Consider the following 72,089-nt stretch of genomic DNA (forward strand, 5'->3'; position numbering starts at 1 on the left):
TGGAACATTTCTCTAGAACATCTTATTCTGTGCTCAGATTTGTTGACATAATCTCTTTTTCTGAAGGAATTGTAAAGTCACCTGAAATACTTCTTCCTTGTCATAGAAGTGGTCATGATACAGCTGGTCTGTGATTAGAAATGTAACAAATAAGATATCCGAGATGAGTTTATCTTTTAAAACAGTTCAAAATTGACTTGGATCAGTTTCAGATGATAAAAGTAGAAATACTAGACCAATTCCCTTTAGACAAGATACATATAAACCTGGAAAAAAGTCAATAGTATCAATTTAACAACACTGAAAACTGGCTGAGGAGAAAAAAAAGCAATGAGTGCTTCTCATTAAATTAATTTCAAAGCTTCTCAGATTTTTGAGTAAGAATTGACAGGAATCTGTGGCCTTCAACACTGACGTGATTGAATCTCCTTTTGTGTCTTCTAGTTTAGTTATAATAGTCAGCATGCTTACTGACATAAACAGTGAACTTTGATGTTGGGCTTAATCACAGATCAAGAAAACATGAGGCATAATATGGTCAGGGTGACATTCTAGGTCAGGTAAGAAGAGTTACAGCAGAAAATTAAAAGATGATACTAGAAATGAAATAGTGACAATCTGATCTTATCTTTCTACACACCCTTACTTTAAATTTTTTGAGATACTAGCACAATTACATCATTTTCTTCTTCCCTTTCCTCCTTTCAAATTCTCTCAGGTACAGCCCCTTGCTCTTTTTCAAATTTGAGGCCTCCTCTACTCTATGGCTTGTGTGTGTGTGTGTGTGTGTGTGTGTGTGTGTGTGTGTGTGTGTGTGTGTGTGTGTGTTATTAAATATTTAAGTACAACCTTCTCTGTCTGTATAATGTTATTTGCATGTATGTTTTCAGGACTGACCATTTGATATTAGACAACCAATCAGGGTGCTCTTTCCTGGGGAAGACTATTTCTTTCACTTTGAGCATTCCTTAGCTGCCTGTAGTCTTTGTCTGGAGTTGAAGCCTGGTTAGTTTTTCCTCTTCCATGTTTTCAATGGACTCAGTTCTCTATATCTGTGTTTTAGTGAAGGTCTACTACATATTAAGTGTTGGCAGAGAGGTTGTAGCACCCCTTTTTATCACCCTCATTATTTATACAGTGTGAGTAAGACACTTGCTGAAAAATGTATCTCTTTCGTCATCTCCAACTGATTGTTCTTTGGTGAAGAATTTTATCTGGGCTTAGTAAATGAGAAGGCTCCAAATTTTGTAGACACATGGGAGAGACTCAGCAGATAGTTTGTATGGAAAGTGCCTATGGTTCCTGTCTCTGAGCTGTTAAAGAAACTGCAGATAGTGGAAGCCAAATAGCAGTACCAGAGCAGCTTCCAAAAACACACACGCGCGCACACACACACACTCACACACACACACACACACACACACACCACATACTCACACGCACAAGCACACACACACACATGTCCATACACACACACACACACACACACACACACACACACACACACACATGCACACACATATGCTGGTAGTCAAGGTGAATATAGTATAGATATAGTAGACAGTCTGATCAAGATCATGTTATCTATTATTTCCCTGAAATTCTTGCTCTATACTGTAGAGATTCTGTTCAGTTCAAATCTAGAGTAAGTCTCAAGGACAAACTACCTCCTGTTCCTTCAAGAGGCCCAAATTTATTTGACAAGACTGAAGCAATTCATGAGATCATCAAAGTTTGGGAATGATCATCTTTGCCAAGCTTCCCAAGGGATGGTAGCACTATCCCCACATCTCTCAGTGGATACTCTAAAGCATTGACCCTGTTCAGAAGTCCCTCCCATAAAACATTTTGCTCTGGCCTGTCAGCGTATAGCAACATAAGAGAGATCAATCTTGCCCCTAGTGCCCATGGGAAAAAGAACAGACAACCTAATCTCTGATTCCTTTGGGTTCACTCTTCCCTCTTTTAGGATGGCATATTCTTAACCAGATAATTCTGTTCTATAATCCTATAGAATCTAAAAGGTCCAACACCCTTATTTCATTTTGTAACTTTTTAAATATTTCCTTTACTCCCAGCTATCAGTTTCTGATGGTATAATCTTATCTCTATTCTTGAGATGCCTAATTAAACTCATGATTCATACCCACACAAGTCCATAGTAGTCTCCTTATTAAATGATTTTACTTGTATTCTTATTGTTCTATTCTGAACAAACTTTCCTTTCTTTTCTTATACAGATAGGCTAAAATTTTTCCAAGTCTTCATGTTTTGGTTCATAAAATAACAGCTTGTCCAATTAATCTCTAGCATCTTGCATTTCATTATAAGCAGGCAGGAAGGCCTATACTAGACTTTTAGCATTTTGCTTAGAAATATCCTTGACAAAATAATGCATCTCATTTCTTATATTTTTCTAAAATATATAGAAATCCACAAAATTTTGGATTAAGGTGAACATAGAAAGTGAAGCAATACAGTAGGACAATATATTTTAATGGATAGATCTATTAGAAAGGGTAGACAATGACATGATGAATGGCCAGAGATACCAGTTATAAATATTTAGAAATATATAATAATGCAGAGGATGGGGAGATGACTCAGCGCCTTTGAGAATTTTCTATTTGTGCAGAAGATCCAGGTTTGGTTCCTAGCACCTGCATGGTAGCTTACAGACATATATGACTGCAGTTTCAGGGAATTCAATATCCATGTGGATCTCACATGTTACACTTATGTATGTGGCAAATATCTAAGCATTTAAAAATATTTTAAAAATCATTTTAAAAGATTTTAAAAGAGATTTTTTTAATTTTTAAAATATGTTTTATTTTTTAAATTTAATTCTTTAGGGTTTTTGTTTATTTTTGGAAGATTTAATATATAGGTTCAGTATTTACATCATTTTCTCACTTGTAGTTCCTCCAGTTTCCCTCTGTGTTGGCTATTTTTGGTTGTCAATTGACTGCATCTGGAATTAACTAAAATGCAAGCTGATGGGTACACTTGTAAGGGATTTTTTGATTGAATCATTTGAGGTGTTCCCACCTTAAATCTTGGCCATATCTTCTGGTGGCAGCTTGCATAAAGGACATGGAAAGAAAAATATCTTTGGTCTCTACATTCTTGATGTTTCTCCACTGGCAAGTTCTTTCCTTCACTGACATTAGAGCCTACTTCTTCAGGATTTAGACATATACTACATGCTGAAAATCAGCTAAGATATTTGACCTTTTAAACCAAACAACTACTGGAGTCCTGGACTTTATGTCAGGAGACAGTAATTATTGGAACAGTGGGACCACATCCCATAATCCACTCTAAAATATCCAATGTGCACATGTATACACACACACACACACACACACACACACACACACACACACATACACAGGTATTTTTTCTATCATCTCTGTTTCTCTAGAGAACACTAATATATGTACTGGGTAGCCATTCCAGCTTGGATCTGGAAGCTCCAACCCCCATTGAGACTCTGGCAACTGTCACGCCTACGAGGCGGGGCGAGGGGAGGTGCTGGAAACCTAGGAGCTGGATGGGCAAGCACTCGCTCTGGGCGCGCTCTCTGCGCCTGGACCCTGGATGGTGGAGATTGATTGTGCAGAGCTCCAGAGAACACCGCTGGATTGCTATACGCCTTCCCCAGACCCCCGCGACCTATCCATTCTTTCATTTGTAAGTCATCCACTAAATAAATCTTCCTTTTAACTACGTGGAGTGGCCTTTATAATTTTCCCCAATATCTGGTGCCCACCCATTACTCTAAAACTTGCTGCAGAACCTACAGTTAGTCTAACTGAGATTTAACTATCTGAGCTTTCTCACAGTACCCAACAGAGATAACATCACCCCCTAAACGGCAGGAAGCAATTCTAAGAAAACGACGCCCCTTCTTCCTTAGGTTTCATAATTCTCAGGGTTATGGATGACGGTTGTAGGGTTGGGGGTGGAAGAAAATATTAACTCAGTATTGTAAAAAAAAAAAGGGGGGGCGGAAGAAATGGAACGGATAGGTATAAGATATGATGGTAAATCATTGTATATACTAGTAAACAAACTTGGTAAAATAGCAACCTTAGACAATTTGCACTGTAATTTGTACTGTTATAGATTCTTATATGTTGATACAAATGTAAACTATTTTTATACTCCTGTTTAAGATAATTTGTATATTGATACAAATACAGAACTATATTTGTTATAATGTGCATATATTTCTACTCTTATTTGAAACATTTTTATATTGATACAAATGTAAATTTATATCTGTCATACTTTATATATGTTCTACTTCTGTTAGGATATTTGGTATATTGATATATATTTAAGATTATTGTCATATTGCATATCGCACTATATATTCCTACCTCTGTTATAAATATCTTGTGTATTGTCACAATTTTGAAGTCATCGTTCTTCACCATACATTTGCTTATAGACTGTTTACCTTATTTACATGAAACCTTAGTCCTTAGGTTATTTTGGTAGATAAGATTTATAGATTTATGGTCGCCTATGCCTGTCATCTCTATAGTTACGTTAGTTAGGTTATCCAGATTTACAGATACATATGTCAGATGGACAGGTAATCTTCAAACACTTCATAGACCTAGAGAATATGGCATTTAAATAACTTAGAATTCTGTTGAGGTGAGGCACAATTGCTCCTGGCTGCACCAATTGATCCCGAGAGAATGTTGGGCTTCTAAGATATTTCCATTTGGAAGTTTGTCTTTTTGGCACAAAATGGCCTACGGGGCAAAGAACTGCCCTTGCCTTGATGGCTGACAGTACAAATGCAATGCTGTCCTTTCTGGACAAGCGGGACACAAGGAAAGCGACCACTGTACTCTGCCAAGACAGGGTAAGATGGTCTTTCAGAAATCCTGCTTCTGAAAATGGTCTGTCAGATACTCTAGGCCTGTAGCCAATTTGAATGCACCAACAATGCTGAGAAACATTAGGTGACTGTCCAGGCTGCCAGCTGTCTTGGTCTATTCTTGCAAGATTCCCGAAGTTGCTTGCATCCGTCTACCATTTCTCAGGTACCATTATGTTCCTTCTCAGGTCTTTGATGGGATTGAAGACTAGCAGTTATAGTTACAACTTAGTATATATAATATCTTAGATAGAACATATTAAGTATTAGATTCAGGTTCTTTAGGATAGGACACCTTTGAATGATCTTTATAACATGCCGTTTACCTATGCTCTATACTTCTCTGGATTTTAGAATGTGTTTCTTGCTTGATATTGTTTGCATTGGTTGTAGTTACATCTTATCTAGGTCATTATCCCTCATTATTTCTGGACAATATTTGATAACCATTCCTTTGTATATAGTCTTGTATTAGTTTAGAACCTTCTTATTTAGACAAAAAGGGGGAGATGTAGTGGGTAGCCATTCCAGCTTGGATCTGGAAGCTCCAACCCCCATTGAGACTCTGGCAACTGTCACGCCTATGAGGCGGGGTGAGGGGAGGTGCTGGAAACCTAGGAGCTGGATGGGCAAGCGCTCGCTCTGGGCGCGCTCTCTGCGCCTGGACCCTGGATGGTGGAGATTGATTGTGCAGAGCTCCAGAGAACACCGCTGGATTGCTATACGCCTTCCCCAGACCCCCGCGACCTATCCATTCTTTCATTTGTAAGTCATCCACTAAATAAATCTTCCTTTTAACTACATGGAGTGGCCTTTATAATTTTCCCCAATAAATATACCCTTCCATGCTCCTCAAACCTATGACCTTCTATTCTTTAATTTTTTGTGATATATATTTAAATATATAATAATAATCTGCTGAGCTCACTTAGTGTTACTCACATGTGTATTGCTTGGGTATGAACATTTGGGAATTGGATAATCTATCAGTGATATGTTCCTGGAGAAGACTGCTTCTTCACATATGTGAGCAACACTAAATATATCAGCAGGTTTTATATATATATATATGTGTGTGTGTGTGTGTGTGTGTGTGTGTGTGTGTGTGTAAATGTATGTGTGTTTACAGGTATGTGACAATAATAATTAAAAAAGAAGGTGACAATAATTTGATAATGAGTAAGGAATTCAGGAGAAGTGGGAGGAAGGAGAGGGATGGGTGTACTCACATATGAAATTCTTTTTTTGTCATGGAGGGCGAGGTTGAGACATGTTTTCTCTGTATAGCACTGACTGTCCTTAAACTCTCTCTGTAGACCAGGCTAGCCTCCAACTCAAAGATCTACCTGTCTCTGCCTTTCAAGTACTCATATTAAAGGCATGTGCCACCACTGTTCGGTAGATATGAAATTCTTTTTATTTATCCTTTGAAAATTTCATACAATATATTTTATCATATATTTTATCTTTCCCATCCTGTAAAACATCCCAGAACCTATCCCTTCTCTACCCATGCATTTCCATGCCATTTACCTTTCTTAAAAACAAAGAACAACTACTGAAAGCATGGCATCTGATTTTTGGTGAGCAACTGCTCCTGATCATGGGACTAGTTTGGTGTTTCTCCATTGAAGGAAACTGACTTTCACTCTTCCAGCAGCTGTCTTTTGTGAATAGCTTCCTGCACACGGATAAGAGTTAATGTCCATTTTCCTTCTTTTGTCCTAGGATTTTGTCTGGCTTGAGCTTGAGTGGGAATTATGCATGTTATCACAGCCTTTGTGAATTCATATGTGCATCTGCCCTGTTATATCTAGAAAATAATTTGTCTTTAGAATTGTTCACCACTTCGGGATCATACAGTCATTCTATCCCCCTTTCCAAATAGAACCCTGAGCCTTGAGAGTGCAGGTGTGACAAAGACACCCTATTAATAGATGAGTACTCCAAAATCTACAGCTTACTACAGAGATATTTGCTCATCCATTTTCATCGCTGTGCTAGAACAATAGGCAGAAATTAGGTTCAGCCAAGACCTCCACCAACTAATGAATGGATAATGAAAATGTGGTGCATTTAGACAATGAGATGTTATTCAGCTGTTAAGAAAAATGAAATTAAAAATTTTCCAGGTAATTTGATGGATCCAGAATCCTGAGAGAGGCAACCCAAACACAGAAAGTCAAACATTGCACAGTTTCTCTTATGTGTCAATGCCACATGTTATGCTTTATATAAATATATATATATATATATATATATATATATATATATATATATATATTTCTTTTCAAATACCTACAGAGGTTAGATAGCTATTAAGGGACTCAGGAAGGATGAGATCTGGTAAAGAAAGGTATATAGAATATAGTATCATAAAGGGATAAAGGGGAAATTAGAACAGGCATATTAAATTATGTAGGGTTTTAGAGGGCAAAGTAGAAGAAGGGATATGTGGAGGGATAACTAACACTAAAGATAATTTCAGAAGCCATATGAAAACATACTCCTAATACACACACACACACACACACACACACACACACACACACACACATACACACACATATATATATATAAAATATATGTATGTATGTATATATATATATATGAGAGAGAGAGAGAGAGAGAGAGAGAGAGAGAGAGAGAGAGAGAGAGAGAGAGAGAGAGAGAGAGAAACCTGGGAGGTGGTAGCACAAACCTTTAACCCCAGTACTTGAGTCATAAAGGCAGTTGTTCTCTGTAAGTTCGAGACCAGCCTGATCTACAGAATGAATTCCAGGACAGCCGGATCTACACAGAAAAATCATGTCTCCAAAAAGAAAAAAAAAGAAAGAAAACAAAAAATATACATATAAAATGAATTTAAATGGATTGCCATATACTAGAGGAAGGAATACCTCAACTAGGCAGTGTATGCTACCAAATAAAACCTCCAGTATCAGTTTATTGCTAATGCCATTGATTACTCTCAGTAGCTTGATCTCAAGCAAGATCATATTGCTGAAGACACCACACATTTATAGCAGATATCCTGGCTAGATTTTTTCAACTTGACAAAAAACAGAATCATCTGGAAAGAACAACTTCAACTGAGAAAATACTTCAATCAGATCTCCTGTGGGCAAGTTTGTGGGGGAATTTTCTTGATTAATGATTGATGTGGGAAGGCAAACTTACTATGAACTGTGCCACTCCTGATCAGACAGACCTGTTTTGCATAAGAAAACAGACTTAGAAAGCCATGAAGAGTAAGACAGTGATCAGAATTCCTCTATGGCTTCTGCTTCAGTTCCTGCCTTGAGGTTCCTGCCTGAGTCTTAGCCCTGACTTTTCTTGATGACGGACTATGATTAGAATATGTAAGCCAAGTAAAACCTTTCTTCTCCAAATTGTTTTTGTCATAGTGTTTTATCATAGCACTAAAACCTAGCAATGACATCATAGTGTAGTGATATATTGTATATCCTAATAAACATGCCTGGGGTTCAGAGGGCAGAGCCAGCCACTAGACAGTGGTGGCACACAATCTTAATCCTATCACTTGGGAGGCAGAGATCTGTCTGGATCTCTGTGAGTTCAATGTCACACTGGAAACAGAGCTAGGCAGTGTGGTACACACCTTTAATCCCAGTACTGGGAAGAACACATGCCTTTAATCCCAGGAAGTAATATGACAGGACACAGAAAGGTATATAAGGTGTGAGGAAACAGAAACTTGTTATCTTGAAGCTGAGGATCTTGTAGAGGTAAGCTAATGGCTGGCTGTTCTGCTTCTCTGATTTTACAGCTTTCACCCCAATATCTGGCTCTGAGTTTTTATTATAAGATCTTTTAAGATTCGTGGAAATTTCAAACCTACTGGTTGTCATTCATAATGCTAGAAGGTTCTATACATGCTACTGAAAGGAAAAAAACACCAACCTCACCCTGTCAGCTATGATAATGACCTGCTTGTAAGATATGCCCACTGGTGCCATAGTGGCATGAATGTTAGAAGATTAACCAACTAATGTTTATTTAATTAAATTAAAGGCCCACTTCATGAGATAATTAAAGGCCAAGGACATGAGACTAGATAAATTATGTGCCTAGAGGAATGCTTATTATTATTATTACTATTACTATTATTATTTTAAATGAACATGTGGATATGGGGAAATGACCCCATATCCACAGATCTGTACATCACTCAACAATCAGTAGAGAAGCTTCTTCTTGAAATAGATGGAAATTAACATAGAGACCCATCAATGTTCAGGGAAAAAATATTGAAATGCCCCACAACTTTTTTTTTTTTTTTTTTTTTGTTTTTTTTGTTTTTTTTTGTTTTTCGATACAGGGTTTCTCTGTGTAGCTTTGCGCCTTTCCCGGGACTCACTTGGTAGCCCAGGCTGGCCTCGAACTCACAGAGATCCACCTGGCTCTGCCTCCCGAGTGCTGGGATTAAAGGCGTGCGCCACCACCGCCCGGCGCCCCACAACTTTTAATTTAAAAATTATTCTTTATTCTGATTCACCTCTCTCAACTCCATTATTTTTTTATTTTTCCATTATTTAACACCAAATGTCAATTTGGCTGGCTAGCTCTGGCATGTTCTGTTCTCAACCGCCATCTCCCTACCATTCAGTCCTCTTTGCTTATTTTTTCTCTTGTTTTCCATTTGGTACAAATATATAGACTATAGTTGTGTGTAAGTTCTCCATATATCTACATTCTATGCTTGGAAATCTTTACCTTCCACTATTTGGCCTACTTTTGGCAATGTATTTGTATCAACTCCAGTTTCTATTGGTCTCCCCTTCTGCTTGCTTTTCCTTAGGCCGCATTTTGTTCATCCAACCAAATATTAATTGCTAGTATTAGTCTATTTTTTGCCTTTCTACTCCTATACACAGTATCAACATTCCATTGAAAAAATGGAAGTGACTAAAACTGATTCATCCAAAAACCTAAAGTGAGATGCACCAATTCCAACAAGTAAGCACAAAAAGTTGGAAAACCAAGGAAATAAGACTTCTCCAAGAATTACTTATTCCATGCTATTGTCATTTATTAATAGAAATACGTAAAATGCCAAGTGAACGTTTATAAGAGCAATAACAATGTGTAAGAAAAGACACAAATACATTCCTGAATAAATTTCAAGAAAACAAAAACAAAGAATGGAATGAAATAAGGATGTCAATGGAGGATATGAACGTCAAATTAATTAAGACCTAAAAATACTAAAATAAAATTATCAAACCTAAACATTGGAAATTAAAAACTAAATTACTCAAACAAAAAGTTTCATAGAATGTGTCATTAATGAAATGGACCAAGGAAAGTATGCTATGGAATATCAGGTCATGAAGACAAGGACAATGAATTAAAATTCTCATATAATGACAATGACAATTTAATACAGTCTGAAAAGAAGATTTGATATGTATATCCATATATATGGATAATTATGAAAAGACCAAATCCATAAAATATAAGCATAGAAGGAGAAGAAACTCATATAGAAGACAAAACATTTTCAATGAAATCACAGAAGAAAAAGTTTCCAAATTTAGTGAAAAAGATGTCCATCTATAAAAATGAGGCATTTAACACAAGGTACAGACTATACCAAAGAAGAACCCTTTTGTATGATAACATATTCAAAATACTAAATATACAGAACAAAATGTATTGATAATTATAAAATAAAAACATCAAGCTATATATAAAGGCAAGGTTATAAAAATAACTGTATATTTCTCAAGAGTAACTTCAAAGAGCAGGAATGCATAGAATTATGGAATTCAAGATCTAAAGACTATTAGCAACCTGCACTTATTTACTGCAGAATATTTTATTATACTCTGAAGATGTATCTTTGACAATGTGCCTTCTGATTGGTTTAATAAAGTGCTAAATAGTCAATAGTTAAGTGGGACTTCCAGGGAACAGAGAGGACTCTGGTAAGAAGAAAGGAGAAATGAGCCAGGCACAGACATGGAATGAATCAGACACACAGAATGGGATAAAGGCAAAAGCCACATGGTACAACATAGATTAATAAAAATATGGGTCAACTTAAGTTATAAGAGCTAGTTGAAAATAAGCCTAAGCTAAAGGCCAAGCTTTCATAATTAATAATAAGTCTCCATGTCATTATTTGGGAGCTGGTAGCCCAAAGATACTTATTAAAAGCTATGTCATAATTAAAGGAAAAATATTAACAATGAAACTAGGCTGACTGAAATGGTAACAGCTAAAACAGATCTACAGAGGATACTTGTAGGAATCCTTCAGACTAAAGAAAGATAAGCACATCATGAAGCAACAGTAAAAACTAAATCATACTAGAACATAGTTAAACAAATGAAGAATAATAAAATTCCAAATACCAACATTTTTGAAAGGCAAGAATTAGTATATACTTTTTAATAACTACTTTGAATTCTTCAATGAAAAGAGACAGACTATCAGATTACTTTAGAAGATGCTATATATATATTTAATATATATGTATGTAATCTAATATATATTCAATATATATATATATCTTCTAAATGAATGAAAAGGGTAAAAATTGAGTTACTTCATAATTGGTCAATAATGCCCCTCCTAGACACTAGAAGCTAACAAAAATCTCAGATCCAAGAATGAGTAAACCTCTTTAGAGTTGTTTGCCAATTAGATACCATGGACTCCCAAACATTTCAGGACACAGCCAGTACTCTTGATTATCTTCCAGAATTTGATTGTGTCATCCACTTCATGAAGACAACACATTCTCAATCCATACACTATTGAAAATCAAACTGGTACTGACTTGGAAACTTTATCCTTACTGGCTAGCTTTCATAGTGCTGAGAGGTGTCATGCATACTGCTGGAGGATAAAAGTAATCATCAGTTTACCTAGCTGTGAACTCTGCAAGTTACAATAATGACTGGCCTGGCAAGACATGCTCATTGGCATTGACATCACGGGAGTAACCAAACACTTTATGGTTGAATTTAAGTCCTTCACATTATGAAACACATACTTGGCACTATTATCAAGCCAAGACCCAGTGGTTTGCCAGGTCCTAAGGGAGATCCTAATACTCTTATTCTGTCAAATGAATGTAGTATTAAGCTAACTCCTAAAGAATGATCACTATAACAATCAATTAATCCATCTGAATATAACCATAATTTCAGTTCTGTGGAACCTAATTAGAGAGATTCTATTTGAAATAGGTGGTGGTTAGCACATAGACTCACAACTGGTCAAAGAGCAGTTCGTTTGGGGCTTCAGAATGCTCATCCCTAAATGGAATATATATGCAGTACCCCTCCTCCCAAAACACATGGATCATTTTAAAAGGGGGGTTAGAAACATTGAAAGAGCCATGGTGGTGGAAACAGTATGTTCTGGACATACCAGAGGGACTAGACATATGAACTTATAGTGGTCATAACAACATGCACAAGCCCTATATGGGCTCCAACCATACCAAATCACAGTATGAGAGTTGAAATGGACACAAAATCACATCCCTAGAACAGAAGTCATTGCCAACAGATAGCTGCTAGGAGAGGGAAGTTGATTTTCTAAGACAGTTTAGCCCAGGGATCTTCATCTGCTTTGGTTTTCTATGTTCCAATCCATCAGGGACAAGTTTTAGCTCTTCGCAAGTTCCTGGCTGGTCCACAAACAATGAAGCCAAAGGTGTAGTTTTCTGACTTTTTAGTAAAAGAGACGACCAAGGGCTGTTGCCATCTGAGAGAGGCCTGACACGCTCTCGGCCCTCTGGTTTTTCTTTCACTTGAATGGAGCTTGGTCCCCACGTACAACCTTTTTTCTTGAAATTCCTTTTCACATCTTTGAAGTCTTCTTGTCAGAAGACCATATTCCGCCCCGGGGTTTATTGCTTTCATCTGAAGTCAACTGAATACCTCGGAGGCTGGGGAGCATCAAGGGGCTGCTGGGTGGGCTGCAGAATAAATGGGGATCACAGATTAGAGGTAATGGATAAATAAAAAGGAGGGATGTAAAGCTAGGTAGATAGGGAAGGGGAAATGGATCTTGGAGGAGTTGGGTGGGGTGAATATGATCAAAATACATTGTATGAAATTCTCAAAGAACTAATAATTTTAAAAAACACAAACAGGATCCACTTTTTATCTCCAAAGAAATGCACATCAGCATCACAGATGCCAGCTTGGCAAAAAACAATTGAAAAATATTCCAAGAAAGAGATCTAGGAAAAAAATCTCAGTACTGGAATGAAAATCAATGGAATAAAATAGAGGACATAGACATAAATCCACACAGTTCTAACCATGTGATTTTGAAAAAAAATCAAAAACATAGAAACCAGATAGCCTATTCAATATATACCTGAAAAACCTGGATATGCACATTCATGAAAAGGAAACTAGATCCTTATGTCTTAACCTCCACAAAAATGAACTCCCAGTGGATCAAAAACTTTAACATAAGATGTTAAACTCTGAAATTCTGAGGAGAAAATGGAAGGTAAAAGATTCTTGGTATAGACATATACACAGACTTTCTGAATAGAACTCTGGTCACTAGGGAAATAATGCCCACAATTGACAAATGAGATATCATGAAATTACAAAGCTTCTGTATAGCAAAGAAAACAGTTAATCAAGTGAAGAGACAGCCCACAGAATGGGATAAAGTCTTTTCTAGCTATATATGTGACAAATGATTAATATCTAGACTACACAAAGAACTAAAAAAAAAAACCCTAAGCAACAATAAATCAAACAACCTAATCAATAAATGAGCTAATGAAATGAACAGACAGTTCTCAAAAGATAAAATACAAATGGCCAATAAACAAATAAAAATGTTCAACCTCACTAGTCATCAGATAAATGCAAATTAAAACCACATTTAGATTCTAACTCACCTAAAGTCAGACTGTTAGATTTAAGAAAAAAAAAGTTCTGATGAGCGTGAACCAAGAAAATCCTCTTACACTGCTAGTGGGAATGTGAACTAGTCCAGCTAATAGATATTTATGGAGATTTCTGAACAAACAACAATATATGTACCATATGACCAATCTGTACCATTCCTAAAAGAACATAATCTAACATATGAGACACTTGTACATCAATGTCTTTTGGGACACAATTCACAATAGCTAAAAAAATGAAACCAACCTACGTGTTCACCAATAGAAAGATTGATAAAGAATACATAGAATATATATAAAATTGATTTTTTAGCCATAAAGAAAAATGAAGTAATGTTATTTTCAAGAAAACAGATGGAAGTGAAGATAATCAAAGTGAGTTAATTAAGCCATTGCCTAGAAGACAGATCTTACAGGCTTTTGTTCACATATCACTTCAAGATTTTATAAAGATTCATAAAATTGTGTATGTATATACAACATGAAAGTAGATACAAAACTCTGTGTCTGAAAACAGATACTAACTAATGGGAATGTGTATGGAAAGAAAGAGTAGTGGGTATAGTAGAGAATATGTTTAATGTGAAAGAAATCCCTTTTAAGAACTGTCCTCAGCCGGGCGGTGGTGGCGCACGCCTTTAATCCCAGCACTCGGGAGGCAGAGCCAGGCGGATCTCTGTGAGTTCGAGGCCAGCCTGGGCTACCAAGCGAGCTCCAGGAAAAGGCGCAAAGCTACACAGAGAAACCCTGTCTCGAAAAACCAAAAAAAAAAAAAAACTGTCCTCATGTAACAAAATAACACACACACACACACACACACACACACACACACACACACACACACACACATATATATATATCACATACACACACAATGAGACATTTTATTTTGGTTAAATCTACTCCTCATTCTACTCTTCGAATTTCTCACCTATTTGTCTACACCATTTTCCCCTCCACTTTTTTTAAACCCACTGAATGTATTTAGTTCTGCCTATATGTGCATGGGTGTAGGGTCATCTCCTGGAGCATTGTAGCCTCTCAGGAATTTATTCCCTAAAGGAAACAAACCCTTCTTCCCTCAGAAGTTTCCAGTAGTTCCTCAGCTAGAGATGAGACATCATGAGCCCATCCTCCATTCATGCTGGGGTTTTATTTTTTGAAATTAAAATGTAATTGCATTATTTTCCATTTATCTCTCTCCTCTCTGTCCACTCCCATGGACATCACACTCCTTTGCTTTCTCTATCAAGTCCCAAGTAGTCAGTTCTGAAATCACATAATACAAGGTATGCCATATGGAATAGACCATATATATATATATTTAGGAATATATATGCATGTATGTATATTTATACTATATTATATATGGAGTGGGTTCATAACAGCAATTAAATAATAAAAGACCAGAAGTCATGTTGGAACTTTCATGGCTTGATGTTATGCGGTCTTTGTTCCTGCAGGTACTATGAATTTATGTGTGCAAAAGCAACCATCCTGTTATATTTAACAGCTGACATCTGCTACTTCTGACTCTATAAAATTCTCAATAAAAACAAAGTGAGTTTTATAAAAATGTGGAAGATTAATGGAAGAGCTTTAAGATAAATTACTATTAGATTTTTAAGAAAAAAATGTTTAGTAATGTCAAAATACAAGAGAGTCCCTAGCTTTTGACTGAGGTTGGGGGTAGCTGGAAAGAAGAAAATTACAATCTGTGAAATTTCATGGTTACTGGATATATTAGTTAACAAATGGATGTTTTGCCACTCTAAACCTTTTCTTTTTGAATATTTAAATTTATTTGGGCACATCCTTCTTCAGCTTTGATTTAAGAGATAATGTTATGTTTTAATGTTTTCCTTCTATATTGAACAATTATTACATCAATAACATTGTGATATGTAAAATTGTCTTTCTTCAATTTACTAGTATATATTCTATCTGGTATACTGATATGCAAATTGCACCCTAAAACAAAATAACCTGAATTCAGAGCTAATGCTCTATTAAGGCAAAATCAAACAAGAATATTGATGATATTATTTAGATAGTCCAGATTTTTCTTTCTAGAAAAGACAGTAATAAAACTTAAATCTTGAAAATTAAAAACAAAGATATAAAAGCAACTCTAGTCCCTATCACTGGATAAATGAATGAACAAAATATGCTATAACAATACAATGGGACATAATAAATTATATTTTAAAATGAAGTAATGATACATGTTAAATAAATTGATGAATGTTAAAACGGTGCAGTAATTGAAAGAAGAGAAATAGAAAGAGACATATGTCTGTAGATATAGTAGCTAAGTATATGGCTGTCAGGGATTGAGGAAAGTGAGAAATGCTGTGAGTAACTGTCCTCTGAGTGGAGCAACTGACATCTTGGGGTCTATTTATTACAGATGCTTCATCCCAGCTGGGATTCTTGATGATTCACACTGCTCCATGGAAGAGCAGAGTGGGAAACCAGATCTCACCTGAGGAACTCCCTATCACCTGTTCCAGTAACTCTGGCTTAATTTCATGTGCTCACAGGGAGTGGCTAGAGTATATGGGCCGGGGTAGACTAGGGGAGGGGATTTCATCAATTTGGCTATTGGGAAGCCCTGGATCTTGGTGAATGAAGGCTTTCCAGGTGTGATCTGTGAGGGTTTAGGGAGGATCCCACTCATCCTTGTAAGTCACCCCTTACCTATGTTCTGTGAGGAAGCCCAATAACAGAATTGATTCCCCAGAGTAAACTTTGGTGGAATCATTCCTTGGTTTGTCCCTGGGACTTTCAGGAGAAGGGGTAGATGTTGCTTATAACTTAGGACTGACTTTTAGCAACACATAGTGAAGACAGTATCCTGGGGGTACAGATTGGTAATGGTTACAAACCTTTGTGAACATGCTAATGACCATTGGATAGCGTACTTCAGCAAGGTGCATTTTACCTTAATAAAGTATATCTCAAAAAAAAATAGTTAACCCCTTCATTGTGGGAAGGGCATTTTGAAAAAGAAAAGCTCATGCCATAGTGGCCAAGAAGAAAGATGTCTAGAGAATGCCTGTGTTAGTGGGTTTCGATTTTCTCTTCATGTTCTACCTCAGGCTTGAGATAACACTAATCATATTCTTTTCCATTTAGAGAACAAAACCCTCACAAATAAACCTAGAGGACTATTTTACTACTTTCTTAGGCATATCACAAACCATTCAAGTTAACACTCAAGATTAACTGAAGTCAGTACTGGGGCATTAAGTATGGAAGCTCACTTAAGGAATAAATCATGCAGATGCAGAGAAAACAAAACAAATAAAATAGACTGAGAAAGAATTTACCAAGAAACAGAAAGATAGTAAGGAGCAAGGCATTTCTTGTGAATATACAAAATTAAAATTAAAAGAATATGATTAATAATTAAATTTCAGGAAAGTCAAATTAGATGGAAAACTTTTCAAAATCCAGTTGATTCAGCAATTAGAAGAACACCATTGATAAACTTTATCCAGACAAAAAATGGATAAGGATAAGGCTATTGCAGTGGATTGAAGAAGGAAAGTAAAATCTAAGGATATAATACTAATTCATATACCTTTTGATTTCAGATGAAGAGATAGTATGGGGGAGGAATGAAGCAACACATTGGTTTTTGCTATTAATTCATATGTTTAGTATCAAAAATTAAGATGACAGTATTCTTAAATTTACATTGGAAAGGGGCTATGGAAAATGAAAAATTAAAACACAGAAATGTAACAATAGATACATTTAGACCCATTTGATTAAATGGTATTCAGAAAAAGAGAAGAGATAACCTTTGCACCTGAGAAGTTAATATGTCATGTAAATGTTGAGGGAGAGAGATAAGGTAGGAGAATCCTGTTTTCATCACTGATATAATGATGCTGTCTGGATTCCTCAATTCAGAAGACATTATTGTTTAACACAAGAATTTCTGTGAGGATAGAGCTATAGTCTTCATTACAATGAGGTGCCATAATAGCAGAATACTTGCTATTTACACTAATAACAAGAAAAGAGGCCTAATTCTGTTACAATCTGCCTGCATTTTCCTGGATAATTAAACTCTTATCTCATTTTGGATTTTAGATAAAATAAGGCGACAGATTACATTAAAGTTCTCTAAAGTCCGTTCTGAATGGAAATTGCATAATGTTTCCAATTTATTGAGAGCATTTCTGTGATATGGAATTTCTGTTGGATTGAAATTATTTTCTCGTGTCTTATTTGCCTGTGAGTATCCATGGTTTGAAGGCTGAGTACAAAGGGTATAATCAATGTCAAATATAATTTAAAAGTTATGATTCATTTGTTGGTTATCTGTTCTGCTTCTGCTCAGAACCAGATTTTAAGGCCTTGGTGGCATTACTGAAATCTTCATTTTTTTTATTTTTACAAATAAAATCTAAAGGCTCTCTCAGATCTAAAAGCCTGTAGGTATATATTTGTGTATCTAAAAGTTCTTTTCTTTTTTTTTGTAATGTGGATAATATAATAATTTGTACAAATAATATAATTGAGCACTTCAGTATGAGTTAAAGATTCTGAAAAAGTATGTTATTCTGATATTTGCCTTAATACACTCCTTCCAAAACAATAACAACAAACATTAGAGAAACATAGGTGGAATAAAATTAGAATATCATTGCTAACTATTGAACAAGTTGGATTACAGACCTTGATATCTATTGCATTATTATAGCTTTGTATATAATGACTCTAAAATATTTGGAATTACAACAGGGAAACATTGTAGCGTTTGCCTTTATGACAGTTTGCTTTGTTTTGTGCAGATTCACACCAATAACCTTGAGTTGGCTGAGCCTATTGGCTGACAAGAAAGTAATGTTTCTCATTAAAAATATAAGTAACACTACCTCCTTGCTACACGTTGGATTTTGTGTGCTTCCCAAATTTTCATATGTTCAAGACTTGTTCTCTAGTTTGGAGAGCTGTTAAAATCCTTAAGATGTGAGGCCTGGCGTTAGGTTTCAAGGTAATTACTAGGTATTCTATGGAAGTTGACTGTGAGATCCTGGTCTTTTCCATTTTCTTTCAGTTCCTAGTCATGATATAAACAGCTTTTCCAGGCAAACTGCTTTTCACTGTAATGTACTCCTTGCACATAGATTCTAAAGCAGCAGGGCTGTATTAGCTTCTTTTCTCACTGCCATGATAAAATACTTAGTAAAAGAGACTTAAGGAAGGGTTTATTTTGACTCACAGTTTGAGACAAGATCTAATCTAGAATAGTGTGGAAGGCTCAACAGCAGGAGTGTGATGTGCCTGGTCATATTTCATCCAGAGGTAGGAAGCAGAGGAAAATGAATGCTCACGTTCACCTAGCTTTTCCTTGTTATTCTATTTGGGACCGAAGTCCATGGAATTGTGCCACTCACATTGAGGGTAGGTTTTGTCTCTTCATTTACATCTCTTTGGAAGCAGTCTTATAGACACGCATGTAGAGGTGCATTTCCACAGTGACTCTAAATAATAAAGCAAAGTATACAAGTTTAACCATCACAAGAACCAACTGACTATAGACTGAAACATCTGAAACTAGGAACCCACTCTAATTTAACAAGCATTCATCTCTGGATTACAGGTAATGGTGCCATTCTACCTTAATTTAAGAAAATATATTTTAAAAACCAATTTTAAATGTATATTTAAAAATTAATATGCAAAATATTATTTCATTAACTCATTTTCAACAGAATTTCTTTTTGTTGATCTTTTTCCTCCACAATCCCTCATCTTTCTGCCCCCATTGTACCTTTCTACCTCCAGTGGACTCCTTTCTCCTTTTTCACGTTACATGTGTTCTACAACTCTTCTGCCTTAACACTTACATTTCTTTTTGCATGGTTCCCTTTCTAGTTTCATGACATCTACTCAAACTACATGTCCACATACATATACCATATAAATATGTTTCATATATATTAAAATATAGACTCTTGATGACAAAGCACATGTAGGTTAGTATTTGTCTTTCTGAGCTGGGGTTACTTTCCTTAACATAGTAATTTCCAGATATACCAGTGAACATTTTTCCTGCAAATTTTATAGTTCCATTTTTATTGATTACTGAAGAAATGCCATTATTTACCAAAATTTCATAATCTATCCGTCTTTTGACAGGCATCTAGGCTGATTCATTATCATTGCTATTGTGAATAGAGAAGCAGCAAGCATGGATGTGTTTATATCTGTGGAAGGATGGAGAGGTCTTTGGGTTTATGACAAGGAATTACACAGCTGGGTCATATAGCAGCTCTATTTTTCACTGTTTTCAGAAAATTCCACATTGATTTTTCATAATAACTACAACTTTTACAATCCCACCAGCAGTGAATAAGGATAAACTTTCCTCACATTCTTGTAAGCATCTGTTGTCATTTGTTTTATTAGTAGTCGCCATTCTGTCTGGGAGGGACATGAAATTGCAAAATAGTTTTACTGTGTATTATACTGATTGGCTAAAGATGTTGAATACCTGTAAAAATTATTTTTAGCCATTGTGTTCTCCCTTTGAGAAAGGTCTGCTCATTTCAGTTGACCATTTATTAGTTCACACTCTGGATTTGGGGAAGGATATTTAATTTCTGCAGTCCTTTATGTATTATAAACATTAACCCTTGACTGAAGTGTTGTTGATAAAGATTGTTCTCCTGCTATCTTCATCCACTTTCAGTCTTTTAGGCTTTGAAGTTTTCTTCCACATTTAATTGATCTTTGTGAAGTACAAGAGATAATGCATCTCACTTAGTTGTGTGTGAGTGTATTTTGAAGTTCTGTAATCTCTTCCAGTAGCCCACCTATTCATATTTTATACCAGTAACATGCTGTGTTTGTCACTATGACTATGTAGAATAATTTGAGGTCAGATTTTGTGATTACTTCAGTAGTGTTCTTTCCACTTAAGACAGCTTTGACTGCTCACCAATATTTGTTTCCATATAAATTTCAGGATTGTTTTTCCCACTTCAGTAAAGAATATTATTGGAATTTTAGTAGGGATTGCATTGAACCTATTGATTATTTTTGCACCATAACCATTTTCAAAGCACGAATTCCACAAATTCAGGAGATCACTACATCATCCACTGCCTTCTTAGGTGCACTTTTCAATATTTTAGAATTTTTGTTGCAGAGGTCTCTTTGAAGCATGGTCTTTTTCCCTCATCTAGGCATTATATGATTCCGTCTTGGAGCAGAATACATGTTGTTAAGGTAGCCTTTAGAACTCATTGAGTTGAACAATACAGAGAAAGGTAAGTATATGGAAATGATAATGGGGCTATTGAAACTTCCTAGTAACTGGAGAGGAGGATCACAGGATCTCATCTAGGAATCCAGCCATTACAACTTTTTGCCTTCCAACAGCTACAAAGTTGCAATCATCATCCATGATGCACCTGCTTAAGGGTCACTGACACTCCTGTTAGTAACCGCTTACTAGGAATGCTCTGTACATAAGTCCAATTAACTCATTGATTGACCAAGTTGTACTTTAATAAAATCATTATTTTGGTCTGTCAATGATACCTAATTTGGATGAGTAGAAATTTGTGTACCTCTCCCCAGGAAAAGTTAATATAACAAATTGGTGCCAAACACAGGACAGAACAAAACCCAAGACCAATTGTAGAGAATTGACTGCATGACTTTTTTTCTTTTGTAGAAAGTCATGCATCTGAGGTTGAAGAACTGAGAGTGGATCATCTATCATAGAACCCCAACTTGCCTATTATTTCCTGTGTGACATATGGTGGTATACATTTATATGGTAATGGGTAATGGGCTCTTCTACAGATATTATGGTATGTAACTCAGAATCTGGAGCTAAGGTAGTAATATGGTGGCTATATTCTATATAGACCTCCTTTATGACTGAGGTCTGCCATATGAGTATGAGGATACCCTAAAAACAGTTGAAGGTGTAGAGCAGAGCACACATTGCGATCCTTGCGAATAGGATAGTTGTGACAAGATTGTTGAAGAAAACTTTTGTGATGGCTATGTGGCCAGTGGTATGAGTAATAAGACAAGCACTGATGGCTGTCAAGAGGAAGATTTCTAGTATAGAGGCAGCATTACATGAAAAAGGACATGACACTAATTTCTCCACATTAATTGAGGGTTTTTTTTATTACTGATAAAAGGGAGGATGGGATGAAGTTTAGTTTGTCACTTCTTACATCTGGTGATCCAAATAAAAAGTGTATAAATTATATCTGTGTGAAAGTGAAAATAGTGGGATCCAAAACGTTGAAACCCATTGGAAGAGTTAGATACAGAAAAGAGCCTAATCTAAGAATGTTAGAATGTTAGAAGATACCTCTCAGGTCTAACCATTAATATAGACCAAGGAAAAATGTTCTTGATTCAGTGTAGAGATGGTGGTTTTAATAATGACATAATGTAGAAAACCATTATACTCAGAGACTATTCTATCTCTGAAGTCCTTGAATTGAGAAGCAAGAAGTGAAGGAAACTTCCATAGCCTTATTTGTGGGTCTATAAGACATGGATGCAAATGGAATCAGTCTGAGTGCTTGCTGTAAAGCCAAGAAACAGAGTAGTGTAACCATTCATTCCTCCTAGAAACAAAAGTTTTATAACCTGTAGCAATTTGAGGTAAATCAGTCCCTGATGATTCACACGATCCAACAGGGACACATGGTTACCACAGTGTGGGGTCTCAATGTATTTCAGGGACTGAAAGACAATAGAGAAGCTACAAGCACTACTGGAGTAATTTGACACTCAGTTCATTGGGCCCATTAAGACTGTGTTTACCAGAGAATTACGGAACAAATTATTTCACCTGGGACACTGGGACTGGAATGGGGCTATATTTACTGAGATTCATGTTGGGGCATGGTCTTTATGCAGTGATAGAGACTTTGTTTGGTCTAAATGACTTAGAATGACATGTAAATTAGGTCTGCTATGTGAATAAAAACTGCAAAGTGCTAAGGAAATCTAGAGATGAAAGACAGGCAAAACAGACAAATGGATCTGATCTGTCTGAGTCACTCAAAGGAATATGTAGCAAGATTTATGTTGAGCTAGAGTTCTTAAGGGAAAAGTGATAGAAAGTCAAATGTGCTATTGAGCTTTTGGAAGGTTTTAAAGCCAAAAGAGTTGATGGGAGGCAAAAATGATAATGTGGTAAAAATGAAAAAGACCACACTTATCCTAGGGGCAAGCAGTTATCCACAGAATAAACCTCATGCACTTCTCTCCTAGGGAAATCATGTGATTGCATTGATACTGTTCACCATACCTAGGGACCTTTTAGCATCTACATGTGACTTGTGGTTAAATAACAACTGCCTCCCATAGTGTTGTTCTAGAGCCTATCAGCCCCCACAGACCCATATTGAATATCAATCACAATAGGTTTGAGCACCGCCCTACATCTTCCTGGCCCTGGTCTTGTTAGAGTGGGTTCAGCTAGTCCCTCAAAACTCATTTGAGCACAGAGAAAATGAATGGAGGCTCCATTGCAGTACTTCAGGATGAAGAGAAGTGGTACATGGGTGATGATCATAGATTCAGTGACCTAAATAAGGTAGTATCCCCCATCCATGCCACAGTATCTAAAGTGACCTTTCGATAAAAACATGATCTAAACAGTGGAGTACCTTCATTCTGATTTAGATTTTGCTAACATTTTTCTTTAATACATCCTTAGCTACTGACTCCTAAGATCAAATGATACCTTGAATGGTTGGTGGCGAGCTTTCAGAGATCTTGTTGATCTTCTGTAAAAAAGGGTTTTACACATATAATATAATGCTAACCTATGAAATTCTCAGAGATTGTCCAGAGTAGTTAATTAATGACTTGACACAATTTAGAGTTATCTGACAGAACCACAGTTGAGAACATTCCTGCGTAAAATTGGCTTTTAAGCAAGCCTTTTGGGAAATTTTCTTAATTATTGATTGATTTATGAGGTCCTAACTCATTGCTTGTGGTGCCACCCCTGGGTAGGTAGTCATGGGGTATAGAGAGCAAGCTAGTAAACAGTACTTCCTTCATGGCCTCTGCATAAATTGCCCCCACTTCCTTCGATCATGGACTGTGATTTGAAACTGTAAGCCAAAATAATCCTTTCCTCCCCCGATGCTTTTTTGTCATGTTTGTTTGTTTGTTTGTTTGTTTATCACAGCAGTAGAAACCCTAACATAGTTCTAGAAAAATTTCAGGAAAAAAACAATAAAACAGCAGATTAAAAATGTGGATGAAGGTATCCTGTATGGATGCCTTTTCAGCACTCCTAGAAATCATAATGTTAAATAAAGAACATAGTGTCAGCAGTGAACTACCTTCCTATGGATTGTTGGCCAGACAATCCACAGAGAACCTCAAAATGATAAAGGTTATTGCCATCTCTGTTTGTTGTATGCAAAAACTACATAGTAAGCTGCTGTGGGATGTTAATGTATGTCCTGTGGGAGCCCTTCTTGGGTTCCTTGTGGCGTTACCCAGCAGGTTTGCATAGAGGATGATTAGGACCATGGGCCTGAGTGCAGGTGTCTGAGATGGTCTGCACTTGGCTGTACTGGGGGATGGTCTGTATGTCAAGTTGCTCTGATTGGTCAATAAATAAAACCTGATTGGTCGTGGCTAGGCAGGAAGTATAGGCGGGACTAACAGAGAGGAGAAATAAAAGAACAGGAAGGCAGAAGGAGACGCTGCCAGCCACTGCCAGGACAAGGAGTATGTGAAGATGCTGGTAAGCCACGAGCCACGTAGCAAGATATAGATTTGTAGAAATGTGTTACTTTAAGATATAAGAATAGTTAACAAGAAGCCTGCCACGGCCATACAGTTTGTAAGCAATATAAGTCTCTGTGTTTGCTTGGTTGGGTCTGAGCGGCTGTGGGACTGGCGGGTGACAGAGATTTGTCCTGACTGTGGGCAAGGCAGGAAAACTCTAGCTACAGTAAGCCACTATTGCTGAAGATGCCATACACTTTGGTTTCAGGACATAGAGAAATCAGGCTGAGCACAAGCTCTAAGCTGCCTATCGAATGGCTGGCTATAATTGTAACAGAAGGGAAAATGGAGGCTGCTTGGAAGAGGACTGTTACCCACATTCCTAATCAAGCTTATCTTCTGCATGCCATGCTACTGAAATGGAATATGCCCCATGGCAAGGTGTGCCAGCTGGTGCAACAGTGTCATGAAATGTTATGAGAACAACCTACAACTTTCTGTTTGAAGGTAGGGTCCCACCAGAAGACAGAATTCACATTAATACTATAAGCCAGGCTAGAAATGCATAACTGGGAAAGCCCCAGTAGGGAAGCAACTTGTATTTGTTTTTATTTAATAGATGTGATATGCCTGTCAAACTGCCTTTTGAACATCTATATTTATGCTCATAGAATACTGGTTCAGTCTGTTTGGTGGAGAACTTCTTACAGTGAGTGGAATTTGCTATTAGAAGGGATAATAGCTAGCTAAACCATTTAGAATAAGTGACCATTTAGGGGCCATGGATTCCCAATGTTCCTCAAAGGACCATGGACATGCCACACATTCCAAGGATCAAGGAACACAGCAGAAGAGGGGATTAAAGGAATGTAAGAGCTTGAGGATAGGGATTTATTGAAGTATGGGCCATATCCTTTCAGACATAATGTGATGCCATCTTACATAGACATATGTAAGACATATCTTGGCCAGGTATCCATGGCACACAATTGAGCAAAACAATAGCTATAACTAAGTTTATGGTAACAATAGTGGAGCTATTGACAATACTGAGTAGAAGAAGAGAGGGCATGAGATCCTCATGGAGGTCCAGCCCATACATCTACCAGCTACTACTTGCCTAGCTACTAGTGGTCTTGGGAGGTGCTGTGGTGGTATAAAGGAAGTGGAAAAGGATAACTATAAGGAGGGGGCTTCATGATTCAGCTTCTGTAAGATTGTCATTAGTGATGGGCTGGGACTTTGTGGTGATGCAGCTGCTTGGGTCTTGCTTGTGTTCTCTAAACCAAGATAATGCATTGGTCTGACAAACTCAAACTGGAGTTTGAGGGAACCATTATTTGATACCTCACTGGTGCTCTATCCACATTTTAAGTACTTACATTTGCTTGATTGCAGTGCTCATGTACACTCTCCATGTTTGCTTTCAGCAGTCTTATTACCTTTTTCTCTGAGGCTCTTTCACTGACAGAAACAATACCAATCAGTGGGGTGGCTGCAATGGTGGCAGTTGGGACAGTGGAAGTATAAACAGTAGTGGTGGTTACCGGGGGTCTAATCATGGGAGAAGCTAATTGGCAGTGCCTGTCCTGTGGGCAGATCACTGGCCTAATCTATAGGACAGCTATGGGTGATACAGTTCCAGCAGCTGCAGCACTGCGACAGTGGGTACCCAAGTCTATTCATGGGAGGTCACTCTTGTGCAAAGCTGGTCACAGATCCAGGAGCTGGCAGCAGCAACTTGGTCCATTGATACAACAACCCCAGTCCTCCTTTCCTTAACTGTATTGAGTCACTCAGACACTGCTTTTAACCTGCCAATTTATCCAGAATTCTATTATCCCACGTCACTTTATCCTAGTGACCAATTTCCCTCACATTTCCCTTCCGTGTGGTCACTTCTCAACGAGAACTAACGGTGTTATATTTAGAAAGGTACATAAATATAATCATTATCTATAACTGCCATGTCACTTGCCCCTGACCATTTCTTTATGATATCCTTTATTCCCCTCCCCCACCTTTTGGGAGCTTACCCTTTACTGAGACCAATACTTGGAGAAACTACAGCCCCTAGAGCACTTTTAATTCCACACGTTTGTTTCTGCTGCAACGATAGGGCCATGCCAGGAAGAGGTTCTGTTTAATCAAGTTTAATTCACAGGCTGTTACTTCTAAAGTCAATATGTCCTTTTTAGGCTACTGGTTACTGAGTTACTCTTTTGGAGCTTAAAATAGTACAAGGGGTCTGCATTAAGGAAGAAACAGCTTTCATTATCTTCAGCTTTATTTATTTTTAATTAAGCATATACATAGTCACAAAGGATTCACAAAGGTTTGTAGTTTCAAACACTTGAAAAATTATTCCAGTCAAAATATACTTAAGTACAAAAACCAGCTGACACACGATAATTACAGTCAGCCAACTCTAAACCCTTAATCTGACCCTCTCCCCCTTTGAACAGTTCATCTGAGTAGAGCTGCAGTGTACAGCTTGGAGCTCCCAAACTTCATAATTCACTCTTCCTGTTTGTCAAGTAGAACAATTTCTGAAGCAGTTACTCTGTCTAGGTGAGGGGATTCCCTCAACTGTAACCTGTTGTGGAGACATACATGGGCAATACACTGTTCCAAAGTCCAATATCAATATTCATTCTTTTGGGAATTTCAGTGTTCCATATAAACAAACACACATAAATAAAACTTAGGGATTTTTTTTCTACTTTTTTGCAGTTTGTTTGTTTGCGAACTATTTTGGCAGGAAAATGATTAAATATAACACCATAAAACACATTAAGCACACTTCAGAAGAGCACCGTAATGAGTACTATTACACTTAATATATTACTATGATATCTAAAACATTAACAAATATAAATATGTAATACAATTATTGAGAATTACATTGAATCATAAATAAAGGGAGTTCTTAGAAAAGAGATGACAATTCAGAATAGAAACCCTGTGTCATTTCTATACTTTGTAAACACTTCACCTCTTTCAAGTTTTGTCCTTTGATTCCTTATCTGCCGCTCTTCTCAGAGCAGAAATGCTAAAATTCTGAAAAACCTACTTGAGAGACTAACTCAAAATTATCCATCTGCTTATTACTTGGCATGTACTTCTTTTGTTCAGTTGTCTAGAATTCAGCTAGTGTCTCTGTCTCTGCTCTGGAAATCTTTTTCCTCTCAGCAGTATTCTGTCCAACCTAGTTTCAAGTAATCTAAACAGGCAGTAGAAGCTTTTCTTTTTCCCCAATGAGATATATCAAGTAGTATTTTCTTAATTACCTGCATAGCCTTCTTAGTTGTATACAGGTCAGCACTTCAAGGGGAGCACAGCAATATCAATTTAACAATATTTAACAATAACAATAGTAACATTTACAATTAGAGTAATATTAACAGCAATAATCACAAGGTGGGTAACAGGAAAATAAGCCTATTAACAACAATAATACCTGTTATCACAGATAACTCTTACAATAGCCCTATAAGGTATTATTAACCACCGTTTATAGATGAGGAAACTGGGGCACACTAAGGCCACATGACTTGCCTAAGGTCACACAAATAGTTGAATCAGAGCAAATAAAATCCTTATCCCAGTATTCTGAGTCTTGGGCTTGTATCCACTAGGGACTTCTTGCCTTACATCAAAATCAAAGCACAAGGTGCTTTTACTTGTACAGATGATGTGTGAAATTTCTTTCAGTAACACGTTTCATGGAGCCATTCACTGTCTGCTAAAGTAAATCAATTAGATCACCAAAGGTCCCATACCTAAGGTAAAGTTTGTGGCCATGAATAAATTTGTATTCTACATAAAGTTAGCTGAAATCAGTTCACAATGATATAGCTCTTAAATTTATAAGCAGATACTAATGCCTACATTTATAATCAGATATTAAATTATAACTATTCACAATGAAAGTATAAGCAAACAATTCAGCTAGAAAGAACAATCTCATTAAGGAATGCTGAGATCTCAAGGAAACTGTTAGACTCTTCTCAATATTCTCGTGCATGGTGCCCTCTGATGGATTTTCTAAGCCAGCATAATACACAAGAACAAGAATGTTCACTCGTGTTCACTCTTGTCTGGGGTAGGAAGGGAATCTCTGTGACAAAAAAGTGAAGACTGAAAGAGGGATATCTGTGTACAGGGAAAAGCAGAAAAGGAATAATGAATTAGTATTAGACTTAGATCAACACCAAGGAGAGGAGGGGGGGAGGGAGGGAGGGAGGAAGGGAGGGAGGGAGGGAGGGAAGCAGAGGAGGGAGAGGTGGGTGTGAGGGGGAGGGGGAGAGAGAGAAAGCAAAGCAGGGGAAGCAAACAGAAAGTCTACAATGGAACAAAGCACCGGAAATGAGGAGGCTTCAACTAGTGAAGAGATGATGAGCCTCAGCACAAGAAGTTGTGAACCTCTGGTTAAGGCAGCAACCAAAATCCAATATTAGAGACACCAGAACAAACAAATATGGAAAAGTGAGCACCCGGATGAAATGTTGGAAGGAGAGAGAAGCAGTGTTATATTCTATGAGTGTACTTCTGAACAGGAGTGTATAACACACCCCATGTGTGAGACTGACATAATTAACAAAAAAGAATATAGATTATTAATTAAAATGAATTGAGTTGAAATGAGTATATGAGAAAGCGAAATAAAATGAAAGCCACTCATAAGCGATAACTTGATATGGTTAGAGAAAAGCATAGAAATAGCGAAGAAATGGAATTAGCACATAAGAGCACAAATTAGGATATGAATCTGTACAATTTTCACAGGGAGATATACAACACCAAAAAATCAAACCAAATCAAACAAACACATGAAGCACCAACTATAACGAAATGCTGATTCCAGAGGCAAAAAGTTGCCACACTCTCAGAGCCTTCAAGACTTCACTTTAAGGCATGAAATCTTGTCTAGGCTCAGTTAGCATGAAAATTACAGGTAGAAATAAGTGAGAGCACCAGGCAGGTGGATAGCATGAGAGGTAACAAGGAGCAATATTTACAAGCTTATACCTGTGTTAACATAAAAATGTATGCATGTGTGTGCATGTATGCACTTGATTATGTCATGTTAAGATGCAACAAATTATAGTTGATAGGGAATAGTTGGGGGGGGGTTGGAGATGCTGCTCTGCTTGTTGTGAAAGTATTAGGATAAAGGTATGACTGAAAGTCAGTGAATAATCAACTCAGATGGCCAGTTCTGATAGGAAAGGTCCATAAATTCATCAGAGACCACATATGCCAGTATACATTAGTTAAATTAGCTAGTACAAATTCCAAGTAGTTCCTCCAGATAAAGTCCACAGTTGTAGACAAGATGAGATATCTGAAGCGTGGGAAATTAGTCTAAAATCAAAGATCTTTAGACTGAGCTTACAGCGTCACATTTACAAAGATGGGGTAATAGAAGTCCAGTCATTCATCAGTATCTCTTGTTCCTTATTATGAGTATTTGCCTCAGACTAAGTTGATGCACAAAGTAATTTACATGAGAGCGCCAAGTCGGTGCACAAGGGCAGTGAAGAAAAGGGTGTTCCTATTGGCAGAGAGGGGCTACCAAGTAGTCTTCTTAATAATTCTGTACACAGACCTCTTTCACTCACAGTTCCTCCATCTCACTATCACTACTAGCAATAATCACAGGTAAAAGCTGGAGGCAAAGAAAGAATCTTATTCAGGAAATGTTGTTCTCATACATTTATCTGCAAAGCAAGGAAGCTAAGTAAGTCAACAAATTCCTTCAGGGTCTGGCACAGTCAGTTGTCCACATTATGGTACAGTGGACTTAAGTAGAATTCTGATGCCAGAACTAAGACTCAAAACCATAAAAAGATCCAGAGAGACGGATCTGTGAGGGTGCACACGATACTAAAGCGTTGGACTCAATATCTAAGTTAAAGGTTACCCCATCTCTGACTGAATTGTCTGGGAGAAGGTACTTATTAAGCAAGATTGCATTGGATCAGATGGGTGCCCAGCTTAGTGTCTGGTGGTCTTCATGTGAATGCAAAAGTAAGGATCCTGGGTTGAGGGCCCTGCTACTGCTGCTGCCTCTTCATCTATGGAGGGATCTGGATCTTCCCAATCCCCTTGAACAGAAACTTGGGAATTATCCCCTGTAGCCATACTGGGATCCTCAAATACCTGGGGCTCTGGAACAGCCAGGGGAACTCGCAGCAGCGAAGATGTCCGGAGTTCTCGCAGCTCATGACTCTCCTTTGGCTTGATTTGCTGAACCTGGGACCTGCTACATAAAAACAGTGACTGCATCCTGAAAGATGATATAGATCTTAGTTTGGCACGGAAGCTCCTATTGAGCCAGCAGTAGATGAAAGGATTGTAGCAAGTGCTGCTCATTGCAAACCAGTGAAAGCCATAGAAGACCACACTATCATTTTCTACACCTGCATTGGAAATAAGAACCACATAGAAATTAAGTGGAAACCAACAAACTGCAAAGACCAACACAATAAGTATCAGCATCCTGATGCTCTTCTTCCGCTTCTGGTAGTGTGCCATAAGTTGACGAGCAGATGCATCACCGATGGCATTTTGTAGCCACAACCTCTTTCCTAGGTGAGAATAGGTTACAACAATCACCAGAAGTGGCAGGATGTACAGCAAGACAAATGTCCCGAGGTCCACATACTTCGAAACCTCCTGACTCGGTCCAGGAAAGGCAGGGAGGCAGTAGCTCCTGGTGGTGCCATCCCTGGTGAAAAGCAGAATAAAAGTTATGACAACTAACTCAAAGGAACCCAGAAAGCTTCTAGTAGCTACTTTGCACAGTATGTCCATAAAAAAATCCCAGTCCCTTGAAACTTTAAGTCTCAATTTCTTCAATTTTAAAATTAAGGGAATGAAATAAAATGTTATCTCTTATGGGCCTAGTCTAGGTATATATCAATCTGAAGACAGCCAGATTCTTCATTGCCAGTGATCTTAACTTGGTGGCCCATCCTCTTGATTCCACTAACACATTAGAATTAGAAAATGACACCATATATTCTATTAAGGAAAATGGGGAATGGATGAAAATGAAGTTAAGAACATTACAAATGTCAATTTTTTGGGAGTCTCTATAAAGAAAAAGGTGAAATTATCCATTATGTTTGACTTACATGCCGATGTAAGTGGTCACATTTTGGTAAATTGCATGCGGAAGAGCAAGGAACACTGCAATACTCCAGATCACACCAACAACCGTTAAGCTCTGGTGGTGTGTTAGCCTTGGTTTCATTGGGTGCAGAATTACCTACAAAAGACAAGCAACACTTCCTAAATCAGCCCAGGTCAGTGTGGTTTGCATAATCAGACAAAGGTTGATGAGTTTCTGCTTGGATTAAAGAATTTAATTGGACTATTAATTTAATTGATCTTATTCCAATATGAACACAGATGGATTGAAGATAGGTTAGAGGGAGAAGAGCGAATGCTTAAAATACACAAATGGTGCTGAAACTCTGAAATTCAAAATGGCATCCAGCTGTGGGAGTATGTATGATAGTGGAGAGAAGTATCTGAGCCAGTCCACAAACATATTCTGTTCTCAAACATGGCTCCTTCCTGTAGATTTCTGCAAGATGTCTTATCTTCCCAGCTATTTCCCATTCCCTGCTTTTATTCAAAACTGTCTTCAAGTAGTCTTACCCGGTGCCGGTCCATGGCAACTGCCATCAGTGTAAGAGTGGAAACGTGGAGGGAGCAGTACTGAGCAAAACGACTGATATGACACATAATCCTACCAAATACCCACTGTCCAGTCAGGAAACGAGCCTAAGGGATGAAAGCAAGAAGAAAAAAGAAAAAATCATAGGTCATTTATTAAAATATTGTCCTTTAGCACTGCAGAGAAGCTAGAGTATAGAATGGAGGCCTCATGCTTGCATATTCCCTTTTGTTTCCTTAGTCCCATCATCCACCCCTAAAATGGAGCAGCCTCTTTTTTATGTACTGAAACCAACTCTATATAAATCACTCACCAGAGCAAATGGACTGTTGAGCAGGATTATCAAAATGTCAGATATCGCCAGATTGAAGATGAGAAGGCCTGTTGATTTCTTGATTTCTTTGTGCTTGACAAAAACTTGGCATACCAGAGAGTTGCCAAAGAGGGATATCATTATGATGACAGCATATGCGAATGTCAGCACAATCTTTGCCATGATGTGGGGATTGCCCCCTATCCACTTCCTGACTCTTCCTGCTGCCCCTCCCCACTCTGCACTTGAGACATTGGTTCCATTCAGACTGGTGTAATTGCAACTGTCATCCTCAAGGAATGGAGCCCAACTGACATTTTGTTGGAGCCAATCAATGGTACTTTCCATTTGTAACAGGACAGAGGTGTTCATTTTTGTTTAGGGAGAAGGACTAAACAGGTCCCGAGAGACCAGAAAGGATATAGATAATGAAGTCCTTTTCCAAATCCTTGCAAACAGAAGCTGGTTCCACCTAAAATGGAAAGGATGAAAGACTTTAGTATTTTATAGCATAGTGAGTCCAAAGAAGCCAGGATCTAAGGTCTTAACCTTTTTATAAGAGAAGATAAGCCAGCAGGCTTGTGAGCCCATTTTGACTAAGATGATGTAATCCTGTGAAACCAATTAGATCACCCATTTAGAATGACAGATATACCAGCCTGTTTTCTTACCATGATAATGTATAAATATTACCTAAAACAGTCACTGGCTTCTAATACACATTCAATTAATTAATTGCTTTGTAATTAATGCTTAATTAGAGTTGTGTTATTGAGGTCTAGCAGAATAGGTAACTCTAGATTATTGCCATCGAGTTGTATAGTTATGGGAGTCTGACCTTTCTACCTTGCCTTGTGAAAGCAATGATAGGTCTTTGACTGCTCTGACTTGTATTGAGAATTTTACATAAATAAAAAGATCAAGCCAGAAGAAATGGGCTTCTAAATAGGTGACTAGTCTCCAACTGCAGGAGCTGACACCTATGTAATAATGTGTATGTTTACATACACAAGAAAGGGTAGGATATCAGAGACTGTAAACTTAAAGGCAAGATTTGTTTATATTTCTGTACTACCCACTCCTGTGACTAATTTGCAAATAACTATGATTAACAAAAATTAGTTACATATTTCTAAATTTTAGAAAGACCCCCGAATATTTTCAACATAAAGAAATGGTAAATTCATGAGATAAAATGATGCCAATTACCACAGTCCAATAATTTTGCATTGTGTACATTTGTCAAAATGTAGTTATATAAATAAATATACATAATCATTGTGTCAACCACAAAGAAAACTACATACTTAAAAGGATTTTTTTTTGCCTTGGTTTCTCCACCTATCCAATGGCAATTATATACACTTCATAAACTGGTAGAAAAGATTTAATTAGCATGCATGAAAGAAAATGTATACTATTCAAACACCTTCTTGATGGAAAAAATCTCTGGGTTTCCTTATACTAGAAACCTACATTTTGTTGTTGTTGTTGTTGTAAAGCAAATAAGTTCTGGCCAAAAGGGAGAAAATGTTATAGTGTGTGTGTGTGTGTGTGTGTGTGTGTGTGTGTGTGTGTGTGTGTGTGTGTGTATGCAGTGTGCGGTGTGTGTGTGTGTGTTTGTGTGCAGTATGTGGTATGTATGTGTGTGTGTGTGTTGTGTGTGCAGTGTGTGCAGTGTGAGTGTGTGTGTGTGTGTGTGTGTGTGTGTGTGTGTGAAGTGTTTTGTTATTAGTTCAAGTCCATGGAGGTTGTGCTTGGACATTTGTGTGTATGTTTTGACTGATTTGTTTTAGAATGTTCTGTTCTGTTTCTTACATGAACTCACATGTATCATGGTTATGTTTTCACAATGCAGACTTGTATGGTGTGCATTTTCTAAACAACACCTGTGTGTGTTTTTGTGGTATGTTTGCATTCTGTGTGTTTATATGATGAGTTTCTCTGCTGTACATGCACTTGTATGGTATGTTTTGTTGAAGGTGTCTGGTACATGTTTATGTAGAACAAATAATGCATTGCTGTCTGTGATATTGGTTATACTGGGAGGGGGGAAGCCACAGATTCCCCCCTCCTTTCTGTCTCTTTCTCTACCCCACAAAACTGACTATGGAAAATTGGGGATGTAGCTGAGTGACACGTAGCATGCCTGAAAAACTGGATTCCATACTCAACACTCCACAATTAAATCACAAATACTATATTACCAGACAGAATGTTCCCCACTTGTTACTCCAGTACAGGTGAGGTTAAAGCAGAAAGACCACAAGTTTGAGGACAGCCTGGCCTATAATAACCAGGTCCAGACAGAGCTGCATAGTGGGAGCCTGTCTCAAAAAAAATGTAATATGGGGCAAAGAAGAAGAATCCTTATGCTAAGGTTAGGGATCCATTTTAACCACATATATTCCCTAAATTTCCCTTCTTACTAGGGGCAGTCAGGCTATGGTGGGTGGCTCCTCTAAGCAAGGGCTACTCTAACATAGCATCTAAATGAGCCAGGCTTTGGGCCTTGAAGGTTTGAATCCCTGCCCCTCCCTTCGTTTCAGGGAGTATGAGGGAGGAGGAGGGAGCTCCAAGCAGTTTCTGGCATTTTCTAGACCATCAAGTGGGGAAGGGATTAAAAACATAGATTATTTATTTTGTGAAGAACTACTTCTCCCCAGAAAGACTTCTCTATAGCCAAATAGTCAGAAGGGGGCAGTGAAGAGGAATATATAATTTCATTCCACAGCCCCTTCCTCAAATTTCAGGAGGGCGGGGCTTTAAGGAACTGCGTCATCACAGACCTCTTAGCCTCCTGAGGGTGGTTGCTATTGGTGACCACCCCTCAACCTCCAGCAACACCCTGGAGACTGAGATTCTATAGTTCTAATTACAGAGATTTGCTCTTTTCTTTCTTGCGAATAGAAAGGATGATGAACACTGATTCATCTCTACCCTATGCTGGGACCCCCTCCCCAGTTATGCAGCACATGATTCCAGTGGGGGAAGGGTTTCTATGGCAGGAGAAATAGTCTCTGACCACAGTCTTTTCCAGCCCACCTTCTCCCTGGAGAGCGAGGTGGGGAGGAGGATTAGGGGGCTGGGGATGAAATAAGGACCCTGCGTCTCTGAAACTGGCCGTCGCGAGATCAAGCTTACAGTTTGCATGTACTTTGACGCGCAAGAAAACACCACCACCACTACCACCACCACAACAACAACAACATCTCATTGTGGAAGCATAACAGTTTGGGGGGCTAAAACACCCAGAAACCTGAGAATTGGGTGGGATTTAGTAAATAGGAAGGAGGGCTTTCCAGGGGGGTTTGGAGCAGATAGCCTCACTTTTCAGGAGTGCCAGGATCCCTGCTGATAGGAACAGACAAAAACAGGAGGGAAATTCTAGGAATTCACCCAGAGCACTTAAGTATTCAGTATTTCGCGCTTGAGGATAACCTGTGGAAGAAATGCATCCTGAAAAAAAACAGGTTGAGGACTCCCGGAGCTCTGGGCGCTTGGACTTGGGGATGCTATGTACCCAAACCCTTCTATTACATGGGCAGTCTGCCCTTTTCCCTGTTTACCTGGTGTCAGACGCAGTGACAGCAACTCACCCCCAGATATCTCCAGTCTTTCCTGTAAATGTTGAGACTTACCTTAGAACGTTTTATCCGGAGAAGGACTGGAAAGCTGGGAGCCTACCAGCCTCAGTGTGCTAGTCAGGCAGAGGAGAGATGAAGACTGACTAGCGGGACTAGCCGCCAGCCCGTCCAGGTCCCAGCGCACTTCAGAGCCCGAGGTGCCTCTGGCTCTGCGCACGCAAGCCTACTGCTGCAGGCAAGGAGTCGTGAGCACTCCCCCGCGTCAGTGGGGACTGGGTAGTGACCCTCAGCAATAGGGGGCGGGGCCCCGCGAGGGCTGGCAGAGCTTTGCGCGAGACTTTGCCTCTACCACGAGATGCTGTCTGGGTCCGCAACACACAGGGAGGGGGACAAAGGGGGGGCACATGGAGGGGGATGTGGGGGGGGCACAGGTGGCCTCTGCTGCTATATCAGAGCTAGTTAATTTTTCCACATTCCCTCTGTGTAACTGCAGCTCTAGTCTTCCCTACCAAGACACAAGCACTCTGGGCACTAGAACAGACGGGGTGGTTGCTGCCCATGGGGTAAATTCCTCTTTTAAAACACAAAAACAAAACAAAACAAAACTCCTCACTAATTTAAATATGCCCATTTCAATTCAACAACCAGAATGTAATTAACATACACATCTCTACTCAAGGTCTTTCATACCTAATCTCCTGCTTCCCACCTCCCCAAGGTAACTCGGTCTGCAGATTTTTTTTTTTTTTTGACCTGCGTGAAGCCATAACCAAGCAAACACTATGGAGCCTTCAGAACCGCAGAATCTTTGAATCTGGACATGGAAGGTGGCAGGCGAAAGGGAAAAAATAATTAGGGAAAGTCCATCTTTAAAGAGCTGCCTTTGAGTATTACTTACAGTGGTGCCAAACAACATTTGTGATATAAGAACTATGCATGAGCTTTTGCAAAACCAGCGTGGTGAATATTTTCCAGGGTTCCATTTTTTTTTTCTTTGAAAAAGGAAAGCAGAGGGGAAAACACAAGGAAAATGAGAAGAGAGAAGCAGGAGGTTCCTGGCATAAAATTTCCAGGTACAATAAAAAGTTATTTGAATCACTTGAGGTTTGGCTATTTTATTTCTAGAAAATTCTTTTCTGCCCTTTTGTGTATATTCAGCTAGATAAAATAGCCTCGGACTGTATTTTTAATTCACAGACTGGATTCCTCACTTCCTCCATGATCTCTCTCCCGAATTTTCTCGAAGGAATATGTAAACAATCAGAGCTCTTATGTGCAGTGACTCACCGAGTCTCCCAGGGTAGAACAGAGATGTGCTTAATCTTTGCACATCTGATTTTCACTCGATAATATGAAGCCTCTCTAGGTTTCTGTAAAGCTCAATCTTTCTTTCAGGTAGTGCAATAATCCCATTTTCCCCCTTTTACAGTGTATTTCCCACCAAACAGTGCAGTCAAATTAACCAAATACCTTCTCCCAGAGACAAAGATTTTCTTAAATCTTTTCCACACACCCTGGATTTCCTTTGGAGACTGCAGGAAACTTCACATTTCCCATCTTTCCATGAGCTTGTGTGACAGACCTCCCCCACCAATTACCTCTGGCTTTCAAAAAAATGAAAATTTTCAGAATGGGAACACCTCATAATTTTCCCTCACCTCACCCCAACTTTTACTGAGAGATATTAAAAACATCTCCATTGGATATGAATATTTTCAGAAAAACACAGAAAATTTGTGTTTACCCAAAACAGGGTAGAAACAAGCTCATCATCACAGCACCCAAGGGTTCCTTTTGTGATCAGTCTAGCAACACTTACTGTCTGCTACACATGATCAACTCAATCTTTCCTGGACACCAAATGTATCAAAATAGCCAAAGTATATTCTTGAATCTCTCCTACATCTCCGTTTTACTCCTAAGCAATATTGAAGGATCCCTTATTTTCCCACACCTTTGCCAAAGATCCTTTGACCATAAAGAAGCCAATATCTTCACCTGACTCAGCATTTTCTCTTTAAAAGGGTCACAATGGAAAAGAGGTTTGTTCCACACAGGAAGAGAGGCCAAGTACTCTAGAAACCTTACCAACTATGGCTCCATTTTGCTAAATTTCAATATTACATTCTCAGTCTACCCCTGACAGCCACAGATCAAACCCCTACAGGCCTACAGTGCTTTCACACTACAAAAGCCCCTCGATCAACAATGTGTTATCCACAAAAGAGCACAACCAAAATTATTACTTCTTAGGATTCTGAGGACAAACACTGAATTCCAGACCTAGAAGGCAGACATTTTGATAAGAAAATCTAGCTTCCTTTCACCCTACAGTGGCCTTGAAGTAACTGCTTTCACTCATTCTCCTGCTGCCTGTAGACCATACAACTCCATCTAGCTTAGCTGTGTCCCTTCCCTTCCTGGTCCTTGTCCCTCTCCTAGGTAGGCAGGCAGTACCATCACCAACCTTGCAGAAATCTTCTTTACCCTGCCAGGCTTTGATACAATGAAGACGCAGCTCTCCCTCCCATTAAAAGTCCAGAATTTGAGTTGGATCTTCAGATCGCTTCTCAAGCTGTGTTTTCTGCACTACTTGGTATTCTTGCGAAATCTTCCATCTAAGAAATGCAGCAGCTGCACGTGTGGCTCACGGAGAGTTAGCTCAGACCAGCCAATCCAGGGCTCAGGCAAGAGAGCGTCAGCTCCCGAGCTGTCAGGCTCTTCCCACAGATCAAAGCTCTCCTGGTAAGGGATTTATAGGATTTCACAGGGAAGGACAGAGTGGGTGGCGCTTCAAACTATTGGTTCAGAGAAGGGGCGCGCAGGGGGGAGGAAAGAGAGGCTGAGGGCTCTGTGGCTTCTTTTGCTGCCCACGGAGTGCCAGTTCTGAATGCTCTAAGATGGCACGCGGTTTTCCAAACCACTTTTCCCCAGAATTCAGGTTCAAATACAGGCAAAATGTCTGTGTTTATCTTCCACTTCACCACAACCTGAACATCTCTCTAAGGCACAGCCCTGGCCCAACAAAAGAGAGAAGTCAAAGCATTTTTTTGTTTTGTTTTTGGTGTTTTTTGTTGCTGTTGTTTTTTGGTTTTTTGGTTTTTGTTTTTGTTTTTGTTTTTGTTTTGTTTTGTTTTGTTGTGGAACACAGGGGTACACCTGGCACCTAGTCTTATACATTCATCTTAATTTAAAAGTTTTGAAGCAAAATCAAAGTGAATTCTGTTTTCATACGTGCAAATATTTTTCTTTTTAGAAGAGAAAACATAAAAAAAAGGCAAATAATGTTTTAGGTGGGAATATTAGTTGGAAAGCCAAGCTGCTGCCTACACCATATGATTTCAGGCATTTTCATGATACCTCAAGATAAATTCTCTGGTGACAACACAACATTAAGTATGTCTTTTTCTCTTTTATGGATTTCTTTTAATCATACATTGTGCATTTAGGGGTACTGGTTTATCTGGGTTTATCTGAGATAATTTTGCAATTTGTGTACTTGTCAGTAAGTAAATGCAGCTTGGTGCAGAGATAAAGTCAAGCCAACATCTTCCATTTCTTTTAGCTGCTTGAGAATGTTTTTTTTTTCTTCATTTTTCTTTGTTAAGGAAGTTTCTACTCACCCTACATACCACCCATAGATTCCACCTCCTCCCTCCTCCCACCCCCCAGCCCTCTCTCCCAAGCCATGCTGCATCCCCACATCCCTCAAATCGAGGTCTCCCATGGGGAGTCAGCAGAGCCCAGCCCACTGAGCCTAGGCATGTCCAAGCTCCTTCCCACTTCACCAAGACTGGGCAAGGTGTCACACAACAGGCACTGGATTACCAGAAGCCAGCCCATGCACCAGGGACGGATCCACAATTAATAAATGGGACCACCTGAAACTGAGAAGCTTTTGTAGAGCAAAGGACACGGTCAATAAGACAAAAATACAGGGTACAGAATGAGAATGTTTTTATCCCATTAAATCACCTAACCCCATTGATGCTTGCTTCCACTTCTATGTTAATTGTTAAATTAACATACTCTAATCTGGAACTGGAGTTACAGATTGTAAACCACCATGTGAGTCCCGGGAATCAAACCCAGGTCCTCTGGAAGAGCAGTAAGTGCTCTTAATCACTGGACCATTTCTCCAGCCACTTAAAGTTTTACTTTTAAAGTAGAGTATGCTAATTTAACAAGTGAATGAGTTTCATTGTGGTGTTTTCACATGGATATTCATACCTCTCCCTCCTTTTTATATCCTTCTACATCCCTAACAGTTTCCACTCCACAACTTTACTATCATTTTTTTATTCCTTAAATTACACACAAGAGAGAAAATATATAAGGCTTCTTGTGATGGTTAATATGGATTTTCAATGGAATGGGATCTAGCCCCACCAAGAACACAAATCCCTGGGTAGGAATACAAGGCACTGTTTAGACACACCTAGAATGTGAGTGGCACCATTCCATGGACAACAGTCCTGGACTGAATAAGAAGGTAAAGGTAAGATAAACCTACATACCTATTTTTCTCTGCTTCTTGAGTACAGATACAATATAAGCAGCTGCCTCATGCTCTTTTCACTGTGACCATAAAAGACCGTGAGGTAAACACTGAGAACTATGAGCCCAAACAAATGCTTTCTCTCTTAAGTTGCCTTTTTCAGGTCTTTTATCAACAGGACAAATGTCTAATACTCTTGTCATCGCAAATCTTGCTTATTTCACCATACAGGATGTAATTTCTATTGAATTTCCTGCAAACAACAACATTTAATTCCTTTTTATGGCTGAACAGAACTCTATTGTAAATATATACTACGTCTTATATTTTCAAGGATATATTTCATTACTAATGGCGTGTGTGTGTGTGTGTGTGTGTGTGTGTGTGTGTGTGTGTGTACATGAATGCAGGTTCCTCCAGAAGCCAGGAGAGGAAATTGGATTTCCCAGAGACGGGGTTATAGCTAGCTAATATGGATGCTAAGGCCAGACTTCCAGTCCTCTAAAAGATTGTGAAGTGCTCTTTACTGCTGAGTCATCTCTCCAGCCCTCTACTACATTTTATTTCTCCATTCATCTATGTATGGGTAGCAAAACTAACCCCTTAACTTAAATATTATAAACAGTGCTATAATAAACATTTGTGTGACATGTTAGATTGACTTTGATTCTTTGGGTATACACCAAGATGTCATAGAGCTGAAATACTTTATAGGTCTAATTTTTTTAGTGTTTTGAGGAACTACTGTACTGATTTCTGTACTACTGCAATAATACACATTCTTATGAGAATTTTACATAAATTGTAAAAAAAAACTTACATCTTCATCAACATTTGATATTATCTATTTTCTTAATTATAATCATTGTGATTGAGATGGAATAGAATATAAATGTAGTTTGTTTTTGGTTTGTTTGTTTGTTTTAAGGTAGTCTTGTTATATTGTGCAGGCCATCTTTCAACTCATGATGCATTTGCCTCACTCAGCCCATACTAGGATTGCAGGCCAGCAGTACCCCCACGACATTCTCAATGTAATTTTGATTTTTATGTGTCTGGTAGTTAAAGGCTGTGAACATTTTTCATTTAGATTTTGACCATTTGTTCCCCTTTGTTTGAAGATGGATGTTCAGTTCATTTGCTCATTCACTAATGAAGATATTTGCTCATTGGCATTTGTTCTCTTTTTTATGTTCTGGATATTAAATCTTCTCTCAATCGTAGGTATTTACTTTTCTTCTTGAGATATTGAGAATAGGATTCTTTCTGATTTCTTTCACATTGAGTTCATTTCTGCCTATATTTGCATTTCTTTCTATAAATACATATTATATGCCTTACAGCTATCATAGTGTATATGAATTGTGACCTCATTGTGGTGTTTATTTGCAGTTCTGCAGCCACAGATGTTATTCAGTATCTCTTTATGTGACAAGTAAAATTTTGCATATGTTCATTGTAGAAATTTCTATTAAAATATTTTGCTTATTGTAATTTTTAAATTATTGAATCTTATGTCATGTTTATTGTGAATCTAAGGCCTTTGTTTTGTATATGATTGTCAATAGTTTCTCTTCTGAGTTTTTCTCTCTGTTTTGTTGGTAATTGGAAACACAAGATACTTTACTTTTGATTATACTCAATGTATTTATTTTCCTTTTGCTACTAAGATTTTTTCTTATTTATTTGTTTGTTTGTTTATTTTATATCCTGACTGCAGTTTCCCCTCACTCCTCTCCTCCCATTTCCTCCATACATCTCTCCTCCACATCTCCCCCTCAATCCACTCCTCCTTTGTTTCTGTTTGGAAAGGGGCAGTCTCCCATGAGTGTCAACAAAGCATGGCATATCAGGTTGCAGTAAGACTAAGCACCTCCCCTTGTATTTCAGCTGAGCAAAGCAATCCCAAGAGCCAACCAAAGCAGTAGGAACAGCCCCTCCTCACATGGTTAGGAGTCCCACAAAATAGACCAAGCTACACAACTGCCACATATCTGTAAAGGGCTTAAGTCAGTCCTATTCAGGATACCTGGTTGTTGGTTCAGACTTGTTATCCTATGAGTCAGGTTCGTTGTTTCTGTGGGTTTTCTTGACCCCTCTGGCTCCCACAACCCTTCTTCCCTCTCTTCAACAGGATTCCCTATGCTTGGTCTAATGTTTGGTTGTGGGTCTCTGCATCTGTTTACATCAGTTTTTGGATGAAGGCTTTCTGATGAAGAATTGGAGTAGTCACCAATGTGATCACAGGAGATGGCAAGTTCAGGCTACATATCCTATCCACTGTCTCTAGGAGTCTTAGCTGAAGTCATACTTGTAGATTCATGGAAGTTTCCCTTGCATCAGGTTTGTACCTGTGCCCTCCCTCCTTTTGAGTCATCTCTTTCAATACTCTCCCCTCCACCGACCCCCCAACCCATTCCCTCAAGTTCCCATCCCCACCCACCTAGCTGTCAGGATGGCAGAACAGTCTAAGGCACTGCATTCAGAAACCATAATTTAATACAAGGTATTTTTTTAAATAAAAGTTTTAGTTGTAGGCATTTTGTTCCTTTATAAGTGATTTGCTGAATGCCGTACAAAATATGGGTCCTATTTCTTTTATCTGCATGTGATTACCCAGTCTGTCCCACACCATTTCTTGAGAATATTATTCTTCCTCCATTACATGCTCTTGTAATATTTTTTGAAAATCAGTACATTGTAAACATAAAAAGTAATTTTTGAACTCTCAATTTTGTTCTGCTGATATCTATTTACTATTATCTCACCATCATGATTGTTATAGCTTCATAGTAAACTTTGAAATAGGCATTTGTGCATCAGATGTTTTCCTTGTACAATAATGATTTTTATCTTATAAATTCCTCCGATGTTCATACCAAATCTGGGGTCAGCTGATTATTTGGGGTAAAATAGCCAGCCTGAAGTTTAATAAGGATTCCATTTATATATGTAACTATCGTGAAGAACATTATCATCTTAATATTTTACCTTCTAAACCAAGAATGTGGGGAAACAAGATATCTTTCATTTTATTTACATTTCATTTAATTTTTCAACAATGATTCACATCATTCAAGGTAAAAACTTTTGTATTTCTTTTGTTAAATTTATTCTTTTTATTATTTCTTTTGCTAGAGACCTTCTAGCAATCAATTGCTACAGTATGTCCTTTACAGACTATAAATACTTAGCAGATATTTCTGTATTTTATATTTTATTCACCTTCATTTAAAAATATTGTTTAGGTCTACATAAGATTCTTAGTTAACAGGTTATAGCACTTTGAATATACTGTCCCTCTACCTTCTGAACTTAATTTCTGATTTTCATCTCACAGAAGGTTCCTTTGTATTGGGATGCTATCTTTGTTATGTAGCTTTGAATGCACACACACACACACACACACACACACACACACACACACACACACACCACAGACTCTCTTTTCTCTCTTTTCATTCAATATTTAAACTATGATACACCTAGTTATGGATCTCTAAGTTTACTTTGATTTCATTGATGGTTCTGTTCATTTAACATTGTTATTTTTTCTTTCTGATAGAAATTATATAATCTCTGTAGACCTATCTTCAATTTGTTAATTCTACAGTACAAGTTTGTTTGGTCACTCCAGTAAATTTTCATGGTTCACTGTACTTTTTCTGTAGAATTTATACTTGGTTATTTCTATTTTTTTGGTATACTGTATTTTGAAATATTGTAATTAAAACTTCTTTAATTTAATTAAGCACACTTTCTTTAGTTAAAATTTCTACCTGTTAAATTCAAATTCAATGTACTACTTCTCAAAGGAAGTTTCCATTGCCTGTATTTTCTCCTGTGGATGTCTGCATGGCTCACATGTTGGGTATCTTTTTTTAAAAAATTGAATGTTTTAGATAATCTATTGTGTAAACTCTGTAACTAAAACTAGAAATTGTTATTTGCTTATTTATTTGTTTTTGAATGGACTGTAGAGTTTCAATGATGTAAATTTCCACTCCAACAAGCAGCCTCTGATGGTGCTGTTTAGTGAGTTCAGACTTAGATACTGCACAGTCATTCTGGGATGACAGTGGTTTTAACAAGAATATTTTTGTCTCTTTTCCCTATCTCTTTCTTTCATCTGTCTGCTCTGATGCTATCACACCCAGGTATTAACTTTCAGTGATTGCCAGATGATTGCAATATTGTTTTCAACAATGCCTTGGAAATAAATTGCTCTACAGTGATGCAATTAAATGTGGACTTCTTTGCAAGGTTAGTGTTTTAGGCCAGATTCTGAGACCCTCTCTAAAACCCAGGTTGAAGATTGTTTTTAGCCATATAATTTCCTGGCTCTTGTTTTTAATCTAGATAATCTAAGGCTTAGGTTATTTTTCTTATTGGGCTACCAGATTTATTTCCATTGTTTATTACCTAACTCTCTAGAATTCAGTAAGTCTAAGGATTGACTTTCCTTATTTTCCAAGAAAGTTATATTTGAGAGGGCTATTTGACTGCTATTCTTGTGTACTGCCTTTCGCTCTGTATAAAACTTTTGTATCACTGTTCCAGACCCAGAGGAAGGAAGTGTCTTTATCCTGGAGAGACACTTGCTTTATAAGCAGAATGCTAAGCAGGGTGATAACCATTAATCATGTACGCCTACCTCTTCTGCCTTGGAATCTCTTCCTTACAAACTCACTTGTAATGAAGATCAAGATTTAGTATTTATGTCTTGCCCTTGACTGGGATATACCTTGTATTATTTGTGTGGGTTTGAGGGGTTCTAAAACTTGTAGCTGTTATCTGTATTAGACTTTCTGAAGCACATATATTAAATGGGTACTGCATTCCTACTCCATCTCAGAAGATGTTATGTTTAAATATTGGGGTCTTGGAAGAAGGGAGACTTGTATTTAGGCTGCTGCTGTCTGTTATAGAGCTTTGATCATACAAAGCTGGGGATAGGAGAAAGGAACAGGTCATAGTTCAAATCTAACAGTTTTCAGTATGACCAAGAAACAATGAATTTTCTTGAATGAAAGTCTCATAATTTGCTCTTTGTCCTTAGGGTAATTTGTAGAAATGTTAGTAGGCTATTTGATTGTTTCTAACTTTTACTGGAGTAGTGGTTTAATTAGAGTAAATGAGTTAAGATATTTGTCACTGTGACAAAATATCTTCTGTAAACAACTTGAAGAATGGGATTTTTATTTTGGCTTATGTTACAGGTGTTTCAGTCAATACTTGACTAGCGCCAGTGTTTCTGGGCTGTGATGAGGAAGATAATTATAGAGAAAAAATGTGGAGGAATCAATTAGTTTATCTCACAGTTGATTGGAAGCAGAGAGAGAATGCTTCTGATTTTCCCTCTTTTAGTCTGTCACAACCCACTGCCTATTGGGTGGAACTACCACATTCACAGTGAGTGTTCCCCCTTCCTTAATGCTCTCTGGAAATTCTCTACCCTAGAGGTTCTCTTTATCAAATTTCTTGCTGCTTAACAACACAATCAATATTTTAAAAAACACAGTAAACATAGAGGGACCTCCATATCCCTACTCTAAATAGCATTTCCTCTTCTTGACTTCTTAGATAAATGTACAACAGAAGGTAGTAAGTAAATTATATATGTATGTGTTTATATGTGTGTATATATGTACATTTTTATGTATATATATGAACTTCATGCTCTTTTCTACTTTTCTATCAATTCTTTTTCTTCATTAAACAGAAAAATTAGACACTCTTCCACTGCTTCATCATAAATCATTCTATAGCTATAACTATTTGCTTATTGCCTACTCTGTGCTGTGTTTAGAATAAAAGTAAACAGGAAGATGCAATGCTTAATTAGACACAGTCTCTATCCTATATCACTAAAAAAAAGAGAAATATGGAAAAAATTAAAAACAAGGCAAAGTATGATCACTTGCACAGAGAAGCATAAAGAAAATGTTCTCTAAAAAGCCCAATCTTTTGTTATTTTTTTGTCCCTTGTCTCTTGGACATAGAGTTAGGGTCTCTGTATGACTTAATAGTCTCTGATTCTAGAAGGTTGCATTTAATTTGGACCTTCATTAATGGGGAAGATTCTAATTGTTGAAGGTAGTAAGGGGGACATTATAAGCAGCATAAAAATAGCCAAGTCACAAATATGTCACAGGAAAATATATGCTTTTAGGATCTGAATTTGTCAGGCTAGACAATGAGAACTGGGCCAAACTATGAAAGCTCTTGAAAACAATGCTTTGGAGTTGGGGTTTCCTTCTGTAGACAATGCAAGACTATAACATATTTTAATATAAAAATGTCACGATTTGTTGAGAAAGGAGGGTGTGAGACAGAAGGAAGAAAGATGAGTGTTTCAGGAATAATAATGAAGGGCAAGGATATCAATGAAGAAGGAAACTCTTCTACTTTCTACAGAACAAATGAGAAGGATTTAATTTCCAGCTATAAGAGATGGGTGAACTAGTAAAAAAAAAGTGAAAGATCTATGTGATCTTTCAAAATTGACAGCACAAGCTTTCAAAACTGATTTTATGAGTATAAACTTGGAATAGAAGTTCAAAGTTCAAGTGATTCTAGGACCTGTAGACATATTCATATTTTAGAATGATTAAGCCCTGATTAATTTTGGAATATAAACTTAAGCACCACTTGGCAGACTGTATCCACTTAGCACTTCTTAGGAGAATTTCAAGACTCCAGAGGTAATGTCAAGTCATTAGTCCTTTGTAGAATAGAAAGAGAAGACACTTGTGTAGTTTATTCATGCTTCTGAGAAACTTAATTTTGGACATACAAATTTATAAAGTAATTTAAAATTTTTTATGTGTAAGTGTTTTATTCCAAGGTCTAACAGAGAATGTGTTGTATAAAATTTCTTCACAGATAGTTGCTGAAATAAATATAACCAGGTATTACCAGACAATATTGAATGCAGGCAGACTAAACAAGTCATACAAAGCTTTTCTGAATTACGATAACATTCAAATATAACATTGAAAGTACAGAAAATTCATGTAGTCTTAAGTGAGGAGTATAAAATCATAGAAGGAGCAATAGCATATTCATGCAGTCTGTAGTGAAAGGAAGAAAAATGGAACAGATTTAGAAATGGCCACATCAAAAGGGATTGGTGAAATGAAAGATCAAGTTATATGTAAACTCAGAGACATTCTATATCTGGACTGGAGTATATGTTGGCTTGGTGTTAGAATGCACAGTGATGCAGAACACAGAATTAGCTACTTGTGAACATGACATAGATTATTATATTAATTTTTTCATTAGACCCATTCAACAAATAATTTACACATCCTGTGCACTAGGCATTATATTACATGTGAATAACATGACCTGTAAATGAAGAAATTGAATAGAAAGATAATTAAAGAACCATTGGTAGACCATGATGAGCAGAAAGGAGATACTGAAAAGGGATGATATATCACGAGAACCACTGAAACTTAAATTTTGAGTCCTCCTATTGCTTATTTTCTACTTGAAGACAGACTGGTGTCTTAAATATAAGTACTTCTTGTTGTCTCAGAAATTCCTTAGGGAAGTGAAGGCACATGAAGCCACTTCAAATCTCTTCCCTCTGTATGCCAGTTAAAATACTTCAGGACTCTGCAAAGACTTGTGAGAAGGGAGAACAATGCTATGGTAAAGCCCTAGAGAGTGGCAATATCTATTTTTAGTTACTGGTTACATTCAGGAATGTTCTGTAGATCTATGTCTTATAAAGAATCATGATGGACTTGGTAAGGACAGGTATCAGAAATATAATTCTATCCCATTCTCCGTCGCTTTAGAAGAATATAAAGCCTACACTATTGGAGGAGTTAATTGTCAATAATAGACATCAAATTACCAAGAACTGGATTAGTAGTGTATACAGTAAAGACTATGGAAATTCAGAGAAAAGAGAGAGGTATCATAATTTGTAAACAGATGCAATGGTAATCTAGATAATATAGGACTTTATGAGACTATTGAAGGATAGGCAAGGTTTGGAGATTGGTAGAGATAAATATGGAATAGGGCAGGCTGAGCAAAGTGCTAGCTCTAGGGTAATGAGTTGAGGAATGGAATTTGAATTATTATGGTAGTGTGGTGAAATTATGCCAGATACCAGTACAAGTGAAGCAAGAATAGAAAAAAATGATTTAAGTTTCAGAGAAGCCTTGAATACCAAGTTTAAATAATTAGGTTGTCATTAATAACAATGGTCAATGCGTTGATTACTGACTGCTAGCTATGCATCAGGCACAGTGATAGCCTAGCTATGACTCAGATATTTCTATTTTTCTTGTTGTTATAACTAGCCTCTAGAGAACTCTGGAGTCTTTGTGCCAGCTAGCTGTATGTTAAACTTGACATAAATGGGAGTCATTTTGGAAGAGAGAACCACAATTGAGAAATTGTCCCACCAAATTATCATGCAGGAAAGCCTGTGGTGCATTTTCTTGATTGATGTAGGAGGCCCCAGTTCACTGTGGGCAGTTTTACTCATAGACTGGTGTATCAACCAGAAGAAGGTAGATTGAGCAAGCCAGGAGAAGCAAGCCAGTAAGCAGCACCCCTCCATGGTTCTACATCAGCTCCTGCCTCCAGGGTCCTAACTTGAGTTCCTGTCTGACGTGTCTCCATGATGGACTATGAGTTTGAAGCCAAAATAAAGTCTTTCCTCCTCATGTTGCTTTTGAGTATGGTACTTTATCACAATTAACCCTAAGACAAATCTAGGGTCTTCCTGACTTTGTCCAGTACAAACATGTCTTGGAGCATGACACGTTCATTGTTAAAATTTGGGAAAGCTCAGGCAAAAAAAAAAAAACCCAGAAAATCCACAGTTATCATGTTTATACTCTGTTTCCCTATTTTCTTATTCTTTTCTTGCCTCTTTCTGTGCTCTGTCTGAATCCCAAATATATCCTTTCCATGATCCTCAAGCCTTCAATCCTTTCTTTCTATGTGTTCCAATGTCCATATGTGCAATTCCAGAGCAATAATGAAAGATTTTTGAGATATATATATATATATATATATATATATATATCATTATTTTTTGAAGTGAGAAAAGTGAAAATGAAAAAGAAAATCCTTATCAGGACCCTCTAAAATGAGAGATTAAACTCCAAGAAAAGCCCAAATTTCATCACTGACTGAAGAACTTTAACATTAAAACTCTTAAGAGCTGATGTGAGTTATCTGAAAACATAATGAAGTATACAACCTCAGTATAACATCTTTCCCTATCAACTTCAAAAGGATTCCTCACAGTGTGTCTTTATGGCAATTAGAAATGTTTCCAAGAGTTTCCCTAATACCTATATTTAATGCTCACATATATACAAAAATGGCACACATATTACATGTCTGTCTGCATATCTGCATCTTACTTTCAATATGGAAGTAAACTAGGCCAGCAAGACAGTATGGACTGGAAGCAGCTTATGGTCTTCCTTTGTAGGAAATTGGAAAATAACAGATGACACTCAGGGAATATTCTGGAGAAAGGTGAAAACAACTGTCAGAAGTGGATGACACCTGAATATGTTTTACCTTAATTACAAAAGTAAAACACATAAATTTACAAGTAAGGAAAGTGCAGAGCCCATTCTGAAAGGAATACCTACTGCTGATCCAAGAATTCTGTGAGCACTTACTATGCTTAAGAGAAATGGGCATTCTAAAGACCTGAAAAAAGCCATATCCGGAATGGCAATGTCAGATGCCAAGAAAATTCTCTTTTCTCAGTGTTGGGTGCTTGGTACTTGATGCTCAGCCTGTGACACTTGCCAGGGCCTCAGAGAGATTCTATTTCAAAAAGACCTCTGCTATATAGGTGGCCTGGCAGACCAGTTTCTCAGTGAATCTTATTCTTAAGAAATGCAGACCAATTGTTATAGGACTAAAGCACTGAAACCTGGTTAGTAGAATACTGATAGATTTGAGGAAGAAAATCTGAATCAGAACACTGCAGTATTTATCAAGTTGAAAATTGTGTGGGAATGAAATTATGCAGGAGAACATTCACATGGGTTTCAAGCAATGTTAGTCACTGGGAAGGAACACAAAAAATGTATGTTCAGGTGTCACAAACTATTTCCTTAAGGATACCCCAGAAGTGTGACCAACAACAAAGAACCATTCGTGAAGCACTACCCAGATTGGATGAGCACCTGTAAAGACTTGGAGGTAAGAACAGGATTTCTCATCATAGATATACTACCAAGGATAAGCAGCTTGTTGGAGACAAGGCTATCTCCTTGTCAATCTCAATTTGTGAGGCTATCTTGATCCTGCCTTTTTTCATCCCTATATTGCTTTGTTTTTTCCCTTCCAAACTCTTTCCATTTTTGTTTTCTTCTTTCAAATACATAGACTGGCCTGGTTTGCATAGTCTTAGCTTCCTGAAAGATGAGACTGTTCTATATTATTTGATTATGCATCTTTACCCTTTTTTCATCTATTTTCAGTAAAACTACTTCATCACCTTGCTTCTATTTTGTTCCCATTATTCCTTTCTCCTAATGTACACCTATTCTTCTTTCTATTACCAAAATACTAATCTGATTTCATTTTCTATTCATATTAAAATTAACTAGTATATTAGTACACACAATGCTATTAGAATCCTTTACTTCCTAAATTTATCAGTGATTAAGGAGTGATTATTCTATAGTTACTTCATTTCCACAGTGAGTCTACATTTGATAGTGACTGTTGTTGTAGGCCATATCATAGACTCAAGGTAGCACTGGTTATTGATCCTGGTGCCCCAAACAGCAACCTAACAGAGGAAAATTAATACTTCAACTTCACCCCAACCTAGCCCTACTTGAATATTGCCAATGCTACCACTCTAATAACAAAGATGACTTGAATTAAAAAAATTATTTACCTCCATATATGAAAGTTTTAATGCAAAAATCTAACAAAGAAACATGAAAAAAATGAGACAACAAGTCTCCTCCAAAAAGTCCCAATCCTACAATAATTACACCAATGAGAGTGAATTAGAAGAAATTCCAAATAGGAAATTAAAATGAATGACTATAAACATGTTAAAAGAAATCAAAGAGCCGGGCGTGGTGGCGCACGCCTTTAATCCCAGCACTCGGGAGGCAGAGGCAGGCGGATCTTTGTGAGTTCGAGGCCAGCCTGGGCTACCAAGTGAGCTCCAGGAAAGGCGCAAAGCTACACAGAGAAACCCTGTCTCGAAAAAACCAAAAAAAAAAAAAAAAAAAAAAAAAAAAAAAAAAAAAAAGAAATCAAAGAGTATAGAAAAACCTTCCTGGGAGGTCAAAGAACACACACACACACACACACACACACACACACACACACACACACACACACACACACATTCACTCATACCAAATGAATGAAGTGAGAAGTCAATGCAAGATTTCTAACCAGAATTGAATGAATAAAAATATTGAAGACAAGGCAAACTGAAGTGCTGGAAGTGAACATTGTAATCATTCAAATAAACAGCTAAGTTAAAAGCTTCCCCAACAGAATGGATCACAGGGAGGACAGAATATGAGGTCAGAAGAGAATGAATGTAGGGGAATTGGAACACCCAGGGAAGAACAAACAAAACTAGTAAAAAATATACAGTTGGAACACAAGAGATCATTAATACACAATGAAAAGACAAAATCTACAATAATGGTATTAGAAGAAAGAGAATAAGTTCATGCAAAAGACAGAAAAAACATTTTTGATGAAATCAAAGCAAAAGAAAAAAATCCCAAACTTTGGGAAGAGATACTGTATCAGTTGGGGTTCTTTAGAAAAACAGAAATGTATGCACACATCCATGCATGCGCGTGCATGCACACACACATACAGAGAGAGAGAGAGAGAGAGAGAGAGAGAGAGAGAGAGAGAGAGAGAGAGAGAGAATGACGGAGCTGATCTCCAGTACACCAGAATCCTGAACATGCAGGCCCTAATGCCAGTGAAGAAATGAGATTGCCAGTGAGAGTAGGAGGAAGCAGGCAAAGAGAAAGCAAGCTTCCTTCTTCCATGTCTATATAGGCTGTCAGCAGAAGGCGTGGTTAATATTAAAGGTGAATCTTCTCATCTCAAAAGATCTGGATTTAGAGTGAGTCTTTCCATTTCAAATAATTCAATCAATAAAAAAAAAAAAAACTTACCAGTGTATCCAGCCAGATACTAGGGTTTTAGTTAATTCAGGTGTAGTTTAATTTGATAACAAAGAATAGCCATCACAGCTGCCTACCCATGTAGAGCACTGGCATTTAGAACACTGAGTAAAAAGGATGAGAATAAAAGTTCCCTATATCATACTGTAGTTGAAAAATATACAAAAAATGATATTTATTAAAATATCATGATGGGGAAAACAAAGAAAGCTGACCCATGCGAGTAGGAGCTCACTGATTCTGGACTGAGAGCTGGGGGACCTGCATGGGACCGAGTTCGGCCCTCTGAATGTGGGTGAAAGTTGTGTGGCTTGATCTGTTTGTGGGGCCCCTGTCAGTGGACCAGGACTTTCCGCATGTGCATGAACTGACTTTTTGGAGCCCATTGTCTATGGAGGGATACCTTGCTCAGCCTTGATGCATGGGGGAGCAGCTAGGCCCTGCCTTAACTTGGTATGCCAGACTTTGTTGACTACCCAAGGGAGGCCTTACACCCTCTGAAGAGTGGGTGGGTGGGTGGGATGGGGGCGACATGGGGGAAAGGAAAAAGAGGATGGATGGGGAACTGAGGTTGGTATGTAAAATGAAAAAAGAAATTAAATAAAAAGAGTTGAAAGAGAGAAACACCAAGTCATATAGAAAGGCCCATTAAAATAGCAACTGTTCTTTCAATAGTAGATGTGCTTGAAATGTTGTATTTAAACTTGTGAAAGGCCATAGCTATCAATTGAGAAAAATAATATACCCCCGACAAAAAAACAACATAATGATTTAAAGGCAAGAGAAATGTTTCCATGTTCAAATGAGGGTAAAAGAATTTATGACAATGAAGCCAGCCCTGCAGTGGATACTGAAATGAATTAATTGAAAGAGAAAGATGAAAACACATTAGAGGCTACAGGAAATAATAATCCATGCTAGAATGATAGTTGAGCAAATAATAAATAGAAAAACACCAAAACAATACTAAGGAAATGAAAGGAATTGATACACATTTTCCAGTAATAATCCAGATCATCATGATCTCAATACCCTAATAAAAAGACACAAAAGTAAACAAAGTTGAAAGTTTTAAAATTGTTAAAAGTGAATTAAATTACGAAAGCACAGCACATAAAATCTTACAATGACACAAAATACAGTGATATCATAAAAGGGAAGTTTATAGGTATGAGTGCCTGCTTTGAAAGTTAGATATCTCAAAAACAATAAGAACAATAAAATCTTAACATTGAACCTTGGGATTTTGGTGAAAAATAGAATCAGGTAAACAGAAAATCAGTAAATGGAAAGAAAGAATTAAGATAAGAATAAAAAATGAAATAGAAAAAGCAAAAAAAAAGGCAATATACAGTATCAATGAAATGAGTTGGTTCTTTGAAAAACTAAACTGAATCAATAAACTCTTAGCCAAACTAACCAAAATCAAGCAAAGATAAAAATCAATAGAATTATAGGTGAATAAGAGGCTATTCAACAGATGCTAGTGAAATTTAGAATCATAAAGACAAACCTTTAAAACTTGTATTTCAGTGTCTGGAAAAATTGCTTAGTAGTTAAGAGCAAGTACCAGGTTCAGTTCCCAGCACCAACATGGTAGGTCACAATCATCCATAATGATAGTTAGAGATGATCTGACACCCTTTTCTGGATTCCACAGGCTCTTTCTCACACAAAGTGCACATGAACATACAGGCTCATTCTCAAACACAGATATGCACACACACACACACACACACACACACACACACGCACGCACGCACGCACGCACGCACATGCACGTGCATGTACACAAATAAACATAAATAAGTAAACATCTTTAATAACCTATATTCCACTAACTTGGAAAGTAAAAAAGAAATGGATGGTTTTATAGATGCATATGACCTACAAATATAAATGAAGATAAACAAGTTAAACAAATCTGAAATCATAATAAAATATTTCCAAATTAAAAAAAAAACCCAAGCTCAAATGGATTCATGGTTGAATTCTACCATAACTTTGCAGAAGAATTCATACTAATGCTTTTCTAACATTTCTATAAAACCGATACTACCTTCAAAATAAGTAGCCAGTAATATACTGCTACCAAAATCATATAAAAATACAACAGAAAATTATAGAACAATCTACCCAATGGACACAGTTACAAAAAATCTCAAAATAAGTACTTGCAAACTCAAAAACACATCAGAAAGTTGATTCACTGTGACTGAGTGGTTTTCATTCTAAATATACAGAGAAGGTTCTACTAGCAAATCAATAAATGTGATATATCATGTAAATGGAATACAGGCCAGAAATCACATGATTACCTCAACTGATATATAAAATATGCTTGACAAAAATACCACATCCTTTCATGATTAAAATAATGAGCAGACGGTCTGGGAGGGGGGGACTGGACCTGGCTGGACTGAGTCTACCAGGTCGATCCCGGTCCTCGGGGGAGACCTTGATCTGGAGGAGGTGGGAATGGGGGGTAGGGCGGGGGGAGGGGCAAGGGGGCGAGAGTGGGAGAACAGGGGACTCTGTGGCTATTATGTTGAACTAAATGTTGTAAAATAAATTTACAAAAAAAATTATTAAAAAAAAAAGAAGAAGGGGTATTGGATCTGGAGTAACAACAGCTTTTTGATGTTGAAATAGGGTGCTTTGAACTGAATTCAGCTCCTCTGAAAGAGCAACAGGCATATTAACATTTGAGTCATCATCTTTCAAGGCCCACAGGGCCCCTTAAACCAACTACTTGTGTAGCATTTTCCATTTGACAAAAGAAACAATAAAAACTATATCACACTGTATTATTACTGATAAAAACATATTGTTTGCTGTAGAAATAAAAAGAAGTCCATCAAAAAAAAATAATGAGCAGAGTAGGAATGGGGGGAACATATCTCAAAAAACTGAAGGCTTCAATATGACAAATATAGTGCAATAATGTCCTAAATAGGAAACACCAAAGCACTTCTATTAAAATCAGAAACATGAAAAGTTGCCTACTTTCTTCATTTCTATTCAATATTTTTTCTTGAAGTCATAGCTAAAGCAATAAGACAAGATGGGAAAAATAATGAAACCCAAGTTTTTTTTAAAAAAAATGGAAATTGTAAAGTATTTTTATTCATAGATAATATGATTCCATATTGAAACAGTCCTAAAAACTCAATCAGAAAACTCTTAAGAGTTGGCAAACATTTCCAGCAAAGTGTCAGTTAACATACTAAAATTTACAGTCTTCCCCTATACCAACTAAATATGTGCTCAGAAAGAAATCAAGGAAAAAAATCTCATTCACAATTGCCTTTAATATAGTAGAATATTTTTAATAATACTAATCAAGTAATTGAAGTATGTACACAATTGATAAGTATGGAAGAAAGAAATTGAAGAAGACATTACTAGATGAAAGATCTCTGATGTTCAGGGATTGAGGAATTAACATGGAAAGATAGCAATGCTATAAAAAGAAATCTACAGGCTTAATGGAATCCTGATAAAAATTATAATACCATTCTTCACAGCAATAGACACAGCAATCTTACAATTCATACGAGAGCACAAAAGACACTAGAGAGACAAAGCAACAACAAACAAAAAGAATAAAGATGGAAGTATCACCATTCCTTAAGTTATACTGCCACATTCTAGTAACAAAAGTAACATGGCACTGTTACAAAAATAGACACCTAGACCAATAGACCAGAATGCAGTACTCAGTTATAAACTCATGCAGCTACAGCTGCCTAATTCTTAACAAAGTTCTCTCCAGGTGAATGGAAAAAAGTCAGCTCCTAAAGAAATGGTGTTGTAAGACCTGGCTATTTATATGTAAAATACTGAAACCAGGTTCATTTCACTGTCTCAAAAATATCTCACTGTCTACAAAAATCAGCCTCAAATGAATCAATGACTTGGAAAAAAAACCTAAACTCTAAAACTGTTAAAGAAAAAGAAGGGAAAATATTTCAAGATGTAGGTATAAGCAAAGTATTTCTCATCAAGATTCCAGTCAGGAAATAAAACCAAATGTCAATAATGAAATTAAAAAAAAAATACCTTCTAAACAGAAAAAGAAACAGTCAATCCACAAAAGAGACAACCTACAAAAGAAAAAAAATCTGTAAACTATGCACCTTAACAGAGAATATCTACAATACCTGACTAGAGTAGTTGTTTGAACACTTCTCAAAAGATGAAATACAAATGACCAGTAAGCATCTAAAAATGGACAGCATCACTGGACATCACAGAAGTACAAATTAAAACTGCATTACAAATGCATCTTACCCTGTTCAGAAGACTACAATTGACACAACAATGTAGATGAATAACACAAAGATACTGTTGAGAGAAAGGTAGAAGCCATTTAAGAATAGAGCACATTTAGCATTGTTTAATGTAAGCTATACACACATCTACATACATGTAAGAGTAATAATTTAAAAAGAGATTTCGAATTTGAGGAGAGAAGTGGGAGACAAGAAAGGAGTTGGAGCAGGGAAAGAGGAGATTGTCCATGGTTTAGAAAGTTAACGCACTGATTATTTGATGGTGGGTAATCAGAAAACATTCTAGGGTGTACACCCGTATTATACTGTATTCACTTGACAGTAATTCCTTCATGATTTATAATAATATATGTGAGCTGGAGAGAGAGCTCTGTGTATATAGGCACTTGTTGTCAAGCCTGATAACCCAAATATGATCTCGGCACTCCTCAACTTTTTTCTGGGACACAGGGTAGTAGAAGAGAATTGACATTGCCAGTTTTCCCCTGACTTACGTTTACAAGGGAACACACACACATGCACAAATAAAATCTAATTTAAAATTTAAAAGTAATGTAAAAGTAAAACAAAAAACAAAATACTGATACAGATTTGGACAAACAATAACACTTATATTTGGCTGGAAGACTGTATACTAGTCCAGCCAATGTGAAAATTATGGTAGTGGTTCCACGAAATCTAACAATAGAATATCCATATATTTCAGTTACATCAGCTGTGGTAGTTCCTTTTATTTTACACAAGGGAGTCCAAGTCAACATCTACTAAGTAATTTGCTCATCAGGGTTAATTTAAACACTATTCACAATAGATAAATTATGAAATAAACCTAGATGTCTAATGATAGATAGATGGCTGGACAAAGAAAATGTGTGTATGTAAGCAATAAAATGTTCTTCAGCTATACAGAACAGTTGTGTTATTTCTAGGAAAGTGAATATAACTGTATCTATTATATAAAGTTAATTACACCACTCTCAGATAAATGCCATGTTTCTTCTAAATTTTGGTTCCTAGACATTATATAGAGACATAAAGATTTTATATATATATAAATTATGACATAAAATAGTAGTAAATCTGTGAGATAAAAGATATTAATGGTATGGGAGACAGACAAAGGGGTAAATTATGAAGATGACTTTTCTGAAAATACAATATATAAATATATATGGAAACATTATAATAAATAGTAAAGCAAACTGTTAAATCTGAACAACTCAAGATACCATGCTTCAACAAAAATGAACAGAATATCATTTGAGAAAGCAGTAGTTTAGGTGTATTAACGAAATTAATTTAATAACATTTGGTGTTCGTGAGCATCTGTGTGTAAACAGAGTAGAGCCTATTTGGTTTGTCCTTTCAAATCCAATGGTTTTCAGATGAGAGAAGTAATTTTCATCATTTTCTAGCTTGAAGAACCCTGACTCATTCACACTAATAAAAGCAATTTGATTATCAAGAGCTAGCATGAGTTTGAATATCCAGGGAGGCAGAAAGGCCAGAGAATAGATGGAACCAGAGCATAATCATTTGTGGGTACAAGGGGAAGGAGAAGAATGAAATATATAACTTCAGTGAGGAGGCTTTGGATTTAGAAGACACACTAAGTGCAGAGAGAATAACTAGGAGCTAGGTGCAGACCAGCTCTATCTCAGGATCACCATGAACAGAACTTGATTATTTAATTCTTCCCATGGGCTGGAATTCTTAAAGAAATTTGTGTTAACTCAGAGGATGAGGCCAAGTAGGACCAATAGAAATGGAGTTTTGAGGGACGCTAATAACAAAATCACTATGTGCAAGCTCTTGAATTAAGGTTTGGGGAATGGGGATTCTGAAGTTTTGAAGTATGTAGGAAAGATCTGTTTACCTCCCTTCTCCATAGTACCTAGCAGAGTACCATGAAAAAATAACCAAATGAGTAACCTACTGAAGTCAATATGGATACAATAACAAAATTCTTTTATCTTAATGATAGTTCTAAAATTTCAGTCAGATAAGAATCCCCAATTTCCTAAAATCAACCTCCTTCCCAATAAGTAATCTCTACTATTTTAATATCCAGCTTCTACTTCAATATGTAAATAGATTACATAAATATGTTAATTAGTGTGTTATCTGAGTCCTAAGGAAGAAAACTGCCAATGGAATTTCTCTGAAAAACAGAAACAAAGCAAAGCAGTCTTCCTCTTGACAAATCTATTTAGATCAATATGCTGAAGATTGAAGGGACTGCCTCTAATTGCCAGAGGCTTTGGGTAGGATAGCTTTTGTGTATGAATGTAAAGGTGCTAAAATTGTCTGTCCAAATGTTTCTCTTTCTTCCACGGTTAAAATGGAGCAACTACCCCTGAGAATTAAAAACTGCATGCTCTAAGAAACTTGGGCTTAAATGCTAATCTAAATAAATAAATAAAAGCGTTGTGTAAAACAAACATTATGAACCACTAGGACTTGTTCTCTCTTACTCTACAGGCAACGACAGGATTCTAGCTGTAAAAGACTGAGCTAACTGGGGGAGATTAGTTCAGCCAAGCCTAAATGCTATGAGCTTTAACATACCAAAGCTCAGTTTCTTGGGAAACCAAGCTGAACATGGCTGACACATGGATACATTCTGGGGTGGGTGTATTTGATGTAAGCCTTCTTTCTCTACCTTTACAACAGAAGTGGATGATGAAATAATGGTCCTCTAAGGAACCACAAAGCACTCGATAAAGGGATAGGAACAGACACTGGGAGAATCTTTCAGACATTGAAGTTTTGTATGATCAGGCAAGGCTATTCTAAATGGTCCTTAAGCAGAATTTCCCCAGTTAGAAGAGAAAACATGTATCCTTGATATGCCAAGTGTGTTTGGAATTCATTCAATTCATGAATAAGCATTCATTAAATACTCATTTTAGCTAAGAGATTGTTATGTACAGGAGTCTGACTTGGAAAAGTAAGAGTTACAGAGCATTGATAAAAGTGTTGATTATTTGTACTCAGTATCTAAAAAAATGGTACAATTATACCTTCTTAGGGAAATTTCCTAAATGAGTGTTTAAGAACGAGTTGCAATTAGTATGCAGAGTGTAACAGTTTTCTCAACGTGCTGGAAAATAATTCTCTTTAGTCCTTTAATTATCTCTTTGCAATTTGGTTTACACTGTCATTTTTTAAATGATTGCTTTAACATGAGATGGAGAAAAAATAATACAACAGACTCCATGCAAAATATCACTCAGGCTATAAGAATGTGATATGAATTAATGACCTTTACCATGTAAATAGCAGTCAAGTAGAGATTGGCCCATCTAGTGGGGGTAAAGAAATGGCCATGGATAAAAATAAATCACCAGTTGCTTTAAGAATATGCTTTATGACTTAAAAGAGATGAAACTTTACTTTCAAATTTTATTTGCTTTTCTAACTCAGATTTGTAGCAAGATGTAGCCTGTGCATTAAAATGTGGAGTTAGTAGAATGAGAACCTCGTACTTGACAAAGTAGGATAATTGACAAAGCAAATGATTCATGTGGGTCCATGGGTGTGTTTACAATACCAACAGTTCTGAAATACTGCTTTCCATACTATAATACTAAATTTTGAGTTTCCCAAACTAAGATTAAAGAGTTCTCATTTCTGATAATTGTATACACATCTCTCCTCTGGTCATTTCTAGGGATAATAAATAGCATAAACTATAGGTTAGACCAGGAAGGATTCAAGTACTCACTATTCCTCTTAAAATTCACCTGAAGAATTAATCTTAGAGATTCCATTTCTTGAATTAGAATATAGGACTGGCATTTTATTATAGAACTACTGAGAGTTTCCAAAGAAGTAATATACAAATGAATTAGAAAATTGCATCACACATTGTACATATCAATGGCAATTTCTGTACTATTCATTGAGCTTTATGTAATGTAATTTGGAACTGACTCTCATGGTCATGACTTATTTTTATAATAATTTCTTTCTTTAGTTTTAAAGCGAAAGTTAGCTCTTCAGTTAATACAAAAGGACCATCTGTGCCTTAACCCCCTCTCCTAACAGGTGTATTCTTTTTTTTTTTTTTGGTTTTTCGAGACAGGGTTTCTCTGTGTAGCTTTGCGCCTTTCCTGGGACTCACTTGGTAGTCCAGGCTGGCCTCGAACTCACAGAGATCCACCTGGCTCTGCCTCCCGAGTGCTGGGATTAAAGGCGTGCGCCACCACCGCCCGGCCAACAGGTGTATTCTTGTGAGTGTCCTTGCAGAGATTATGCTATCACCCAGACTAATGATTTTCTGAGCCTGTTTAGGCTCCCAAACCTCTGAAATATTTTCCAAGGTTCATAAGTAGTTCAATAATTGTACAATGTCAAAGATAGTAAACTAGCTTACCAGACAGACTTCTGCCCAGCATCTTATAGATTATATTTGAATCACTTGCTTCTTGTTAATAGTTAAATAAATGGCTAATAAACTCAGATGTTAGCAATACATTTTCATTTTGCTTGTGGTATAGAATGAGTTCCAGGCAAGTAGCCCACTCCTCTTCTGCGCATTCTCTGAATCACTAATACCTCAGTCACAGGGCTGTAGTCACAGTAGGCCTCTGTGAGCTTCATGATATCTCACGCCTCCGTGCACTTTTGTTCCTCCCTGTAGTGGTGGCTGAGTTTGTTTTTGAGTTCAAAGTTACTAATATTAGACCTGAATGAATCATGCAGGCTTCTTCAGGTTTTCTCTAAACTACTTAAATGAAGGTAGTCATACTAGAAGCTGTATTAAGGGGTTGTTGTGGGGATAACTAAGGAAATATACAAAAAAGAGAATGAAATATAGTAAGAATGGAATTAACAAAATTGATCATGCCAAGAAATATCTGCATTCGCCAGGGTTCTCTAGAAAAACAGAATCAATAAATTATACACAGACATTAAAGAGGAGACTTATTATAGGAATTGGGATGTGAGATTGTGGATGCAGAGAAATCTTTTAATACATCATCTGCAAGCTGGAGAACAAGGGGAGTTAGTAATATAGTTCAGCCTAAAACTAACTGACATCCTGAGGGAAGCACGATGGTCTGAGTCCCAGAGTCTGAAGCCTCAAGCACCAGGGTTTCAATGTGAAAAGGCAGGAAACGGATGTGCCAACTCTAAAACGGAAAATACATTCATCTGTTGCCAGAATTTTTATTCTCTTGGGGGCTCTGCAGAGATTAATAACACCTACTCACTTTGGATAGAAGCGATCTTATTTACTCAGTCTGCTATTTCAAATATTATTGTCTTCTGCAATCTCTACTATTACAGGGACATGCCTAGCAGTAATGCTTGTTTATTTATTGCTGCAAGGGACTACTAGACCTGTAGTCTCATATAAGATAGGCAAACACTTTACCACCAAGATCTATATCCAGCCTCTAGGAGTAAGGTTTTAACAGATATCTGAGATTCTTAGCCCAGTCACACACACACACACACACACACACACACACACACACACACACACACACACACACAATAGTTATTAACTATCCTTATTGAATGGGTGGAACTAGAAAAAAAAAAACATCCTGCGTGTAGTGATCCAGACTCAGAAAGACAAATTTGGACTGTATTCACTTATTAGTCAATGATAAACAAGCTACAATTTGTAGAACAATAGAGATTAGGTATAGAGGAAGGGATTAGGAGAGGCAGATAGCACTTCCTAGGAAAGGAAAATGGAATAGATAGCTGTGGATGGGGGGTCGAGAATAAACTGGAATGGGAGGATCAAGTAGAAGATGGAGGAAAGAGGGGCGTAGGGAAGGGAATTGAGGGAGAGACAGCTAACATGAAGGACCATTTGAAGAGTAGTATGGAAACCTGATACAACTTAAACTTCCTAAAATATTTTTATATATGAAGACAATCTAAATGAAGTCACCAAATAGTTGGGGAGAAAGAGCCCTAACTGGTCATCTCTTATTACCAAATGAATCTTCCAGTATAGGGATTGGGGTATATCAAATTGAGTTGTTAGCCAAAAGGGTTTCATGAGAATCCCCAAACTACACAGAATGTTGCCAAGAATATAGGTTGCCTCCCACAAACTGACAACAAAGCTTCATTCCTGAAGACAACACCTACACATTGAACATGGAGAAATCAAGCTGGCGCCTACATATAGTGTTCATCCCTACATGCTAGCGGCTAAGGTCTTTGGTACAAGAAGGTGCTCTGCACACTACCAAAGGAGAAACGTGAACACCAATCCATCCAAACACCCTTTTATCTAAAATGGTATCCTGCCTGCAAGATATGCTAGTGCACAAAGTATGTGAGAGACACCAACCAATAGCTGAGTTGACTGGAACCCATATCCATCACTTGCTTGAGTAACCAAGAACCTGAGACCAGATAGCCCAGAGACATAGGGTAAAAACAACTACTACTGTTCCAAACAAAATGTAGCACTGAAATGACTTGTGATGGCATTGTGCTATACTCACAGATCAGTGCTCAGCCATCATCAGAGAAGCTTCCTCCTGCCGTATATGAGAACAAACACAAATGGGACCAAATACAGAGACCCACCACCATACATTATGCAGAGAGTTAGAAACCTGGGAACACTCAGCCCTAAATAGGATGGCTTCATCAAATCCCTCCTCTCACGGGTCAGGAAACCCTGTAGCAGAGGAGATGGAGACAGCGTAAGAGTCAGAGGGGATGGAAAACTCCAAGAAGACAAGGCCCTTTAAACCAACTTGGCCAAAGCACATATGAACTCGCAGAGACCAAGGCAGCATACACAGAGCCTGCACGAGTCTGCACCAGCTGGGGTCCTAAAGCTGAAAGAAGAAATGGGCACCTTCCCCAATCCCTAACCCAGAAGCAATCTGCAGTTGTTAACTACTTGCACATGAAAATCTAGTTTTTTTTTTTTTTTTCCCAAGAGGGCCCAGTGGGGAAATAACGTACTCTTAAAGGCAGGCTGCATGCTCAGCAGTAGATGGCCAACAGAAAATGAACTCAACAGCATCTTTAGAGGTTCTTTACCTCATAATGTCATGTCAGGGCTCTTCTTTAATTTTAAAAGTTTTATTTTATTTTTTATTCTTATTTTTATTATAAATGTATATATTTCTTCTCACTTTTTACCCTTTAAGACCTTTGTACATATGTTATGAATTCTAGTTTAGTGCTATTTTAGGGGATTCCTGAGTGTGTGAATGAGTGGGTCTCTGTTTCTTGTGGCATATCTTGGACTCTTTCCCTTCTTTTTTTTTTTTTTTCTTTTTTTTCAGTTCCGATGTGTTAGTTTTTGTTTCATCTTATTTTTATTTTATTTTACTGAGTTATTAAAAATATCCTGCCGGGCGGTGGTGGCGCACGCCTTTAATCCAAGCACTCGGGAGGCAGAGCCAGGCGGATCTCTGTGAGTTCGAGGCCAGCCTGGGCTACCAAGTGAGCTCCAGGAAAGGCGCAAAACTACGCAGAGAAACCCTGTCTCGAAAAACCAAAAAAAAAATATCCTTACTGGAAAGCAACATAGAAAAAAAACATTACACATTCAAACACAGTGCACAATATTCACATTCACAAGAGCTATTACATCCAGAGAAATACCTGAGTGTTTTCTTTGCTTGATTCATTAATTATTTAAATTATACAAATATCAGGTTATGGGTAGACAAAAATACTGCTTCTTAGCCTTGATTATTTTCTCTAGTTAGAGCAACAAGGTAAACACATTTGAACAAGCTTGCTATTAATGAACAAATTATAAATTTGTCAAAAACTTTTGGAAACTATTTTATAGATAGGTAAATAGCCAATGCATGGACAAAATAGATTGGACAATCATAGTCATTTATACAATAGGCCATATTTCCTTGAACCTCTGAAAAAATACAACCAGTAAATGTCAATACATAATTGAAAAGAAATTTTAAAGAAGCACAAGTACTTTGGCAAAAGTCAGTATCTCCCCACTAATCGTCAGGTATCAATACCAACATGACATAACACTGATTTTTGACTAACATTGAAGTACAGTTTTCTGAACAGTCAGTTTAATCTTGCCTGAGCTTGCATGGGCCTGAGAATGGTTCTGTAACCTCTACTATGTTTTTTTCTGGGTGTTAATACTCTTGCAGTGTTCTGGTACAGGCTGTTACTTCTTTGAGAGTGAATTATCTGATTGCCCAGTGTTTTTTTCCCACTCCATCAGTGGTGTATAACACTTTTACTATATAACTGTTCAATTTTCTTTGTGTCTTAATGAAAGGAAAATTTGTCTCTGCCTCATTTTTATTCAACTTTACAAAATTCAGAAGTCTTTAACATATCTGTTATTAGAATGAATCCAGAAAATTTGTTTTTACTAATCATTAATGAATTCAGCCACTTACAGTTAGTTCTTTTACATGTTTGGATTATATTTACTCTTTATTAACCATTCTGGTCATCAGGAACATAGAAACTTCTAAATGTATAATTTTTATTCCTCAAGAGCCCCAACTTTAGTGAGGATGTATGACCTTTCTCTATTTTCTTCCTCTCCCCTTACTAATAATCATTGAACACAGAAGAAAATGATAAATATTATAGAAATTAAATCAGATAGAATATAATGTCAAGACCTAGATCATGGAGATTCTTCAATACTACAGAAACAGGGGAAAACTTAATAAATGTTTTAAATATGAGCATGACAGAAGAATATTAATGCTGGAGAAAGGTCTCTGGTTGTCATGTAGAGCATGTAGAGGCAACTGCTTAGTAGAAGTTGCATGAAGGGGGTGATATCAATTTGGAGAGAATGCAGAAATACAAGCAACAAGTGATAAATTGTAGTGCCACACAGAAAACTCAGAAATCCTTAATTCATATTCAGCTTCCCACATCGTGTGTGTGTGTGTGTGTGTGTGTGTGTGTGTGTGTGTGTGTGTTGAGGTGGCAGAGTGGTATTGCAGAATCAAGTTGTTACAGTTTTCCATTGTCATAGAAATGGAAGAAATTTGAAGATTAATAAGTTTGTCATACAACTGAATTGAAGAACCCAGTTTTGTAATGAGTGTGGATATAGGATAAGTCAACATTAACAAAGAAAACATTTTACAACTCATGTAGGGAATTTTCTTATTGGCAAATGGGGAAATAAGAAAAAAAAGATATTGATGAAATGCACTTGAATCTCCTAAGGAATTGAAAACTAGATGCAGCGCTCAAGTATGTGAGACACTGAGTCCTGTGTCTCCATAGTTAGGTAGAATGACAGACTACTTGCATCTAAATTTTACCACTACCACTGATTTACTATGGAACATTGTACATATTACTTTTATTCACTTTGTGCTTTAGTTTTCCCATCTGTAACCTGAAAACAGCAAGAGAGCCAAAGACTCTACTCACGTAGTCTGACTTAATAAACACAACAGCTCTATCTTAATTTTACAGTTGGAAAAGCAGAGACAAAGTATGTTACTTGAGCAAGGTCATCTCCCTAGGAAAAAGTGGAGCCAAGATTTGTTTAAAATCTATGCCTCTAAGCAACAAAATACTGTCTTTCACAAATGTTGATAATAATACTAACTCAATTCATAGGGATATTATGAATCTTAAATGAAATATTTCTTCAAAAACACTCATAAGAGCGGCTATCACTGGAGAAGATGTTGTATGCTGGTAGTAGTCGTAGTTGCTACTAGGCTACTGCAGTTGTGTTGGTAGCAACAGTGGCAACAGCAGTTGTGATATTTCTTTTTGAGGCCAAACAGTATCATATTATATTAGAATCATATCCACTACTACATGTATTTCTTCAAGAAATATTAGAGCTTGCTGTATGTCAGACTAATTGTTCATTCTGAAGGTACTGTGGTGAACAACAGATTTTTGCTTGGAGGTAATGTTTCTCCTCATTCTATCTTATGTAGCCCTGGCAGATCCATGTTTCCAAGCTATCTCATGGCATTCTAAGTCTTTGAGAAGACTTCTTTAATCGAAACGTTTTATCAACCTAGTTTGTTCACTCTTCTTCCTCCCATGTTATTGTTCCCGCATTTTGTCCTTCCTTCTGGCATCCTGTATCCTTCCCTTCATTTACCATTTTGTATCTGGTTTGCTTTAACATTGGCAAACTAGTTATCCACAAATCATTCTTCTGTCTCTGCCTATAAAGACCCCGTCTGCAATATAGCCTCAAAATTCTAAGGAGGACAGATAAAATCTCTCAAAGAAGGAGCCCAGGTCCAGATTAGATAACACCTCAGACAGGTCCGCTAATGGTCTTCCCAGATCACTTATGGAAACTCATCCATCTCAAACACCTTTCTTTCCTCAACTTCTCCTTTTCCACAGTAAATATTTCCTTGCTAGGAATATTGGAACATTTTCCAAGTATTGGAACATTTTCCAAGTGATTGTACATGCAAGTTTGCCTATGTGGGCATGACTGGGGTAGAATGGAGTGGGATGTACTAAAAGCATACTCAGTCTCCACAGCCTGTCTTGAACTGACAAATACAATTTCAGCCTGTCAAGAAGCTGCCACCCTTCCTCAGCCAGCTTCAAGAGATTCTGTGAGGTATTTGTCACTAAATTGAAGTTTTTAATAATGTCACAGCCCTGAGGCTAGAAGCAGCTGAACAGCTTTGGAATCAATAATGTTTTGTCCCCCACTGGAGCAATAGCTTGTCTTCACATCCTCCATTGCTACCCATCTCCACTCTCATCCCTGGTTTCTCCTTATCCTCTTCTTCTCATTGTTTAGACAAGTCCCATCTTCTGCAGATTCTACCACAGATCCAAGCTGATTATCAACCATTCCACCAACACATTGGCAGAGAGTTAATAATAAAACTACTCAATCAGTGAAAATGCATTTCAAACTTAACAGGATAAAATATATAGTCCAGATAGGATAACATATGAAGTACTCCCTTTTCAAGCACAGAGGAATAAGAAATACATTTGGGATCAATGAAGGTTCTTTACTAAATTTTCTGGACTGGATTCTTGGATTTGTAATTCTAAATATTTTCTTTATAATATTTATAAAAGATGAATTGAGATATTTTACTCTACTTACCTTATATAGGTTTTAATGTTTATTAATGGGCTAGCAAAAGTGGCATTAATTCAGAAATGAAATGGTTATGCATGTTTTAAGGGTATTAGTTACAGTTGTGTTGTGTACTGTTGGCTAAGCAGAGGCTCCCTCAGCACTGATAGAGTGCCTTCCTCTAAAAAAGCATTTAGAGAATACTTTACTATTTGGGACACATATCTCAATTTTCTTTTATCATATATTTTTTGGTATTGAGGATAGAACTCAGGGCCTCTCACACATATCAATAGGCCTTTTACCATGAGCTACAACTCCAATCCACATATCTCCATTTTCTGAAACTTCAGCATGGTAAGAGAAAAATAGGTTTTCTTCATATCTAGCTAACCATATAAAAACAGAGGGCAGAATATACTGACAGTTCTGTAGAGCAGGACATCTGTTTTTAGCCCTGTTTATTTTAACAGCCCATCCACTTTTGTTCATCTGTCCAATAGAAGAGGATGTATGAAAATAAAATATCAATTATAAGAACATAAAGCATATAACATGACCATATAATGATGAATATTACTATTTCAAAATACCGACTGTGTGTTTGAGTGAGAGAGAGTGTGTGTGTGTATGTGTCTGTGTGTGTCTGTGTGTGTCTGTGTGTTAGCATGAAAATATCAAGGTTTGTGCTGATCTCCATAACTTATTTCATGTGTTTTAGGCTTGGTAAATAATTACAAGTCTTGAAATGCTATTTAAATATTGACTTCAAGAATGATTTTTTCCATTGACATGCTAACTAGTCTTCTAAGAGCCTAGTATGTATTAGCTTTAGGGGGAAATTGCAAAATAAAAAAAAATGCCTGAGAATTCAAGCCACACAGGAACCTTAACTTACTCATACACTGTCATAATATTCATTGTGTGCATATACATTGTTCACAAATGTGTCCACAGGTACTCAGTGCATGTGTATGTGTATTTGTATGGATTGTCAAGGAGAAAATGGGTTTTAGAAAGAGATAGCCCTGTTTAAATGCTCACTTTTGCCACCAGCTTGAAATGTGATCAGAGATAGGCAAGCCAATTAATCACTTTAATCATTAATTTCTTTGTGTGTGAAATAGGAATAATTCATGTCTCAGCAGCTCTTCAACATTAAATAAGAAAAAAAATATTTCAATGTTAAACTTAATTGTATGTCAGTTCTCTTCTATCCTTCTCCCAGAGGGAGTTTGGCATTTTAGTGTAGCAGAGAGAATGATCTAGGCCCTGTCAGTTAGTATGGCTCTGACCCAAGTTTAATTCACAAATTTGTTGAAACCCTTGGGCTGAGAATTATCTCTGAATTTGATCTAATCTGTGTCTTGGAAAATCCCTTTACTTCTTTGGACACCAGGCTTTTCATCCACAAAATAGACAAATTGAGCCAGATAGCCCTAGAGGATTAATTTTGCATGCATAGTCTGTGATTCTCTAAGCCATTCTTTCTAACTCCTCTGCTGTATCAAAAAATAGAGCCTGCCTTTATTTCTTTTGATAACATATTGTTTTTGTTTGGTTTTATAATTTTTGCTTTCAATTAATGCTGAGTCTAGAATTGAGTACAAGTAGGCACTTAGCAGCAGCTATGGATTTCATTGGAATTTATATTCCTATTGCCTCAAGTCTTTTAAGGGAAGGTAAATTGGCAAAAATGTTGTCCATGATATATATGGAGGATAAAAATGATTTTTGACACTTCTTAGGGCACAGCTTCCCATTTTCTGAAAGAGAAAACGTAAAACTGAAGAAACAGTATTGAGAATATGGAATTAGGTCCAGTGTGCTTTAGAGATAGAAGAGCTCTTAGAAACATCCTTCCCAATGTTCATACATTATATGAAATTGCCCAAGGTAATAAATGGCTCTTCACATCTCAAACTACTCAGTGTAAGATCTTTACAAAAATAGAAGGTATCTTTATGCCATGCCTTGTACTCTACTTCCTCACAACACATTGTGTCTTGATTAAAGAAGAAATAAACTTTTCAGTAGGTGGAGGGGTATGTGCAATGATAAATGTTTACTTACTCTTGCTGAAGTAAGGCACAACCACAGTTAAGGAGGTTGGGTACAAAAGTACAACTGAAATATCATTTTAGCATTAATGCTAAGCATAAGGTTGAATTCTATCAATGCCTTTTACTCCCAACAAGGAAAGGGAACAAGAATGAGGGAAAAGGAGAATACAAGGAAGGGCAATGGGAGCAAACCTAAGCAACATGCAATTACACACACACACACACACACACACATATACATATACATATACATATACATACACATATATGTGCGTGTACTAAATGTCATGATAAAACCCAGTATTTGTATACCAACTAAAAGAAATTGAACTTTTACAGTAACAATGAAAATGAATTTTGTGCTGAAGGCATAGTTTTCAAAGGACCTGTTTTTTTTATTTCGTAGAGCCTTACCATCTCTCTAAGTTAAACTTAGGAATAGGTTAGGTAAAGTGTGAGTGTAAATCATGAATTAACAGTGTAGTTTCTTAAATTTATTCAGTTTTTTTCTAATAAACACTTTATAGTAATGATGGCATGACCTGTGATTATATTATAGTGAATGCACAAATATGAATCAAATATGTGGGCATCTAGTTTATATAGAAATACACATATATACATATTTCTTTGTTGTCAAGAGATTAAACCCATGATTAAATGATATGAGATCCCAGGAATTTTACCCATTGGCCTATTGAATAAACCATAATTCTTCTTCCTAGTCCTTTCAGAGTCATGCAGAGACAAATCTAGTTCCTCCATATATGTTTTCTACTGTCGTCAGGAGAGACCTATAATAGCAATTTTTACACATAGTTGTTTCTATGAAAAAAAATCAATGACTTTCACATTTTACATGTGTCCTAGACTACTCAATTACCATATTGAATAAAAAATGTATTATTGTCTTTAGAGCCTTTCTTGGATCAGAGAGTACTAAATGATGATAAAGTTTTTCTCTGAGGGAAAAGCATGGTATAAGTGAATGCAGAGGGAAAACGGGAAAAATGAGAGAGCTCTAAATAAGGAAAGGAGAAGTAGTTAAATGCAGAAGGATGGGAAAGAGTAAAATAACAGTTAAGATGTCTGAAAAGTCATAAGGAATCATACTATTAATGATCTACCTAAAATACTTAGAATAAACATAAGTCATCATGTAAATATACATGCATAGAAATTTCCCCAAATTTGTTGACAATGTTCCATCCAAGAGCCAAAGAGCATCTAACAAAACCTCAACACCAGGCATCATAGGCTTGCTTCTGAGTTGTTGATCAGTGTTGCCCAAGAGATTCCCAATATATTACAAGCCATTGCTATTCCCTTGGTTAAACCCCAGAAGTAGAAGCAGAAGTGCCTATTGCTGAAAACACTGCAATTCAGACACTGGGCCCAGGGCTTTGTAAACTGTAACTGACCTGAAAGCCTCCTTTCTGAGGACTAGCTTTTACTTTACCAAAATGTACCATGTGTGTTTCCAAAGGAGGAAAGCAATTAACAGTGCTGTCCAGATATGATGCCTATGAACCACAACAATGGCCAGTACACTAAAGTATAACTTTAGTGGCAAGCATATTGTGGTGATGATCAACAGCTCTCTAATTGGACTTAAGACCCACTCAACAAGAGGGAAAACATGTTTGTACTGAAAACTTAGCCAGTTACCCAGAGCTCGTGAAATCATGGATCTTCGAAGAATACCTTGGGAGGAGTACCCACAACCACCACTTTACTAACCCAGCACAATCCCTAGCTATATTATAAATATCTGTCTTTACACAGAGATTAATTGTAGACCTCAGCCCCCATCAAGGAAACTTCTCTTTGCAACAGAGATGATTATAGAAAACCACATCC

General features: G+C 37.2%; 1 protein-coding gene across 1 annotated transcript; it reads right to left on the reverse strand.

Annotated features, from left to right (window-relative positions):
• Window positions 1-26,843: 26,843 nt before the first annotated feature.
• On the reverse strand, window positions 26,844-36,420 carry LOC102912139 (G-protein coupled receptor 83-like). Its single transcript, XM_006981218.4, has 5 exons — window positions 36,211-36,420; window positions 32,570-33,041; window positions 32,238-32,363; window positions 31,709-31,842; window positions 26,844-31,299 (listed from the first exon to the last, which is right to left on the reverse strand). The coding sequence occupies exons 2-5, from the start codon at window positions 32,939-32,941 to the stop codon at window positions 30,567-30,569; spliced, it is 1,365 nt and encodes a 454-aa protein (XP_006981280.2). The 5' UTR covers window positions 32,942-33,041; window positions 36,211-36,420; the 3' UTR covers window positions 26,844-30,566.
• Between the last annotated feature and the right edge of the window lie 35,669 nt (window positions 36,421-72,089).

The sequence above is a fragment of the Peromyscus maniculatus genome, chromosome X (genome assembly GCF_049852395.1).
Source record: "Peromyscus maniculatus bairdii isolate BWxNUB_F1_BW_parent chromosome X, HU_Pman_BW_mat_3.1, whole genome shotgun sequence".
Taxonomy (NCBI): Eukaryota; Metazoa; Chordata; class Mammalia; order Rodentia; family Cricetidae; genus Peromyscus; species Peromyscus maniculatus.

What these genes read in the sequence shown, in the direction of transcription:
- LOC102912139 (XM_006981218.4), bottom strand. Translation starts at nt 32,941, where the DNA reads ATGAACACCTCTGTCCTGTTACAAATGGAAAGTACCATTGATTGGCTC. An exon ending in TTGCCATGGACCGGCACCGG is followed by an intron (nt 31,843 to 32,237) that starts GTAAGACTACTT and finishes TGTCTTTTGTAG; the next exon opens with GTAATTCTGCACCCAATGAA. An exon ending in GTGACCACTTACATCGGCAT is followed by an intron (nt 31,300 to 31,708) that starts GTAAGTCAAACA and finishes GCTTTTCACCAG; the next exon opens with GGATGGCACCACCAGGAGCT.